This window comes from Papaver somniferum, chromosome 7 (assembly GCF_003573695.1).
Source record: "Papaver somniferum cultivar HN1 chromosome 7, ASM357369v1, whole genome shotgun sequence".
Taxonomy (NCBI): Eukaryota; Viridiplantae; Streptophyta; class Magnoliopsida; order Ranunculales; family Papaveraceae; genus Papaver; species Papaver somniferum.
In genome coordinates, this window is record NC_039364.1 from 36,231,527 (window position 1) to 36,303,615 (window position 72,089).

Consider the following 72,089-nt stretch of genomic DNA (forward strand, 5'->3'; position numbering starts at 1 on the left):
TCTTGACAAAAAGTCTCTTTTTACTTATCAGTATTACTCTATTTATTGAATGATACCTAATTGGCATTGCTTGTTTGTGTGAAAGCCCTTTTAGTTTATGTTCTTTCTTTTTGTTGTGCCTTTTTTTGGAGTTTTCTGCTCATGCTTGTTCTCTTGAAATTTTGATCATTTAAACTTTGTTGTTGTATCTATGTACTTTGTACAACATTTTTTTTTCTTCAATATCACATATTTCATTCAAGAAAAGAAAAAGAAAATTATTACCACAAGATCACAACTTTATGAATTAACTTCATCAAACCACCGAGAATATTTATTTGTGAAACTCGAAAACCAGACTCTCATCCCTGATTACTCAACCAATTGATAATGGTAACAATCACTGTTATCCGGTCTATGTTTTTTTCCAAGATATATGACTTAATCTTTTTACAATCTCACTAATATCTTTCTTTCTCGTCCACAACTTAACATAAGAAGGTTAAGATAAGTGATTCCCTAAAATAGGTAAGGGATATCGTCCTTGCTAGATCATTAAGGAATGACCAGGCACAACATTTCTTCACAACTCATCACAAAGTGCCTTTCACCAACATACTTGCCCTGCTGTAAAACAAGAAATGTTTGTACTTCGGTAGTGATTCGGTCAACATACCAAACTCATTGTTGTGTATGGTTTTCTAATTCTACAAGACATTTCCCTGATTATTTTTTAATCCGCTAATATGTCATATTGATGTGTCTCGATCTCGATTTAAAACTTGAATAATTGCTGAAATGAATGACTTGATGGTAGTAAACATTATATTCTCATTGTTTTACGCCAGAGTTATTATACAAACTTTTTTTTCTTTATCACTTATATGAACCTATATGTAATTGTTAATTACTTTTCCTCTGTAGTGGTCAATGTTGTACAACATTGCAATTTGGAGTGTCAAGACATAATTATTTTAGCATGGGTAAATGAGAAACCTAATGTCGACTAGATTGTCTTAAGCACCTGTCAAATTTGAATATGTGCAACCCCAACAGATATATTTTATCACTACCCCGATACAAAAACATGTGCGGAGTACCATTTAGAAAGTTGACACAAACTGGATTACAAGCGGACAACTTACCAGCTCTACTTTACTCATATTGAAGTGCTGCAAAACTCGACATGTTTTTGTTATAAAAATACCTTGTTATTGCAATTTGTCCGTATATTAATATTATTGCAAATCTAGTAGCAAACACATAATTCTTCCAGTGTTGTACTTTTAAACTGCGGTGGACCTATTCTAACCGACTTTGATGTCCTTAATGACCTGGTTTAAATTCGTTATTCTCAGATATGACCAATTTGTAATGCATAAAGTGTTTTCATCGCGAGAATTTTTGTTGTATAAAATCTCTCCACTAAGACTAGTAAAACTAGACACCAAACAAACTCTTTCAACTGAACACTAAGGTACTCCCCTTGATTAATTGTAAACTACTTGGTGTTAGACTTGAAGCATGTCTGCGACATGGAATGAAATGATAAAAAAACTAACAGTGCAAGCAGGAAATCTTGCAATACAAAGAACATATGCTAATGAACGTGGGTTACAATAACATATGATACTCATTTGTATAGGGGAAAGGTTGACATGATTATTCTCATACTATCTCACAATTTCAGCGCCGATTTTTTTTATGAAATCTAAAAGACAGTGCATTTGAAGTTAATATTTTGATAATATGTTACTCTTACAAAAATTTACATTCATACGGAAAAAATACTGGACCTATAACACCAACATCTACCACTTTGAAAATTAACGGTTGAAATTTAAAATTGGTAGATGTTGAGGTTTAATATCTCAAAATGTACTGATATTTGGTAGGAATGTGGAACTTTGTCAAAGGGACATATTGTCAAATTGTGAGATAGTGTAAAAATAATCATGTTAATAGATCCTTCCCCATTTGTACATTGTGTGCATAACATGACTATTTGCAATTCCTACAAAAAAAAACTTGTATAGATAGCCTTTGTCAACTAAACCAATACTTGCACCATGTTTTAAATGTAGATATTTAATTTATTCATATTTGATAAAATTAAATTATTATTTCAAATAGTGGTATAAGCATATTAATATAAACAATTTTAATATGGCAAACTACTGTGTTTCATGTCCCTTGGGAGTTTGTACTTCCTCATTTATTATGGCAAATTTGGATTGCCATAAATAATTGCATTTTTCGCCATGTTCGTTTTGATTGGAAGATTACTCTCCAGAATGTTGTACGGCTTGCTAAACAATTTTACGAGATTTCGTTGCTTTCAGGTCCCCCAATGTACGCGTCGTGACATCCACGTGCAATAGGAACCCCCTCGAGAAGGATATGTGAAGCTCAACTCTGACGGAGCTCCCAATGATATGTCAGCTGCTGGTATTGGAGGTATTGTGCGCGACTATAGCGGAGATTTTATTGCCGCTTATGCGAAACATATATTCTCCAACTCTCACAATGTGGCAGAAGTTTATGCTATACGTGAAGGTCTTTGCCTAGCAATTCAACTGGGTCTTCCAAAGTTGGAAGTTGAAAGTGATTCCATCTTTGCGATAAATCTCTACTTAGGTAGAACAGAAGCTCCTTGGTTTTTACAAAATATAATTGGTGATATCCAATACTTGAATGACTTTTTTTTATGATATTTTGTATAGCCACATGTATAGGGAATTCAATTTTGCTGCTGATTACTTAGCGAAATCAGCTAGTGAGCAACGTCTAGAGGGAGTTTGGGTACACACCCCTCCAGATGGTTTGCAATCTTTTTTTGTTAGATGATATCAGAGGGAGAGCCTACCCTCGGCGTATTGGGCTCAACTAGTTTGTTTTAAATTTTGTGTTTTATCAAAAATAAATAAATAAATATATATATATATATATATATATATATATATATATATATAAACAAAAAGATAGCCTAATTAATACCTTCATTGAGCCAAGTGCATTAGAATTTGACCTCCAGGGGGTCAATGGTGTACATTCTTTTACTAATGCAAATGGAGTTAAAATAATATATCCACCCAAGTTCAATTGAGATTTCCAAATAACATACATGAAAAACAACCATGAAACAGAATATATAATACATAGGCTATGATCCTAAATTTCAACAAGAAAAATTATTCTAAGATTATATATGATTAAACATCAAGTAGGCTATAAAATACATAGACTATGACCCTAAATTTGAACAAGAGAAATTATCCTAAGATAAGATTATAATTAAACATCAAATTAGGCTCGTTATAAAAATGACTACTCGCCTTGCCAACAATGTTATGAATTTTGGGGACAACCCATGGAAATGGTGGTTTCCGTATCCTTCATAGATGCTAATAAGCCAGTGTAGTTTCATAATTATTTACTCAATAATTCTTTGTCAATAAATTAGTGTAGTCTCATTATTATTTTTTCAACAATTCTTCATCAACTAGGCATATTTATAACAAGCTTATTATAGGGCGGCATGATTTATTAGAGGGGCGACATTGTGATAGTAATGTCCTTTTAGTTGGTTAGGGGATGTCCTAAAGGGGATGTAAATTGACTAAATTACCCTTTTCACCTTAAATCAACCAAAATCAAATCAATTTTTTTTAAACCTAATGAATCAGAAAAAATCAAATCAGTTTTTTTCATCGTCTTCTTCATCTTCTCTTCCCCTCCATCAACCGTAACCTCCATTAAAACTGAAAATTTCATCGTCTTCGATTAATCGACGATTCGAAAAATGTTTGGAAAAATCCAGTAAGGGTTTAGTTTATCGTGTTGGATTTAAGTTAATTTTGTATCAAAAATTAGGGTTTTGTATGAAAATTGAAATTGAAATTTCTGGTTGCATGTGAGTTACAGTTGGTAATAACTCAAATACGAACCGTAACTGTAGATTGGGCTGATGTTACAGTTGGTTTTAACTCAAATACCAACCGTAAGTTCTTAGTTTTGAGAAATATGTTCAGTTACGGTTTGTATTTGCATCATATTTATCAACCGTAATTGAGTTACGGTTTGTTACTCAAACAACCATACCAACCGTAAATAATCCCGTGTCTTAAGAATTTATCAAATAATGATTTACGGTTCAAAAGTTAAGTTGACACACCAACCGTAGGGTAGTTACGGTTGGTCTCGATTCATTAGTTACCAACCGTAATTTAGTTACGGTTGTTGTCCAAATTTAATTACCAACCGTAACTGGTTTTACAATTGGATCTTCCCCAAATTTAACCAGTTACGGTTGGTCACGAGCAAAATTTCAACCGTAAGTTCTTCTGAAAATTTAAAAGTTTTGATTTTGTTACTTACTTTAGATAATTTTGAGCGAGAAAAAGCTAATGAGAACTAATTTAGAAGTATACTGGGTCACTGGAATCACTCATTTTGGTTGAGTGAATCAAAATCTAGGGTTTCACAAATATCATAAAAGTTTTTCTTTTTCTTCTCCTCTAAACTTTTTTCTTTTTAACTCTAAAAATAGGCAGGATGTAACCAGTTTCATCGTGCCCATTTTCAAATATTTTTTTCTTATTTTTAATTTACACAGGATGTATCCAGTTTCATCCTTGCTATTTTTTAAATTTAAGCTAGGATGAAAAAGGTTCATCCTAGCTATTTTTTTCTTTGGCCATTTCACCCAAACTATTTTTTACTCGTCCATTTGAACCGTGATTTAAAAATATTTGGACAAATGACCCATTTTCTGAAAAAATAGTATTCCCTCGGTCTCCAAAAAATAGATTTGTTTGGTTTTCACAAAAATTAAGTAAACTAATGCCATTTTTTGATGATTTTTTCATCTATCATTTCGAGACGGAGAGAGTAAGTACTAAACAAACGATGAAACATCTGATTAGGGTCAAGTGAGATGCAAACAAACCAGGTGTTATCCCATCATCCGATTCCGAAGTCAAATTAGGTGTAATGTAACTGGTAGAAAGTAGAAACAGTCTATTAATAAATTCAGACAATTAAACAAACACAGTAACAAACCCCTCCCATTTATTATTATTTCTCCTCGAGTCTCATCAATTCGCTTGTCTTCTACTCTCCTACACTCCTTCCATAGAGAGAGAAACAAAGAAAAAAAAAGGATCCGATCTCAATTCATGTCGATTCAATAACACTACCTACTTAGGTTTTTTAATGGTGAATCAAAAATCCCTAAATTAGTCTTTCTTCACAACACAAACTCTTTCTGTCTCTTCTTCTGTATATATTCGGAACCATAGAAAAGAAATAGATATATAGATGGATTAATTGAATGATTGATTGAAGAGAGAAGAAATAGACTGAGGTGGAGGAAGAAAAACAATGTATGAATGGCTCAGTACAGACAAACATGCTCATCAGCAGCATCAGAACCTCATGTCTCACTTGGTATTAGGTTTCCACACAAGCAGAATGTACGAAGTCATAGAAGATCAGGTCGTGGTGGTTCTGATAAGAACAATAACAGTCGCAAGATCTCATTAACTTTGCTCGCCCTCATTCTCTCTGTTGTTCTATTTGTTACTGTTTTTGCTGTCTATTATATATCCACCAAAGATAATAATCATAAAGGTATTTCTCTTTCTCTATTAGATTATTAGGTTATGTATATAGAAACTGTTTAACTTTTACTTTTTCAATTTCCCTTTTGTATTTTCTGTTTAATGCCAATGTTTCTATGAATTGTTACCTTCTGTGATAGATTCCTAAGTTTAATTGTCTTACGTTGTTCATGCAAGGTCTTAGTAATTTTTCTTGTGAACATCGAAACTGCGGAAATATCGAATACGAAATCTAGATGGTAGGAAAGGAATAGATAGAAATTTAGAATCTCATACTCGATTGCTGTACATGTACTGGATTTTGTGGAATAGGTTAGGTGAGATGTGCAGTATTCCATAGTTTTCGTGAATTGCTAGTCTTCCTCTGTAGGATTTGGGTGAATTAGATTGAAGCCTTTAAATGCCTGCCAATATGTGGATCTAGACACTAAAATTTTGTATTGTAACTAGAACGTTTCTGAGAATTAGGGTATATATGTTGGAAATCCTGTCTAATTGAAACTGGTTTAAGTTTCCACCACTATTATGTAAGCATAGCTGTAGGTATTGCTGATTTATACAGGTGCAAGTTAAAGTTCAACTTATCTGTGTATTCCAGAGTACTTTTGTAATGTAATGCTGAGGAGCGCTTGGCTTAATTTTAGCTATTGCAACTCCTTCTAGAGAATACTTTTGTTAGCTTATTTTTTAGACGGTCCTCCAATGGATGTAGGATGTAAAATTATTATAAGCGTAAGCATCTAAAATAACTTTAATGATATGGTTGTGCAGAACCTAATAGGTTCGATGATCAGGATGATGATTTGAGGAATGACTCGGACTTCCTCACAAATGTAACTCGAATTAAGAATAAAGTGCTCAGATTTGGTCATGGTTCTGTATCTCATGGCCGAGATTCGAGGGATTGGGACCGGGATGACAGGAGAAGGGATGATGAATACAATGAGAATGTATCAGATCTTGCTAACATGGACGACGTTGATAGTGTCTCTGCCGACAAGGATCGTGTGAAGGAAAGGATTAGAATCAAGCAGCAGCACCTAAAACAGGACCATAAAACCGTAGGTTTGTATAATGAAGCTGGCCGTGATGAATTGAAGCACTATGAAGCAGAGTATGAAGCCTCCCTAAAAAATGTTGGGCAAGTAAACAACAATGAACATAATGTAGTATCAGATGGTGAAAATTTGGGGTTGGAAAATGAAGGAGCTGATTTCGATGATGAATACGATGATGGTATTGATTCTAATGATGGGCGTCTGACAGAAAATGATGTCCAGGCCAATGCAGCAGAAGGCGATGATGATGAGAATGAAGAGTCCTCTGATACAAAAGACCCCAACTCATATAGGGAATCTGAGGAGGACACTTCCCACAATGATGATACTGTAAAGATAGATTCCAGGCGTGTGAGTGGCAAGGCAGCAAGGCGTTCTACTTCAGAGAAAAGAACAAATTCTAGGAAAACAAAACCAAAGCGCCATAAATTTTCTGGTAAATTTTTCTTCTCACCTGGATAGATGAAATTTGACCTCTTATTTTATTTTATTTATCTAGTTTGAGCAATATCTATGGAGGTCATAGAACCATTTTTTTGTGGGGTTTGGCTGACCAACCAGATTCTAGGGAATAGTCTCTGACTTCTGTAAAAACTTCAGTTAAACATTATCATAGTAATTGAATCCCTCTTTTTTTTTTCTTCTCTTCTGCTACGCGTATATACTTTAGAGATTTTCTCTTTGTACACATGATATTCCATTACCAAGCATGCTTTTCTTTTATTCAGCTCTTTTGCATTGATTTTTGATATTTTAATTTCTTCAGGCTCATGTGAGATGAAGTTCTTGAACTCTACTGCGCAGCTAGTAGAGCCTTTAGAAAGTCGAAAATTTTCAAGATTTGCATTACAGTACACAGACATAGAGGAGAGACCCAGTGGTCTAGAGCAGTGGGAGCCCAGATTTTCGGGCCACCAGAGTCTCAAAGAAAGGGAAGAGTCATTTTATGCACGTGATCAGAAAATCAACTGTGGTTTTATTAAAGGTCCTGTAGGATCTGCAAGCACAGGATTTGACTTGGCTGAAGATGATGTGAGATATATGAGTAGTTGCCACATAGCGGTTTCCTCGTGCATATTCGGAAACTCAGACAACATAAGAACGCCTTATACTAAAACGGTGTGTGATTACTATTCCTAAATGTTTTACATCTTGCAATTTTGGTTAGTCTAATAACCTCATTCTCAAAGCAGGGAGAAATCCTTAGCAAAGTACCTAGAAATTACCTAAAAGCAGTAATATACTAGCAAATCTTGTCTTCCCTACGGAATTGCAATTATTAGGCTTGATGTGTTATTTCACCATAACAAAATTTTGGGCTAGGATTGTTTGATGTGAAGTGCTTAATCCCATTATATGAAGGAGATAGGTTAGAGTCAACGCAGATTAGCCTCTCCCGGCAAAATGATAACTGAAATAGAGCTTATTATAATTGTTAACCTTTGTGTTTATCCAAGACCAACTGAGATAACTGAAAATGAATTAATCTTTTGAGTGTATACTAATTCACAGTAAGAATTACTCTACTGCAGAATCATTTCATGATCCCATTAGGGCTTTCCGGACTTTACCTGAAGAGGGATTTCAATAGCCAATCTGTTGTCGCATGCCTCTAAAAGTCACTGTTTAAGATTTTCTCAGCTTGTAATAGTGAGCTTGTGGTGAAGTTTTTGTCTCTACCTTCGATGCAGGTCACACGTTTATCAAGGAAAAATGTCTGCTTTGTTATGTTTATGGATGAAAGTACATTGCGAACATTGTCTTCAGAAGGCCAGCAACCAGATAGAGCTGGTTTTATCGGCTTATGGAAGGTTGTGGTTGTAAAAAATTTACCTTACACTGACATGCGGAGAGTAGGAAAGATTCCGAAATTCTTGACACATCGACTTTTTCCTTCTGCAAGGTAAATATATCAAATTGATTCTGATATTGAACATTTGTTACTTGTGGAGTTAATATCTCACTTTTTTTCCATGTCATCTGTAAGGGACAAAGTTATGAACTTTGACTGTTCTTATCTGACAATATCTGAGACTTGGACGATAATGTGAGGCACTGCAACTCGTGTATTGATAATCATACTGTTTAGTCTCACTGCCGGAATTCTTGTGCAGCACTTTGTAAAGCTCTTCAGTGAGCTTTGCATTTCGATTTAATTCACTGATTAGTTATAAACTTATAATGTATATGAGTTACATATGATAGTTATCCATAAGGAATTGACAGCATTATGGTGATTGTGAGTCAAACAGGGTGAATTAGAGACTTCCATCGTGTCACTCTTTACACACACCCTGCCCCTTGTTTATTTTTTGAGCAAATAATAAGTAATATTCATTCACCAAAGAGAATCGACCATGTCTTTCACCATAGCAGTTCTGCATTCGGGAATGGGTGTGCTCCACTTAATTTAAAGCCCTCAGTCGTTTTAAGAGAAAATTTCTAGAATTGTGTTTTTATTCGCTTTTTCATGTCTTATTTTGGGATGCAGAATGTATTTTACTTTCTGTCTCATGTGGAAATTCAGTTGTCTCTTTTCTTCACTTGCTGTTTTTACCTATGAGTTTCAATATTTTTACTGCCAAATTGATATTCCTTTGTTATCGTTATTCCTCTCTCTAGACCTAGAAATCTCAGTAGCATGCATACCAGATGTTGCTTCTTCAAGCTGTGGTTTGAATTTGCAAAACCTGTTTTATTTGAAAATAAGAAAAATTAAATATCTATAAAAGAATTCTTGGAAGAGATCTAGAGAAAAGCAGGATTTAACTGAAGAAGGTTTTCAAGAAGAATAAATTGATATCACCAACACTTAGTAGTCATAATATCAGTGGAATAGAAGAATAAATTCTTTTAAACTAAATTCCCTAGCCTTTCAGGTTTTCAAGAAGTCATAGTAGTATTTTTTTTCTTCTAGCATCAGATGGATATCGTCATATGTTCTCATCATTTTATATTTATCTTCATCGTAATCTGATTAATCATCTGCTTATGAGATTGTATTTTATTTTCTTTGGCTGGGTAAGGGAATTCAACTCATTGAACAACCTCTGTTTATAGTTTCTAATTATTGGTTACAACTCCGTAGGTATTCAATCTGGTTAGATAGCAAATTACGTCTCCAAAGTGATCCTCTTCTCATCTTGGAGTACTTTTTATGGCGAAAAGGTCATGAGTATGCTATTTCCAACCATTATGATCGTCATTGTGTATGGGAAGAAGTGGCACAGAACAAGAAGCTGAACAAGTTCAAACATACCATTATTGATCAACAGTTTGCCTTCTATCAGAATGATGGGTTGATGAGATTCAATTTTTCGGATCCCAGGAAACTTCTTCCTAGCAGTATGAGTTCAACCACTATTTGATCTCTATTTTTACTCACAAAGTGCTTATCTATTCGTCCTTCTATAACACCATGGTATAATTACTGTCAACAGATGTTCCAGAAGGGTCTTTTATAGTAAGAGCCCACACGCCTATGTCCAACTTATTTTCCTGTCTTTGGTTCAATGAAGTGGATCGCTTTACTCCGCGTGATCAACTGAGCTTTGCTTATACATATCACAAGCTGAGAAAGATGAATCCTGGGAAGCCTTTTCATCTTAATATGTTCAAGGTAAAGATTCTTTTCATGATTAAACCTTACATGCCGAAGTGTTGTCTGCAACCCATTTCAATAATACCATAATCAAATGAAAACTTCTCGATGCAATGATAAAGACTGAACCAAGGCATGTTTGTCTTACTTTCTCATCAACATGATCGCAACCACAATCTTTTATTACACATAGTTGTTTATCATAATAATTAAAATTTTAATGAGGCTTGTGTTTAATCGAGGCATGTTTGTCTTACTTTGGTTTTACTGAAGGTTTGCAAATTAGTGAAAACATGACTGCGACCTTAAGAGTTCAACTATATTAATTTTCTCATTTGGATTGCTTACAGGATTGTGAGAGACGAGCTATAGCCAAATTGTTCCGTCACAGGCCTGAGGATAAGCGTAACCTGCCCTTGCAAGCAACAGAGTGAACGACCAATAAATCTGAACTGGACAGCTGTTCTCGTTATTTTCGCCATGTTTCATTCTTTGCTGCATTGATACCTCGTCCAGACTCCTTAAAAATGGTGACACCGTAATCATCGTGATTTACAGAGCCGTCGTATGGACTAGGCCAGCTAGGCTGTTGCTAGAGCCTCAAATTGTTGGGGCCCAAATTTTTTAATTTTTCATAGTTTTTTTTTTTTTTTTAATAATTTTTTGATAGTTGTTTTACCATATAGGAGTGCTCTGACATAGTGTCAACCATTGTTCTTGTTGATACTCTTTTAGCTGTTATTGAAAGCTGTTTGTTTTGTAACCAATTTTTATTTTATAAGAAATTAAATTTTATTAAGAATCAAGCTGTTACATCGGAAATGTCCTTGGCCAGACTCCTTACTAAGAAATCTGGAGGATTAACCGACTCAACTTGAGTTGTATAACTTGTATTGTTTCTTGATTTTTTTGCAAGAGTATCTGCTGCATTATTAGCATCTCTCTTTGCATAACTACCAGACCAGTTTGGATAATTTTCAAGAATGGAAGTACATACATTCTTGAACAAACACTATTTGTTGTCCATTTTTGCAGTCACCTTTAAATCAATAACTTTTCCTTTTGCCCATCTAACGGCTTCCAGAGCAGCTACAACTTCAGTGCGAGCCTGGATATCTTTTAGCCCATCGAATGAGGAGAGAATAGCTTCTTCTTCAAAAATCTCAGTCTCTCCCATTACTAAATCAAAAGCTGCTTAAACCCAGAATAAAACCAGAGCGATGAGACGAAGTATACTGAAATATGCTTCTTCATCTTATCGCCATTTTCAATCTCCTTTAAACCCCAAAGCTAACCCTATTTTCTCACTTCTTCCTCTCTCTTCTTCTTCTGCTTCATCCAAGTTCAGATTTTTCTCTTCAGAAAATGACGATTCATCCAATCCGCCTACTGATCCCAGCTCGATCTCTACTCCTGCATCCATCTTAGCTCAGTTAGAGGAGAAAAATTCTCTCGATGAGGTCAAAGATGTGGGCACTAAAGGTTAGACTTCAATCTTTGGAAATTTTGAATTGGGTTTTAGAGTTTTATGTTTAATTTCGATTCTAGGGTAGTAAAAATCATTTTTGAATTTTTTTTCTGTTTTTTTGTGTTTGTAGAGTTTAAGAAGATGATAAATGATTACATGAAAGGAGATGAGGAAAAGCTACCATCAATAATGGAAGCTATTATGTCTAGGAGATTATCAGGGAAACATGAGGAAACTGATGATGAGTTAATGGTAGAGCTTGAGAAAAAGCCATTGACTGATGTGAAAGATGCAGAGTTTGAAAATGATTTTGAACATCTTTATAAAACTGATGAGGAAATTGAGAATCTGTATAATGCTCCGGAACTAGTTGAGAAGAGACTCTCTAAAGATGAATTCTTTAATATGGACAATCGCAAATGGGATGGAATGATTAAGGAAGCGACGGAGAAAGGGTTTCTTAAGGATACTAAGGAGTGTGAAGAGATTCTTGAGGATATGCTTCACTGGGATAAGCTACTTCCTGGTAATGTTCAGCTTATTTACTCGCTATTAGTTTCATTTGATCAAATGTTTAGTATTTTCTATTTGTTGAATTTGAAAGAAAGTATTTATAATGGGAATGAGATTCAAACTTAGAAACACTTGTTTATGGAGTAGGTTGATTTGGATTATCTGAACTACATCATATCTAGAGGTGAAGTTTGTTCAGGCAACCGTAATTGTTGTGTCATGTGGGTTCATTCCTAAGACTAGGTGTAAAAACTCACATTGCACTTTTTACCAGCGAAGAATTTCAGTTGCAGTATTTCATTTTAACTTACCCGGATCACATGTTATGGGTATGTTTTTTTGAAACAATGCTATGGGTATGTTGAGTGACTGTAAGTGATAAAAAAGTGATGAGAACTCATGCATTGAGTATTTATAGTGTCACAATCTACACCGTGGACAGAGCCTTCTTAGTTGAACAATGTGCATGCTAAACAACAAGGGTTTGATTTTTTATTTTAAAGCTTCTTTGAGCTTATTAAATTCCTAATTTTAGGTATTATGTGACCTGGAATTATTGGTCACGTATTTTAACAACAGTACTTTTCATCTTTTGGGAGTAAGAATGAGGTTTTGTTACTTTCACTGTTTCATTAAAAAGATTTGTATATCCTCATAATCTGGTGTTGTAGATGTGGTTGTGTACTTTCAGGTGTTTCAATTTGTTTAACATTTGTCTGATTGGTAATATATCTGCAGATGAAATAAAGGCAAAGGTGGAGGCGAAATTCAAGGAGCTTGGGGATATGTGTGAAAAGGGAGAGCTTGATCCTGAGGAAGCTTATAGAATGTTCAAGGAGTTTGAAGATTCAATAGTATTGGAATGCACGGAATTGATGGAAAAAGAGAAGCACGCAGAGTCTGACCTGCCCGCCCTGCCAGATAAGTGTACAAGCCTAGACGATCCTCCTGGGGAGGGACCAATCTTAAGGTGGCAGTCAAGAGTGGTCTTGGCTCCTGGAGGTGATGCATGGCACCCTAAAAACAGGAAAGTGAAACTGTCTGTCACTGTGAAAGAACTGAAGCTTTCCAAGCATGCTTGCCACCGCTTGAGAGCCTTAGTTGGGAAACGTTACCATTCAGGAAAGGATGAGCTTACAATCACCAGTGAAAGGTCTGTAATTTCGTTCATGCCCTATCTTGTTTTTTTCTTGGTAATTCTGGTTTGTTCTTTCTTGTTATTCTGTAAAAAGTGGATGTTGCTACTGAACCTAACTAAATTATATTTTCCAAAAATCTCTTCAACAAGAAGGGGGTAAACAATTTCATGATATCCCAAAAACCTACTCACGCCCAAGGAAAAGAAAAGATTAGTGAAAGAGGAATGCACTTGCACAGATTGTCAAGGGGAGCGATCTGCTTGATAAACTAAATTGTGGGTTTCTTTATTGAATACGAGGGCCGTTTAACTGTTCAGTGTTCAACCTTTTTCGTCATAAATAGATTCAAGGGAATAAGTAAAGTAACACAGTGTTTCTTTTTCCCTAATGTACTGGTTCTTTGTGATCTTGCCAGTAATGGCAGGTGGGTAGTTCCTCCAGCAATTTTTGGTTAATGAATAGTTTTTTCTAACTAAATTTATAGGTTTATAGGTGTATTATGCTTCTATATCTTATTAATTGTGCTAGAGTGCAGTGCAGTGTGCCAGTATCTACAACTGAGTGAGCAATTTTTTTTTGTTTCTCTTGCATAAGATTTGAGCATAGGGAGGAAAACAGGAAGGATTGTTTAAGGACTCTATATTCCCTGATTGAAGAAGCCATGAAAGCAGATACATATGTGGAGGAGACTCGTGTTTCTTATGTCAAGGAGAAACTCAAGGGTAACCCAAAGTTCATGGAAAGATTACGAGCAAAAAATATGGCAAAGCTGGATTCTCATGATGCTGTTGCTCTGTGAGGGTTCGTTCCAATTGGGACTTGCTTAGATTTTTCGTGCTAGAAATAAATTTTTGACAAGGCGCAGTTTTTATCTTCTGGTTGCGCTTTATTGTATTCTGTATACCTGTATGACATCTTAGTCGTAAGTTGGCAGAATATTTATGATTCTTTACCAAATGAATTCATTTACCAGGTTTGAATGGTTCATGTGATACCATAGAACAGATGCATCACCTTTGAAATTAGTAATTGGAAGTAGCTTTTATTAGCTTGAAAATTTGCGCCATAAAGTTATTTCGGAGTGCTATCTTCTAGCATAGCATTTTACCCAAAATGAAGTTCTAGCATTTTACACAAAATCAAGTTCTCTATTGAGCATATTGCCTAGGGTTCAGATCTGGAGACATTACCTTGATTACTCATATTTTCGAGGTTTGGAGATTTGTAAGGTGGAACGGTATTTAAGAGAAATTAACTCGTATCTCGAATTTTTCAGTACAACAAGGCTTCAGCTACAGAATTCTGATTTTGCTAATCAATAAGTTTATATTAAAAAATTGAACTTAAACAATCTTTTGCAATTCAGGTTCAGGATGCAAGCTGTAGTCACTTAACTCTTTGTCAGATTTTGTCTAACCCATTAGAGGTTGATCTCTATTTCACTTTTGATGGAAAAGGCCAGCAATTGCCTGAACTCATGTTGAATTCATCAGGAAATAATTTCACGTCAAAACCTTGAGACATTCCATTAAGAAATCCGTGTGCTCAGGCTTCCCAACAGAAACCCTTACATAGGCTTTTAGTTCTTTGTTACTGTAGTGTCGAATCATTACACCCATTTTTGCAAGTTCCTCCTGGAGAAAGATAATAATATAAACAAAGAAGTTACATAGATTTCCTAACGATGCATATCAGACAACCAAAAAATGATAAAAATAAAAATAAAAATAAAAATGCAGGTTTCGCAAACTAATAAAAGGCCAAATTTTAATGGAAACCTGTTTTTGCTACTGGTTTATCATTGAGCGGGATATAAAGAATGAGAATTTTGTTTTGAATTGGAGTCATAACAGAAATTGAAAGAAAAAAGAATCCAAAAGAGAGATAGGAATAAAATGTAAAAACTTAGACTACTACATTCTCTTGAAAAATATATTTTCAGAACTAACTCTGAAAATGTAGAAGGAAGAGTTACGGAACCAATAAGTATGTAATGAATCCAAAATCAAGATTACTAACCTTTAGCTTCTTAGGATCCTTCCCTGATGTAACCTCACATAAAATGAAGTTTGAATAGCTGGGATATGGATTCAAGAAAGGGACTTCCTTCAGTAGTGAATATAATCGATCCCTTTCTTGCACCAGAGCGTTTTTTACTCTCTGCGAAAATTCCCAGACAATAGAAAGATGTTCAAATGAAAGAAATGTTGATATCTAATCGATCAAAAGAGGTAAGAAAAAAGAGGAAAGCGAGTTACCTCTAGATACTCAGGATTTTCCAATGCCACGCATGCACCGATCTCAGCAGCAACAGACACATTGTAAGGCTGCTTGGCTCTCCAAAGGTACTCGACAATGCTTAGAGGAAATGCACCATATCCCACACGTAATCCTGCTAAACCTGTTATGGAGCACAGAGCACAGAGCACAGTTTTACGAGAAATCAGAGATGAGGTTTCATGGAATTGCAAGCATCAAAAATCAACCAAAGACCGTCAATTGTGCCAACCAATTATATACACTCTTAAATATGAGACAATCATTTCTAACTTCCTAATTTCTCTCATGTTTCGCTTGTACAAACTGCAAAGACATTTAAACTAGTACCACATCGATATTTTGCAGATTTCTTTGACCTTAAACATATCCAGTTTCCATATTTTATTAAGGCATAAGATCTGACTACATAACTAGAAAGCATGGGTATCAACACTGGCCATTTAAGACAAAAGCCTGCCTGATATTTCATTTGTTGACTATTACTTCCAATTGGAAATGATGCAGAAAAGCTTCTGTATTCAAACTGGTAAGGAGAACACCAAAAATAGCACCTTGGTCAAACGTTTAAAGATACATCTCTACTTACAAATTGTTGTTAGAACTTCAAACTTGATGGAGATGGCATTTACAGTCTGCACATGTGCGTAAATATTATTAAAGCCAAAAGATGCAGATAGGTGTCTATGTTCGAACTAGTAACGAATAAACCCTGATTATAGACCTTAGTCAAACATTTAAAGGAATCTGAGTAGAGGCATCTCCACTGATAATTTTTTTTAAGAACTAGTGTGAGATGGCATTTGCATTCTCCTACAAAAGATGCCCATGAGAGCTACTATTTTGCTGGATATCAGAAGAATACAAGCAAGCAGAATAAGTTACTTAATAAAGTGTTGGAAGAGTACTCATATAGTTACCAAAAATAGTACGTAAACCTACCGGCTCTTTTGCTAAATGTCCGGAGCACAATTAAATTCTCATACTTTTTCACCCAAGCCATCTTAGATTCTATTCCAGAAAATTCAATGTATGCTTCATCCAGTACAACCAAAACAGGCAGGTCAAGAATCTTCAAAAGATCTTCATCGTTGATCACACTGTAACAAATTCCTATTGGGCATTAAAATACGTAAGAAAAAGATGCCACAATCAACCAAGTGATGTCTATGTTAATTTATGCAGCTGAACAAAATGCCAAAGGATACATGATACCATATCCTGTCCAAGCTTCAATCTGGTTTTGGCCATCCTATAATTGGTCAACTAGTTAAACACACAGCTAGATAGGAGTAAGGTCTAAGGAGTGCTCAAGTTAGTGTAGGATCACTACTGGGTGATGCACTCTGTTGGAAGTTTGAGAAAGACGGACTTCAATGTATAGAACGTCTCTTACTTAATGTATGAGACTGGCTTTTAACTGAAAATGTACCTTCCATCTGGATTGTTAGGAGAGGTTAGGAATATGCACTTTGGATTCTCCTGACGAACAACTTCAGTAATTTGTTCCACATTCAAGCTAAAGTCTGATTTCCTGGGTACTGCACAGTAACATAGCAAAAGTATCAGCAATAGGCATACAGCCCATGGCTATTAAGATCCTGGTGATGTGTCTCAGCACCACCATCTTAAGCTGATATCAAACGGAAATTGAAAAAAAAGAATAGTAAAAGAGAACGTCAGTTTTCCTACCCTTGATGACCAAAGCTCCATTTACAGCTGCATCAAATTCATACATTGTAAATGTAGGAGGACAGTCCACAATCTTATCACCGGGGTCAAGCACACAGCTGAAGAAAAAAATAATAAACAAACCAAAATTCAGATTACCAATTCAGTAAGCAATATTGACTTTCATATAATCATTGATATCTTACCGCATGATTAAATCGATAAGCTCATCTGCACCACATCCTACAAGAATATACTCAGACCCAACACCAGAATCTTTGGCAAGGGCATCACGTAAGCGGCGATTTTGAGGATCAGGGTAAATATGAGCAAATTTCATTTTCCCCAAAGCTTCAACCACCTAAAAACAATCTGGAAGTTGGACTCAGAACAAAAACGTTTGTAACTGTGTTGAATGCCTGACATTAGATCATTCAGCACTACTTTTTTTAAAAAAATAAAAAATAAAAGCAATTAACTGCATTATACCAAGTTATCTCCTAATTTACATTATGCCAAATTGGTTATTGAGCAACTCAATTGTAACCTAGAAAAAAATAATCCTCAGTTCAGTAATTTTCCAATATAGAACAAAGAAATGAGGAGAGTAACCTGTCTGACATTCAAAACACAATAAACCCTGAGAGATAAGTGAGATAAAAGAGAAAAAAGAGACTTGCCTGAGGAGGAGGACCATAAGGATTTTCATTTGCATCTAGTTTGATAATATCCTCAGGCTTTCTTCCAAGTTGAGTTGACAAGACCTAAAGAAAGAAATTTGAAATTAAAATGTAAACCTTTATTGAGTTGACGAGACACAAAGTGAGGCTGAGTTTATACTCCCTTTATAAACTAAACTGACTTATGAACAGGAACATGGAGGGCTAGCCTAAACATGAAGATAGCGTTTCAGCAGCACTTTAAAACTTCAGTTCATAGTGGAAACACGTGTTTCAGGCACGACTGTTGGAGTGGAATAGAAGCTTGAAAGACAGGTAACCTCTATTTATAAATCCTCTATAGATAAGATATAGCAGTCAAGATATGACAAGAATAGATGCTGGAAATGGCAATTTAGAAGGTAGTTTAATGTTGCTTCAGCCATTCATTGGCTAACTATAAAGCATGATCTAAATGAAGTTCCAATACTGGATGAGGAAGAAGACACTCTGGTGTGCTTTGAAAATGAAGATTAACTTACAGCTCCGTGAAATGAAGAAAGTAATACTGTGCAGAATCTCTTACATGCTGTGCTGTGTATTTCAAAAGTCTCTACCAACAAAGGACATGCTGAGCTACAGGGCATTATTATTCAAAGAACAAGTGGTTGACTCTTAAGAAATTCTCTAAACAGTGGGTCCTGATTAGGTTGTAACTGGACCTGGACTCGTTGAATGACTGTGAATATGTAGCAGAAATAAATTTTCTATCAACATGGGAACGAGAACCAACAACTTATGTATGTGTGTGTGTACTTTCTAGGAAGTGCATAATACATAGAGTGAGAGCTCAATGTGACAAATAATAGATTTGAGCAGAAGCAAATTGGGTTCACCAATTTCTTAGGATAAATGGTCAGTAACCTCAAACTAGATAGTGGAGATCCATACTTGAATATAGAGCATAAAAAGCACACGCAACAAGTTTCAGAAATACCAATTGGTATCAAGACGAAGAATCCTAACGCTTAATTTGCCATAGATGCCATCCATCAGCCTATACCACCTTAGGAAACCACGGTTAATGCCCATGCAAGTCGACAAACAAAGAAACCTGACTCACTTAAGGTACCAGGCATTCCCATTGAATCGTACATAGACAAATTGAAAGAAGATTCGACTCTTTAAGGGGTTATGAACAATTTGACCAGACAAAAAAAAAGGCAAGATGAAGGAAACCACAAAAGGATAAAGTGTAACAAGATGTGAACTGTATGTCAAATGTGGTGCTGAAAGAAATGAAGGAACTTTTATGGAAAACGAGCAACGAGGAGATGTAGAAGGGCTGGAAATATATTGGCTTCAACCGAATGAGTATTGTTTTCTACTCACATTTCGTTGATGCAGCGATCAAGAATAAAAAGCCAGAAAAATAATTCGATCAAGCTTAAAACAATTTAGCTAGTTTTGACATTGGAAGGTGTTACTTCTTCAATACAGAAAAGCATAACCTATCACATTGCACCAATGACGCGGCCGCATGGGCTCATTTTACTAAATCTTTTTGAATACCATATGCACAAGCAGAACAATATACAATCAAGAGAGATGTAAGAAACTATGGTAACTACTGTCATATGCTTATGTTTGCAACTCTGCAAGGAGAGAAACAACCAATCTTGCTATTGGAAGCAGACCAATTGATAATATTCTTCAAATTTGGAGAACTGTAACCATTTCAACTCAAAATTTCAGAAAAAATTTGTAAACATCATTGAGTTACTTACCTCAAAAGGCAAAATTGGTTGATAAGGAGACAAATTTCTGAGATGAGGTCGGATAAAGGAATCACCAGTCAACACATTTTGAACCTCGTTGACTTGTTTAGTGGTTAAAGCCACTGGAATCACTTTCCTTTGAAGTTGGATCGAAGAAGAATGAAGAAGAATGTGATTATTAGTATTGTTTATGCAAATTGAAGAAGAAGATGAAGTAAAAGGAGAACAATCAAGCAAACCCATGAATATTCAATTCGACAAATCGAAAACTTTGACGGGACCAATTGAGGGAGGGAAAACTGTGAAGCTTAGAAAATGGAGATAAACCCTAAAACGAAAAGACAGGAGCCAATAACCCTCTATTTATCTATGAAATGTCCGTATGGCCCTCCAACAAATCTTATTTTGATAGTTTTTGTCCACCACTAAAACAAAGCCTAAAATCGTCATTTTTTTTTCTCTCCGCTGGCTTTCCTTTCTCTCTGAACTCATGGAGAGCTTTTTTCTCTGAAACTTCGATTCGTGAAGATTTATAGTTTGGTTAATCTCATCAAATTCGTGAAGATTATTTTTGAAGATTTCATCTCCGGATGAGTTAAATCTCATCAATTTTTTGAAGATTTATAGTTTGATTAATCTCGGTAAGGCATTTTTGTTTTTAGAATCCTGTATGATGTATCTTGCATGTTGTATTGTTGTTGCAAAATTTTGATTTGTGTAATTAAAACTTGCGAGAAATCAGATATGGTGTTCTTCTACACAAACCCTGGATGTTAAGTGAAGAATGAGTCAGTCTACTAACTGAAATGAAATCGGGTTGTCTGGATTTTGATCAATTGATGCCCAATTTATGATGCCAGAATACTGTTAAGGTTTTGCTTGGTATGCTAGAATCTTATGTGAGTATTAGATTTGCAATATCCTGATATGGTTGGTAGGTGTATGTGATTTGTTGGCCCCAAGATAGAGGTTTAGAATCCAACTTTCTTTTTGTATGCATTTTTCCCACAAGGAATTTTCGAATATTTTGTAGAAGTTGTTTATGAACAAAGAAAGGAACTGCCGATAAAAGGCCAAGCCAACTGAAGAAGATGACAAAAGAACCCTTTCTTTATATTGACACTCCCTATTTTAATAAGGGGCAGACACAAGTTGGGTTCCCTTATATATATGACGATCTCATTCTCACTCTTACTCATTCACTCTCCAAGAGGAAAGATATTGAAGAATTTTAGGTTTGGAATTTTCAAAATGTTAGTGTTATTTTTGACTAGTTATTGTTTATGATTTATCAGTTACTTCAATTATGCTTTAATTCTTGAACTAACTTTTCTTAGTGTTTGGTTCAGTATCGTTTCTACTTCTTCTGCTTAGAAACCCTAGACTGGAGTTCAAATAGCTTTAGACATTTTAGTATGTTTTCTTACTTAATGGAAATTAATTACTCATTTGATTTTGATCCTGATGCAGTGTTATAATGGCAACTCTTAGAAATTTGAAGATCAAGACAGGTACATGTAAGCGTGTTCTTAAAGAACTTTACTCGTATGAAAAATAAGTGGAGAGAGAAGCTAGTAAAACTGCTGACATGAAGGAGAAAGGAGCTGATCCTTATGATCTTAAACAGCAGGTACATTTCACCCATAATCTTTAGGGTTTCTAGGTGTAGTTTATTACTAATTTTACACACACCCAATTGCATTGTTGTAGAATATGCTGTAGGTGCATAAGTAACTCATGTGTGCTAATAATCTTCTGGGTTAATTACAACATTTTAAGAAATTATCCCTATTGTCTTTTTTTGATTGGTAATGGAGGAGTCGTTAGTAGATAATTGTTATAAATTGTAAGCCAAATTTTGTGTTAGGTCATGGGTTCAACTCCAAGATGACTTTAGCATCTCAACAGATAGGCTCTACCAAGATTTTACTTTAGTTTATTCATTCTCCATTTTGCACCTGAAATCACGAATGACCAGCTAAACGCATCTAGTTATCTTTCAATTGCTGGTATTAAATGGTGAATTAATGCAAATCGAATTTCAGTTTGTGGATCGTTCTGTAACAGGTCAACTGAATGTAGTTTCGGTGTTAAACGTGGTTTGCATAATTTTGCTTGTATCTATTCCAACTAAAGAGCTGTCTCATTAAAATTCAGTTCGTAATCGAGACTTGAAGTCTTACATTGTACTGTATTAGTTGTGATCTTACTAGATTTTACTCAAACTGTTGTATCAGGAGAACGTTTTGGCTGAATCCAGAATGATGATTCCAGATTGCCACAAGCGTTTGGAGACCTCACTAACTGACATCAAAGAAACTCTGGTATTTTTTCAAAACAAAATATGCAAAAAAAAAGGGTTTGGTTAGGGTTTTTTTAGAGATGGGTCTCTCGAACTATATTCAGATTCAATATTTGAAATTAAGACTAAATCTTCCATGTACTAGGCAGAAATTCAGATTTTTGGATTGTATCTAGTTTCAAAAACTCATTCGAAAATCAATAACAAGTCGCCCTAAATGCAAAAAGGCTGCATGATCCACAGTTTATCAACATCCTAGTCAATAGACGGCTCATAGTCATAAGTTCTGTGATTGTGTCTCTTAAAATATATTCTACTTTTTCAGTCACAGTTGGAAGAATCAAATCAACAGGATGGCCCGGAATTGGATGAAGCTCGAAAAATCATTGATGAGGTTGAAATTTTGTTTAAGACATCGGAAGCTTAACTGTTGGCATCCCACCTCGAAATCACTGTCTTTTTAGACACCTTCCTTCGCTTCCGGTGTTACACTCTAATCTGTGAATTTTGGTTTCTATGTTGGCATATCCAGTGTAACATTGTTGTTTGTGATTTTTGGATTCCGTATTGGCATAAACTGTGTAATGAACATTATCCAGCTTCGTCCTTTGGATGTTGGAGTTGAATCTTCTGTGTGTTTTATTCATTGCCTATGAATGAATTAAAATGGTGAAAACTAGAAACAGTTATTCTGATGTTATCCTCTTTTTGTTTTATTAATCTAAGTCTATTAGATAAGTTCAAAGAGTGCCTTTTGTATTTTGCTGTCTCGCAGTTGAATCTGACTCGGCCGCTGACTCAGCTCGAGTCAGATGTCAGATTGTTCATTTTTTTTATATTGAGACGTATCTGATTCGCAATCGACTCATCTAACTCAAAAACAAACATATTGAATTAGGTAATATCAGTCAAATTCAGAAGACTCAAGATGAGTCGGGAAAAGGGAGCAAAGGGAGACTACCAGAGGATCAGATGGGAATTACAACCACTGATCTTAGACATCATTCATTTATTTAGTAAACATTCATTACGGACTTGTAAGTCCATCAATATGAATTTCAATAAACCAACAGATAAGCTGGCTAAACACTCTCGTAATTTTCATATTAGTAGAAGTTGGTCTCAGTATTCACCAAACTTCATAGTAGAAGCATTACAGGCTGATATGTATGATGTTATTGGTTCCAATATCTAATAAATTTCATCCTTCCGTATCAAAAAAAAGGAAAGAGTCGCGAAAAAACAAACACGGTGTAAGACCAGACATTGTGATCCAAAACTCTCCACGACTCCGTTCCCTTCAAGATGAAAAAAAGAAAAAAATCTCGTTGAAGAGGGTAAAATGAGGGAAGAGAGAGTCTAGATGATCAAGTGTGTTATGTAGACTCGGGTTATCAGTGGGTGAATGAATGTCGGGTCACAGTCTAACTACTTTTTGACAGTTGTTCGGTGAAGAAAGTGAAAGTATGCGCCAAATTAGGGTGCTGACTAGATGACCCACCTAACTGTATAGCGGAGGGAAAGAGAAGAGTCTACTTTACAGCTGGAGTCATCTTCGTGGGACAAAAGGAAGCCAAATGACACGTGGTTTTGACTCAATGACGGTATGAGGTGGGTCCACGTAAGCGGGGAAAGAAAAAAAATGTTGTGATGAGCTTATCAAAAATATATTTGGCGGTTTCATTAAAATTAAAAAAAAATATTATAAAAACAAGAAGAAAAGAGGTAAAAGCAGGAGAAAGAACGAAGGACAATACATTGATGCTTCTTACAAGAAAGAAGATTCGTCGATGGGATATGCTTTCATCCTGTACTCCGTTGATGAAGAGACCTGCATTCACTTTTCGGTGGGTTCGGAGTAGGCTATATCAGTTTTTCATGCAGAAGCAAAAGCCTTACTGAAGGCAATAACGTAGTTAAAGAATAATATCTTATCAAGTGTGGTCATTGCAACTGACTGCAAAGCTTTGGCAGACAACTTAAATAGGGTTACTTCAGAATCTCAGTGGTTGACAGAAAATACCTTGCAGGAAATAAGGATAACTTTAGACGAGATACCTCAAGCTAAAGTGAAATTTATAAAGAGAAAGAACAACAATGCAACAGATTACATCGCTAAGGAGGCAAGAATTAAAAAGCTACAACACATGTCAGAAAGCCAAACCAACGAGTTCACAAATCTAGCATAGATTCTAATTCGTTTGATAGAAATAATTTTATAAATCTGTTGTATTGCATTTGCTAGTGTTAATATATGATCTTTTTCATCAAAAAAGAAAAGAACGAAGGACAATAAGATGAATCTTCCGTTTGTCATTTCTCTTTCCCATGGAACTTTTTGTGATATAACCAGACATATTCGAAAGTTTACCTTTTATATTTTTTTCCTTTGCCGGGGTTGATTTGACAGGGTTGATCCACGCAATCTACGAAAATGCTATATATCCTCCATTCCTTATCTCCATTTCTTTTCCCCACCTACATGTCATGCAGGTATTGGTTAATCCAATAATAATGGGACCTCTGCTAATCCCAATTCAAGGGTTCAACGGTTAAGATCATTGTCACCTAATGGTGGAAGAGAGTGCAGGAAAAGGATGGGGAAGTATAGCAGTTTCGCGCAATCTAAGAGAAAGTTTGACTTTGGTCTAAGCGTGTGAACTTGCCGTAGAAACAAAGGAAAAAAGCACAACCTATGCTATGAGCTAGATTTTGGTAAATATATTTAGGTGTAGCTGCTCTTCAAAGTCAGAATTTCACCAAGTAATACGCAGAAACTGGGTTGCACATACGCGAATGCGACACGACACGACGCGGACGCGGACACTACAAAATTCTGAAAAAACTAGGACGCGGGCACGTATATACATATTTTATTTATATATATAATCATGTATTTATACAGCAAAGTCAAGTATTTCGATCCTAAAAATTAGAATATGATGTTACATGGGTATAAATTTCAAAAGAAAAAAAGATATCGTTTGCTTATACATGCCTAAGGTCAAACAATCAGTCACTATTAAACACATGGCACAATCAAAATGCATTCTTAGAACAACACATGCACAATTAACGGTATACGTGATGTCATTTCCAATTACAAAACCCTAATAAAGACCTAAATTATTGATCTAAATGTTTGTCTTTCTTCATTTGATTAATAATAATAAAAATAAAGGATAAAATTAAAATGGAAATGAAGAAAAAAAATACGTCGGACACGCGTCATCGGTGCATCCAAACCAGCGCGCAGGACGCGCAAATTGGTGTGACGCTGACACGACGCGTGTCCCGTGTCCGACGCGAATCGGACGCGGACACGGCTCAAAAAATGAAGCCTCCCTGCAACCCAGCCCAGAAATGATGTCACTACAGAGTAAGAATATAACAATAAGCACGTCATGTTAGTATGTCTCATAATATTTAATTAGTTTGGGAGAAATAAATAACTTACTTCCATGACTCAATGTTGAAAATTTCTCTACACGACTCTCATTCAACGCAAAATAAAAAATAATTTGATTCTTTTGTAAATGATACGATTGATACAACCAAATACCTGCGTTTAGGATGATGAAATACAACGGGAGTAAAAAAACAGGTGTTCTATGGGAGTTTTTCGGAAAACGCTTTCCATTTGTTTTCTGTTTTTAAAAACAAAATAAAATAAAAATGATAAACAATCGTTTTCTGTTTTTTTTTTTTCCTTTTCCTTTTCATTTTCAGAATAAAGCGAGAAATTGGATAAATGACCGCAAGTGAGTCATGACCAGTATCACAATCTCTTAGGCGAGTCTTTACATTTGATATAGTTGATTTTCCTCGGTTTTCAAAAATAACTTTTTCTCCTACCAAACAATTTTTAAAAAATGAAAACAAGAAAAAAAAGTATATTATTAAAACAATGGAAAAGTATCTATGAAAACTGTTTTTAAAAATTGTACAAAATATGCCTTAATATTCTCAATGATCCATTTTATTTTACAGGTGGGATATAAAAACATTGGAAAACCTTCCGCATTACATGAAGATATGTTTCATGGCACTCGATAACACTGTCAACGAAATGGGCTATGAGGTTCTCAGGAACAATAACTTAGACGTCGTGCCGTACTTACAGAAATCGGTATGCATGTATATGCTGCTCACTATACTTCGGTCGCTAACCTCCATATTCTTGCAAAGAATTCCACTGGATGTCAATGCATCAAAACGGGATATATGATATTTCAGTGGGGAGATTTATGCAAAGCATTCTTGGTAGAGGCAACATGGTACTACAGTGGTTACATACCCACGCTCGAAGAATATACAAATAACGCATGGATTTCGATAGCAGGGCCTGTGGTGAGCATCCATGCTTATTGTCAACTTGGAGATAAATTACAAAAGAAGCATTAGAATACATAAATAACAACCAATCTGATCTCATACGCTGGTCATCTATGGTTTTTCGCCTAGCAGATGATCTGGTAGCTTCAAAGGTATGTTGGAAAACGATTAATAAAAAAATAATTTTTTAAAGTTTTAATAAAAAATTATAATTTATTGTTTTCTTTTGTGAATGAAACTTTTTAGTCCCACATTGTGGAGTTTCCAATTTTTAGTAGTTTTAAGAAACTATATAAACTTATTAGTCCCACATTGTGAAGTTTCCACTTCTTAAATTGTTTTATTTCATTATATAAAGAAATTCACTACTTTTGTAAAATCGATGGGAAAAGGGTTGCTCTATATTTTAGGGGGACCCCTAAGGGAAAATATTTTATAGCGTTTCTTAAGAGTTCGCGATTTTCCTTAACGGTTTTTTCGGAGTTGCCAAGCTCAAGTTGAGCATCTACTACATATGCTAGTAGCAGGTGTAGTAGGGTGTTTTATCCTGGAGATATCCGTCCTTTGAGGGCTATAGCATCACTCTTGAGTGTAGCCGGGCACTAATGTCTTAAGGGCAACGTGTTGAACACGTGACTCACTCTGTTTTTCCAAAGTTTTGCCTTGTTGCTGTTGTGGAGATATGAGAAGCTCGTTCGTTTCGTCAATCGATCAATTCCATTATAAAGGAGATAAGTATCAATAACTTTTGCTTATTTGATTTTTTTTTTTTATTTTAATTATTGCACCCAACAATCTTAAGACATTATAATTTGTAATAATCGAAAATGGTTGGTTGGTTTGTGAATCATGGATGTTAATTGTGGAGTGAAAAACAAAAACAATGTTTTTGGTCAGCTGTAGAGTTTCGAGATTATCTCTTAACCTAGAAGGAATTTCGATGAACCCTTTTGACAAAAAGTATTAGACATCCTGATAGTTACCCACGTAAAATTTCAGATTTTTTGGAGTTGTAAAAGTATTTTTTTGATATTTTACAAAACATACAAATGTTCCTGAAAAATTCTGACGGACAAACTTTTGTTGTTAACTAAAGTATTTTTTTATGGGGTAATCATGAGTTTTTTGATATGGTGGTTCAAACGAAGTTTGTACATATAGATATTATCTTCAAAGCTCATATTTTATCTTCCGTTTCGGAACTAAAATTTGTGAGATGTGGTGTATTAGGTGATTGGGAAATTACCGTGTCCGTGGTCAGAGTATAAACGAAGATTGTGACATGAAATTGAAAAGGAACATGGCTACCAGGCGCATGTGGATGAACACGTCTTCCAAAGCTGACAAAGGCGAGAACATCAAACACAACTCTAAGCGTAGTCTTCATAAGAAAGGTATGTTTCGTAAAACTGAATCCGGCATTACTTTAATTAAAGGTGATTGTTATGTTTGTAAAATTCCTGGCCATACGGCAGTAAAGTGTAGACAACATAAAACCTTAATAAGTAAAAAGTTAATGCTAATTTAGTTGAAACAAATTAGAACGAGTTCATTGACATGATGTCGGAAGTTATTTTAATAACCAATGTGAGAGACTGGTGGGTGGATTCTGGAGCCACTAAGTATGTTTGTTGAGACAGAGACCTGTTCACCTCTTATCAGAGGATAAGGGATGTCGAGAAACTCTATATGAGTAACTCATCTGCGACAGAGGTTGCATAAAAGGGAAAGGTCGAGCATAAGTTCATATCTGTAATATTCTCACACTGAATGAAGTTTTCATGTTCCGAGCATATGAAATAATATTGTATCTTGTTCTCTTGAAGATGGTAAAAGATTGAAGATCTTAATTAAATGTGGAAAACTTGTTATAACTAAGGGTATTGATTTGTTAGGCAACAATTATAGGACTTAGGGTCTATATAAGTTTGAAGGAAAATCTGATGAAGTGAACATAGTTGATTCTTGTTCTTTCTTTTGTGTGTCTTTGAATGTTTTGCATGGTAGACTTGGAACCTTAAAATTATAAGTCAATGTATAAACTGCCCAGCATAGGCTTCGTACCCAAATTTAGTTTGGATCTTGAACACAAAGGTGAAATGAATATGCTATAAAATCTTTTAGCACAAATGTTCATAGTAATTCTAATCCCTTAGAATTAATTCAGTTAGGCCTAGTTGACATGAGTTCAACCCAAAACCACTATGGTAAAAGATGGTTTCTAACTTCCGTAGATGATTGTACGAGGTACTATCTTGTATAATTGCTTAGGGATAAGGATGATGCCTTAGAAGCCTTAAGATGTATAAACTTGAAGTTGATAACCAATTAGAAGCCTTGAACATATTAATTGTATCCTTAAGGAGATCATAATTACCATGTTGATTAGTTCAGGATTACCTGCGGTCTTGTGGGAGGAGGAAGTCCTCTTAACTAGTATATCCTGAATATAGTACCCTTAAGGATCAGATGAAACTCCATATGATTTATGGAAAGGTAGATGACCTTCTTATGAATATGTCAAAGTGTGGGGGTATTTGACTAAGATTGTCATTCCTCTTCCTAGAAGAACTAGATAGAAACCAAAAATGGTGATTGTGTCTTCATATAAGGTATGCTGAGTATACTTCTACATATAGATTTTTGGTTGTGTGTTCTGATTTTCATACTTTTGGTGTGATTTTTCTGACTTTGTTGTGAATACTATTACATAATCTAGGGATGCTGAGTTCTTTGAACATGTTTATTCTTAAACCTGTACCTCATTAGATATGTGTTGTTGATCCCCTAGGTTTATTTTCAAATAGTCAGAACTTATCTTAAAGGAAGATGAAGTTAAGGTTGAGCCTAAGAGAAGTAAAACAATTAGACTTGAGACTTCTTATGAAGCTGACTTCATAACATGCCTAGCGTAGTCTAAGCCCTGGACTTGTAAAGAAGCCTTGATATCTACTGAAACCCCATTCTGGTAAGAAGCATCATTTAGTGAAATGGACTCAGTCCGCCAGAACCTGACTTGGGAGGTTTATAGTTTACCTCCAGAGAGTAAGACCATGAGATGTAAATGAGTCTTTAAGAGGAAACATTAGGTATATGGAACTGTAGAAAAATATTAGGATAAGTTGGTAGCTAAAGGCTATAAACTAAAAGAAGGTGTATATTTCCTTGATTCTTATTCACATGTGACGAGATTTACTTACGTTGAGATGCTAATTGTTATTGCTGTCATAAACAAATTAGAGATACATCAGATGGATGTTAAGACAACTTTTCTAAAATCGTGAATTAGATAAAGAAATTTACATAGACCAACCTGAGGACTTTGTAGTGAAAGGTTATGATGACAAAGTTTGTAAGTTGAACAAAATTTTGTATGGTTTATAAAATAAGCACGTAAACAATGACATGGAAAATTTGATCATGTGATAATGTGTAGTGGATTTAAGTTAATGAATCTGACAAGTATATTTACAAGTAACTTGTTAAGGATGCTGGTAGGCTTCTAAAAGATATTATATTTAAATGCAAAAAGATCCCCGGCAGCGGCGCCAAAAACTTGGCAGGCCTCGAAAGGGTATAGAAATTGAGCGCAAATAAAAACGGGTGCCTACAGTAATACCGCAAGTGCACGGTCGTCAGTTGTAGCTCGTGCAAGTACGGGTCGATCCACAGAGATCGGGTGTGTTTTGGAAGGTGTTTTAGCTATTTGGGTTCCTAAATTGCTATTGGGCTATGAGTGCTCCTTTGGAAGTGTTGGGCTTAATGTACTATTGGGTTTGTTCTCAATAAAATGCTTTAGGTCTTGGGCCTGTGAAATGAACTGAGCCTTGGGCTCAGTTATTCTTTGAAGTGTACATGGGCTTTGGCCTTAAACTTAGGCTTTTGATTAAGCCCACAGTTGATTGGATTGGGCTTTTAACCTTAACCTAAACTGGGCTTTGAGCCTTAATGAAATGGGCCTTGGTGGACTGAACTTGAGCTTTGATTTAGCTAGGCCTTTGGGTCTTAACCTGAGCTGTGGTTTCAGTTTGATGGACCTTTGCTTGGCTGCAGGAAGCAGCAGCAACAACAGCAGCAGCAGCACAAGTGCTGCACTGCAGCAGCAGCAGCTTGGCAGAGGAAGAGAGCAATGCAGCAGGAACTGCAGGAAGGCAACAGCAACAGCAGCTGCAGGAGAAAAGAGCATCACAGGTAGGCAGCCTAGCAGCAGCAATAGCAACAGCAGCTGCTTGGCAGCAGCAACAGCAGCAGCACAAGTGACAGAGAAGGCAATGTAGCACAAGTAACAGAATGTACAAGCAATGGAAAGGAAAGCAAAACAAGAGAGTTGCAGGGCAGATGGAATAAGAGAAGCAACAAAAAAAAAAGCAATGGAAAAACTAAACAGCAACAACAGGGTGAACAAAAACAAAACAAAACAAAACAAGATGAACCAAGGCCTAAGCCAAGGGCAGGGATGAATAAGAAACTGAAATGAAGCAAAGCTAAGGCAGGATACAGGCAAACTAAAAGATGGGAGGAAAATTAGCTTGCTCATTGTCACTAGTGAGCACTAATTTTCCCCCAATGCACAATCAACACTACAACCTAAGCATACAAGGAGAATGGCAAGAACATCAGCTTGCTATGAGCACTGATTTCTTGCCATTGCACAATCAGCACATTGCTTCACAGATACCTAGCCTAGCATTCCTTCAAATGTAACAATACATTAAACACAACAGGAACATTTAACTGACAGTGAACATTTAACAGTGAATAAAAAGTCTAACATGAACTAAACAAAATGAAACTGAGCAGAAATTAACAAATGAACTGAAATTAACATGTGAATACACATAAACATCTAACACATTAACAGGAGACAAATAACAATTATAACATGAACATAAGCATAAGACAAGCAATTAACAGAACAAAGCAAACACAAGCATATTTAACTGAAACATGAAAATTAACAGAACTTGAAAGTTCTGGATGTAGGCTAATCCTAACATAGTTTTTACACACATCCCTCACCACATATTTATACCCAATTACATCATTAGGGCTTTCCCCCAATTTTCCCCCAAAATCAGTGAAATTAGGTTTTGCCCAAAAATCCAAAATTCACTCACCTAACACACTGAAACACCCCTAATACGGACCCATGCTTCTAATTAGAAGTACCATCAATTTCCCCCAAAAATCCCCAATTTATGGAATTAGGGTTCATATAAAAATTTCTATTAAAGTTTACCTAATCACTGATGACACTGGTAGATGTCGACCCATGCCTCCAATTCCTCTCCTGATGCTCTAGCTACGTCCAATTGTCCATCTAAATCAACCTAATTTACCAATTTTCACACGTTAGGGTTTGGAAGAAAAACGTGTATCAAAATGGGAAATTAGGTGGCTAGATAGGTGGTAATGATGGTAGTGGAGATGGGTTATAGTGGTTGAGTGATTTGAGAGTTGGTAGAGGTGGTTGTGTGGTGGTTGAGCGGGAACAGGGGAGATGGTGGTGGTTCTGCACGGGTGGGTGGTGATGGTGGAGATGGGTCGATAGAATGAGATTAGGTGATGTTTGGTTTGGGGTATAGTGTTCGGTCACTAAGGTGTGTAGTGGGATCATCGAGTTTGATGTTTGGCGAATCTCGACCGTGGGATGTGATGATGATTGGTAGATCGGACGGTGATGCGGAGGCAAGCGATGAGCGACCGTTGGATTATATGATACAACAAAATCAACGATGCCAGATGGAGTTAGGTGTTGTAGTGTTAGGCGGAGGATATCAATCTTCGATGCACAGCAAGGGAGCGACCGTTGGATTCAACTACCATCTATCTGAAGGCTTGGAATTTCAGCTTGGTGCTCGGCAGAGACATCAGATTTCGATGATCTATGGGGAGCGACCGTCGATGCTTCTGAGAAATGATCTATGGCTGAGAACGGAGGCGCTTTTGTGTGTAGAAAATGAGGTGTTGTGCGCACCATTCTTCGCGGCTTCCTTGCGTAATTTCTTCCGGCTTTTCACTACTTTTCTGCTCTTTTCGCTCCGCGACTCATCCGAACTTTATTTATTACCTAAAAATGCAAAATTAATTAATAAAAATATTTATTCTTGAAAACAATGAAAATACAGAATATGGGATAAAATGTAGAATTAATGCATAAAAGATGAGTTAAAATGCCAACAAAAGGGATAAATATATACAATATTTGGCACTCATCAGATGCCTGTGTGATTGTATGCTTGTATGTTGATGATATGCTTATACTTGATACAAACATAGATGTGATTAATTCCACTAAAAACATGCGCTGAATGAGAACGTTGACTTGAAAGACTTAGGCCATGTTGATGTAATCTTAGGGATGAGGATTAGAAAATAATCTAACATATGTAGTCTTAGTCATTCTCATTATGTTAAATTTTGTGCTTAAGAGATACAATCAGTGTGATTGTAAGCCTGCTTGTACTCCGTACGATTATTCTTGTAGACTCAAGAAAATTAAGGATAGTGGAGTATCTTAACTTGAATACTCAAGAGTTATAAGATGTCTGATGAATTTAATGAACTGTAAGTGTCCAAACATTGCCTATAGTGTGAGTAAGTTAAGTAGATATACTTGTTGTCCAGAGCAAGAGCATTGGGATGCACTTAGTAGAGTATTACGGTACCTAAAATACTCTATTACCTTTTGTTTGGTTTATGAAAGGTATCTTGCTGTCCTTGAGAGACTTTGTGATGCAAACTGGATAGTTGACTCAAAGGAGTCTTAAGTCTACGAGTGGATATGTTTTCACTCTAGCAGGAAGGGTTGTTTTGGAAGATTTCCAAACATACATATATTACTCTATTCATTATGGAATCTGAGAGTATTGTGATAGATAAAGCACGAGAGGGGGCTGAGTGCCTAAGATGCTTTTTAGAAGACATTCCTCTCTGGCATAGGCATGTGCCAGCTATATCTATATAATGTGTTAGCCAAGCTATAATAGCTAAAGCTAAAAATAACTAATCTCAATTGGCGTTATTTCCAGTGATTGGATAAAGTCCAAGGAGAATATCTCGCAACCTTTGACGAAAGGTTCATCCAAAGAGATTGTTAGAAACACATCGAAGGGGATGGGGCTTAAGCTCATAAATTAAACTTGACGTGAAGGATACTCAACCTTGCTGACTGACATCCCAAGATCAAGGTTTCGAATGAGATAACTAATTTATGGTGGGTAAAAGTAAACACTATCAGAGAATTTTATTCTCTGTCCCTTCCCTATGGTGTAGATGTGATAGTGTGACTGCATGTGAAGGATGACTTTTAAGAAGTCTTAATGAGTTCTATAGTTTCAATTTAAGATTGAAGTTGGGTGTAGCAGTAACACTCTTTATGAAAACTCACCTATCTGAATGAGGAAGTAGGCCGCTTCCTATGAGAATATGAGCTTTGATTCTCTAGAGCATTCTAAGAAACAAGATATGTCCAGGGCCAAATTGGACAAAACGGCACGAGCTTGGCAGCAATCTTGGAGATATCACCCATGGTTGTTATCGCGAATTACATCAAATGCTAACAGTTCAAGACATAGTTCACTGTCTCTAGCAAGTAATTTCGGTAATATCTCACTAAGCAAAGGTTCAAGACCTCATGGACACCTCTGCCTAAAATGGTATTTCCTGCGCTTTTTATGTGATTTTCGTTTTGATGGTTTTGGTATTACTGGAACTTAGGACCTAAAGGTCACTAAGGGTTCACTAGTTCATGCTTTTTCACTTTGGTGAAAGATACCTATAGTCTCACCATGTGAGAACTAAAGATGAAAGCTCTCAATATTATTATGATTTATGCAATCCATAGTATGACCCTGGGGTCAACACACTTTTGTGTGAGGGAGAGGACGTCGAAATGACTAGTATGATTTCAACACTTGCACGATCAGCCTGTTTGGATCATGAGGTTGGGATGTTGATTTACCAAGATCTATCTGTGTTTTCATGTTTTATTGAGTTTTCATTCATGTGGGAGATTGTTGGAAAACGATTAATAAAAAAATAACTTTTTAAAGTTTTAATAAAAAATTATAATTTATTGTTTTCTTTTGTGAATGAAACTTTTTAGTCCCACATTGTGGAGTTTCCAATTTTTAGTAGTTTTAAGAAACTATATAAACTTATTAGTCCCACATTGTGGAGTTTCCACTTCTTAAATTGTTTTATTCCATTATATAAAGAAATTCACTACTTTTGTAAAATCGATGGGAAAGGGGTTGCTCTATATTTTAGAGGGACCCCCAAGGAAAAATATTTTATAGCGTTTCTTAAGAGTTCGCGATTTTCCTTAACGGTTTTTTCGGAGTTGCCAAGCTCAAGTTGAGCATCTACTACATATGCTAGTAGCAGGTGTAGTAGGGTGTTTTATCCTGAAGATATCCGTCCTGTGAGGGCTATAGCATCACTCTTGAGTGTAGCCGGGAACTAATGTCTTAATGTCAACGTGTTGAAAACGTGACTCACTCTGTTTTTCCAAAGTTTTGCCTTGTTGCTGTTGTGGAAATATGAGAAGCTCGTTCGTTTCGTCAATCGATCAATTCCATTATAAAGGAGATAAGTATCAATAACTTTTGATTATTTGATTTTTTCTTTATTTTAATTATTGCACCCAACAAGGTATACATGAGTATCACATTTAAGCTACTTTCATAAAAGTTTTGCACCTTTGTTGCGATACTAATTCTAACTTGTGGATGTTTATGATTTGTTAGAGAAAATGAGTTTATAAAATAGTTTGGTTTTTGGTCTTGGTGGGATTGGAACTTAGGATCTATTGGTCACTAAGGACACTAGCTCTTTTCACTATTTGTGAATGAACCTTTAGTCCCACATAGGGAAAACTAAAGATGATACCTCTCCATAAGTATTGAAAATTTTGATATTAGAGTGGCCCTTGGGTCATTAGCACTTTTGTGCGAGGGAGAGGACTTAGACAATGGGCTAGTTGGTGCAATCACACATTTTCACACACACGCGGTGCTTCGCACCGAAGCACGCACGCCGCCGTCCGTCCGTGCGGGCCGGGTTCGGGTGGGTGTGGGTCAAGACTTATCTTTTTTGGCAAAACTTCTTTTGAATTTTTAAATTAATACTTAAAAGATTTCAAACAAAATAAATCTTTGGGCGACTTTATGTCTATGCATGAACGTTATATCAACATTAATTTGCATGAACGTTTTATATCAAACTTAAATTTGCATGAACGTTTTTATTTCAAATTTAAATTTGCATGAACGTTTTATATCAAACATAATGACGCATGAAAGTTTCAAACCGTTGGAAAGAATCTGAATTAATTGAAATTGTTTTAATGCGCGTTTATGAGACCTCTCTCTATTCTCCCCTATATAAAGCGATCACTTTCTCTCATTTTTTTTATGTCCAGAAGAGCTACTATCCTCTTCTTTTCGTCTTCTCCCCCTGTGTGGTCCTTTATTTTTCATTCCGTGCGCAATTGCTGTTGAGGTCGTAAGAGTGGGCAAGTACTGTAGTGCTACCAGTGCTTGCAACGGGCAGTTTTATCTTGGATACGAACTTGACCACAGGGTATAGGCATCACTCATTCTTGAGGCGTACCGATCAAATATCGTGTTAAGGACAGCGTGTTGAACACGTGACTCTGTCCTCTGTTTGCAGTCCAATTGAGTGTCGATTTACTTTCCAGAAATTAATCCTTTTATTCTTACATCTTTCTAACATCTTTCTTGAGTGTTTTATTGTTACAGACGCAACAATATTAACACGATATTTCTGTTTTCTGTCTGTAACAATGGGTAAGAACGATGTTGAAAGGCCTGCAAAGTTTTCTGGAAAAGACTTTAAGAGGTGGCAGTCAAAAATGTTATTCTTTCTAAGTTACCATGAGTTGGATTCCTATGTTCTGAAACCTTTTGATGAATCACTGAATGATGCTGGTCGTGAGTCTTCTTTAGAAGAATGGAAGAGGAACAATTACATGTCTAAAAATCATATTCTGAATTGCTTGGAGGATGCTTTGTATGATTTTTACAATGCTAAAGAAAACTTCTCTGCTTTTGATTTATGGGCTGCTTTGGAGGCGAAATACCAAGCTGAAACTGCCGGAAGTAAGAAATTCTTGGTAGCTAGGCTTTATGAGTATAAAATGGTGAATGACAAATCTGTGGTTGATCAATTCCTTGAACTCCAGCAAATTATGAATGAAATTCTTGCGGAAGGTATGGTGATTGATGAAACTTTTCAAGTGTCTACTGCTATCGAGAAATTGCCTACTTCCTGGTCCGAGTACAAGAAGAAACTGAGACATGAAACTGCTGAAGTTACTATGGTTGAACTGGGTAAGAAAATTCAAGTTGAAGAATTGTTGTGCTCCAAGGACAAAAATGTATCTTCTTCAAGGGACATGTCTTACAAAGCTCATGTGACTGAACACAAAGGTTCCAATGCTGATAAGAACCGAAACAACTCCAAGAAACCTCCAGGCAAGAAAGGTATGTTTCAGAAACCTAAATCTAGCATTAATAAAATTAAGGGTGATTGCTATGCTTGCGGAAATCCTGGCCATATGGCGGTTCACTGTAGAAACCGTAAGGACCTTAAAAAGAAAAATAATGCTAATTTGGTGAAAACAACAAAGATGAATTTTCTGGCACGGTGTCTGAAGTAAATTTGGTAACAAATGTGAGAGACTGGTGGGTAGACTCTGGGGCTACCAAACATGTCTGTGGGAACAAAGAAATGTTCACCTCCTACAGTAAGGTAGGGGAAGGAGAGAAACTCTATATGGGTAACTCATCTGCAGCTGCGGTTGTAGGAAAAGGCAAAGTTGGGCTCAAGCTCACTTCTGGCAAGACTCTCACTTTGAATGAAGTTCTTCATGTTCCGGACATCTGCAAAAATCTTGTTTCTTGTGCTGTTTTAGATGATAAGGGTTTTAAAATTGTAATAGAATCTGGGAAATGTGTTGTAACTAAGGGTAAGGATTATGTGGGGCAGGGTTATAAGACTGAGGGTCTGTATAAGCTTAATGTAAACTCTGCTGTAATGAATAATGATTCTTCTGCTTATGTTTGTGAGTCTTTGAACGTTTGGCATGGTAGACTTGGACATGTAAATTATAAATCAATGCTTAAACTAGCCAATGTGGGCTGCATACCCAAATTTAGTTTGGAAAAGGAACACAAATGTGAAATATGCGTAGAATCAAAGTATGCTAGAAAACCTTTTAGCAAAAATGTTCATAGAAATTCTAAACCCTTAGAATTAATTCACTCAGACCTAGTTGACATGAAATCAGTTCAAACTAGAGGCGGTAAGAAATGGTTTGTTACTTTTATAGACGACTGTACTAGGTACTGTCATATTTATTTGCTTAGAGGTAAGGATGATGCCTTAGAAGCATTTAAGAGGTATAAACTAGAAGTTGAAAACCAATTGAATACTACCATTAAAACCATTAGGTCTGACCGTGGTGGTGAGTACATAACTCCTATAGGAGATTTCTGTGTAGAACATGGCATAATACACGAGGTTACCCCTCCTTATTCACCTCAGTCGAATGGAGTAGCTGAACGTAAGAACCGCACCCTTAAGGAGATGATGAATGCCATGTTAATTAGTTCAGGATTACCTTCGAACTTGTGGGGGGAAGCTGTCCTCTCAGCCTGCTATATCCTGAACAGAGTACCTTTTAAAGGATCAGATAAAACTCCATATGAATTGTGGAAAGGTAGACAACCTTCTTTAGCATACTTTAAAGTGTGGGGGTGTTTGGCTAAGGTTCAGATCCCTAAACCTAAAGCAACCAAGATAGGATCCAAAACTGTTGACTGTGTCTTCATAGGGTATCCTGAGCATACACCTGCATATAGATTTATGGTTGTGAATTCTGATGTTTCTGAAATTGGTGTAAATACTATTATGGAGTCTAGGGATGCTGTGTTTTTTGAAAATGTTTTTCCTTTAAAATCTGACTCTCGTAAGAGAGGTGTTGATCCCCTAGATGTTCCTTCAACCAGTCAGACTTTACCTTTAGAGGAAGATGAAGTAGAATTTGATCTTAGGAGGAGTAAAAGGGCTAGAACCAAAACCTCTTTTGGACCTGACTTCATAACACTAGCAGAGTCTGATCCTCAGACTTATAGAGAAGCCATGACTTCTTCTGAAGCTCCGTGGTGGAAAGAGTCTTCTATTAGTGAAATGGAATCCATCAAAGAAAATGATACATGGGAGATAGTAGATTTACCTCCAGGGTGTAAGGCCATAGGATGTAAATGGATCTTCAGGAGGAAACGTAACATAGATGGAACTATTCAAAAATACAAGGCTAGGTTAGTAGTCAAAGGCTACAAACAAAAGGAAGGTGTAGATTTTTTGATACTTACTCACCCGTTACGAGAATTACTTCCATTAGGATGTTAATTGCTATAGCCGCGGTTCATAACCTAGAAATACATCAAATGGATGTAAAGACAGCTTTTCTACATGGTGAATTAGATGAAGAAATTTACATGGAACAACCTGAGGGCTTTGTAGTGAAAGGTTGTGAAAACAAAGTTTGTAAACTGAAAAAATCTTTGTATGGATTGAAACAAGCACCTAAACAATGGCATGAAAAATTTGATCATGTAATGTTTTCTAGTGGTTTTAGAATCAATGAATCTGACAAGTGTGTATATACTAAGCTTGTAAATGATGCCTGTGTGATTGTATGCTTGTATGTTGATGATATGCTTATACTTGGTACAAACATGGATGTAATTAATTCCACTAAGAACATGCTGAATGAGAACTTTGACATGAAAGACTTAGGCCCTGCAGATGTAATCTTAGGGATGAAAATTAGGAGAAATTCTAACGGTTATAGTCTTAGTCAATCTCATTATGTTGAATCTGTGCTTAGAAAATTCAATCATTTTGATTGTAAACCTGCTTATACTCCGTATGATCCTTGTTGTAAACTCAAAAAGAACAGAGGTAATGGAGTATCACAACTTGAATACTCACGAGTTATAGGAAGTCTGATGTATTTGATGAACTGTACTAGGCCAGACATTGCTTATGTTGAGTAGGTTAAGTAGGTATACTTGTAATCCAGGGCAGGAACACTGGGATGCACTTTTTAGAGTGTTGAGGTATTTGAAATACACGTTGACCTTTTGTTTGAATTATGAAAGGTATCCTGCCGTCCTTGAGGGATTTTGTGATGCAAACTGGATATCAGACTCAGAGGAGTCTAAGTCTACGAGTGGATATGTTTTCACTCTAGCATGTGGGGTGTTTCTTGGAAGAGTTCCAAACAGACCTGCATAGCTCGATCCACTATGGAATCTGAGTTTATTGCGCTAGATAAAGCAGGAGAGGAAGCCGCTTGGCTAAGATGCTTTTTAGAAGACATTCCTCTCTGGCATAGGCCTGTGCCGGCTATATCTATCATTGATAATCAAGCTGCCATAGCTAAAGCTAAAAACAGCTACTATAATGGGAAGTCTATACATATAAAAGAAGACACGATACCCTAAAACAACTAATCTCAAAAGGCGTTATTTCCATTGATTGGGTTAAGTCCAAGGAGAATATCGCGGACCCTTTGACGAAAGGTTTGTCCAAGGAGATAGTTAGTAATGCATCTAAGGGGATGGGGCTTAGGCTCATTAAATAAACTTGCCATGAAGGATACTCAACCTTGCTGACTGGAGATCCCAAGATCAAGGTTTCGAATGAGAAACTAATTTGTGGCGGGTCAAGGTAAACACTATCAGAGAATTCATTCTCTGCCCCTTCCCTATGGTGTAGACGTGATAGTGTGACTGCATGTGAGGATGACTTTCTATTAAGTCTCAATGAGTTCTATAGTTTCAATTTTAGATTGAAGTGGGGTGTAGCAGTAAACACTCTTGATAGAACTCACCTATCTGAATGTGGAAGTGGGTCGCTTCCTATGAGAAAGAGCTGATTCTCTAGAGCATTCGGAGAAACGGGATTTGTCCAGGGCCAAAAAGGACACAACGGCACGAACTCGACAGCACCTAGAGAGATATCACGCGTGGTTATTATCGCGGATTACACCAAACGATGGTAGTTCAAGACATCGCGTTCACTGTCCATCAAGTAGTTCCGGCAATTTCTCACTAAGCAAAGGTTCAAGACCTCATGGACACCTCTTGCCTAAGTGGTATTTCTCGCTTTCCGTTTTCTGATTTTTTATCGGTATTTCATTCATGTGGGGGATTGTTAGAGAAAATGAGTTTATAAAATAGTTTGGTTTTTGGTCTTGGTGGGATTGGAACTTAGGATCTATTGGTCACTAAGGACACTAGCTCATTTTCACTATTTGTGAATGAACCTTTAGTCCCACATAGGGAAAACTAAAGATGATACCTCTCCATAAGTATTGAAAATTTTGATATTAGAGTGGCCCTTGGGTCATTAACACTTTTATGCGAGGGAGAGGACTTAGGCAATGGGCTAGTTGGTGCAATCACACATTTTCACACACGCGCGGTGCTTCGCACCGAAGCACGCACGCCGCCGTCGCCGTCCGTCCGTGCGGGCGGGCCGGGCCGGGCCGGGTCGGGCTCGGGTTCGGGTGTGGGTGTGGGTGTGGGTCAAGACTTATCTTTTTTGGCAAAACTTCTTTTGAATTTTTGAATTAATACTTAAAAGATTTCAAACAAAATAAATCTTTGGGCGACTTTATGTCTATGCATGAACGTTATATCAATATTAATTTGCATGAACGTTTTATATCAAACTTAAATTTGTATGAACGTTTTTATTTCAAATTTAAATTTGCATGAACGTTTTATATCAAACATAATGACGCATGAAAGTTTCAAACTGTTGGAAAGAATCTGAATTAATTGAAATTGTTTTAATGCGCGTTTATGAGACCTCTCTCTATTCTCCCCTATATAAAGCGATCACTTTCTCTCATTTTTTTTTGTGTCCAGAAGAGCTACTATCCTCTTCTTTTCGTCTTCTCCCCCTGCGTGTTCCTTATTTTTCATTCCGTGCGCAATTGCTGTTGAGGTCGTAAGAGTGGGCAAGTACTGTAGTGCTAACAGTGCTTGCAACGGGCAGTTTTATCCTGGATACGAACTTGACCACAGGGTATAGGCATCACTCATTCTTGAGGCGTACCGGTCAAATATCGTGTTAAGCACAGCGTGTTGAACACGTGACTCTGTCCTCTGTTTGCAGTCCAATTGAGTGTCGATTTAATTTCCAGAAATTAATCCTTTTATTCTTACATCTTTCTAACATCTTTCTTGAGTGTTTTATTGTTACAGACGCAACAGCTCAAATATAGAATGAGCTAGAAAGGGGAGATGTTGCAAAAGCAATACAATGCTACATGCATGAAACGGGTGCCTCGGAGTCTATTGCCCGTGAACATGTGCGACGTTTGATTAGTGCTTCATGGGAAAAAATGAATACAAGTCTATCTGCATCCCGGGTGTTTTCCCAAGTTCCCTAATCAATATTATCCAAAATATAGCTAGAATGGGACAATATATGTACCAACATGGCGATGGATATGGTACGTCAAATCGCGAATCAAAAGACCGGATTATGTCCATTATTGTTAAGCCCATATCAGTTTAAGAGATGGAGGCTGAATGGATGATAAACTTATATTTATATCAAGTACTAGGGCTTAACTCGTGCCGTAAAGAGAATTTATAGGCACAGGCATGTACTTTTCCTGCCATCCTTAAAGAGAATTTATAGGTATAGTAACAAATTATTCCTGATTTTCTTTCACCGGCTTAATAAAACTCGTTAACAGCTACTGCACTAAATAGTAAATAGAGGACTCTATTGTGAACACTGAAGATCATCATAGTCCCAAGGCTTTGAAAACTGGAGTTGTACAACATAAACAAATATAGACATAAGCCTATGAGAACTGCAGGCAAACTTCCATGTCTGTAGAGATTTAGTAGGATGGTAGCAACGCCAGAATGTCAATAGACTGGAACATTTTATTAGTGGCAAGAGCTGGCCACGTTTCCTTAGTGAAGAATTGTTTGGATCTGATTTTCCAAGAATCAAGCAAGGGTATAAAATAGGTATACAATTGTGACGGTACTTGAATTATAATTGTAAGTTGTGGGAACTTTTAATTGAAAAAATATCAGTTATTAGTAATTGATTTCTCAAAAGCTTATGGAAGTTATAGTGGGACATAAAAAATAATGTACAGTAACAAAGCAAATTAATAGTTCAACACCGACAATTGTGATTTCTTCTTGAATTTTATACTGAGGATTTGGGGGTATCACAACCAAATAACTGTTTAACGTTAATTCGAAAATCATCTGCACCAAAAAATAAACTATTATATGATATATGAACCGCACGTACAAACCAATTCAGTTGTAACAACAACATTTAAGATAAATGCATAGTTACACTTGAAATGCATGTTTTGAGCTCAACAGGGAATTCTGTCGAGCAACAATGTTCCGACTCCAAAATAGATGTCCACTATTGAAGCACCACTGAGTCCTTAACTGTATGTCCTAACAGAAAGATCCAATGAAGTTATCACTTGATTAATAAACTTGGTCATCCTAAAAAGTCTATAATTCTACAAATTTTAGAATTGTTCTTAGACTGGCATGGCTACAAAGTACAAACTGTTCTTCATTCGAACTTTGGAGGCCCCAATGTCAAAGCAATGAGTTTCTTTTTAGCTGCACGTCATTCGACATAGTCAATGGAACTTTATACGTCCTTACCTATTCAGAAAATGAGCATCTGAACAATGCTGGGAAGTTAACAGCCGTCAAATCTATACCACTACCTTTCTATACAAAACGGAATTTTTTAATATCACTATGGAAAAATGTGATGTCATGATAAAGATAATAATTATGAGTTGACACACAGAATTTAATGGGGAGCTATATCTTGTACTCAGGCTTGAAACTAAATTGAGTGATAATCTAACATATCGAGCTAAAAATAAGAACTAAGATATCGGCGAGCTAGCAACACTTAAAGGCAAATGTAAACCTTAAGTGCAAACATGGTTACAGGAACATTGAAAGCCATCGGAGGCTACAACCAAAATTAAAAGCGTCTGGATCAGAAAAGAACCAAAACAAAATGACTGAAACAGCTAACCTAAGATTATAACAATGAAATAATGTGACTGCAGTAGCCGCAATACACATATCCAATAACAAAAAATCTAATTATAAGGAAATTCACCATGAAACACAAAAACATAAGTAAAATTTAGCAGGATTGAGATGCCTTACAAAAGCAATGTGTATAAGTGAATCCATCTAACCGGAAAAAATCCTTGAAATTCATTGCGCACTGAAGTAGAACTTGCTGAGAACTCCCCAATCAGAGACGCTACTAAAATTCTAAAAACCACATTCAATAAATTTGGCAAACAAAAAGAAAGACCCCTACCTTATTCTAAACGGGGTTTGAATAAAGCACATAAAACTAAACAAATCTGATGGTATAGGGTGAAATTTTCAACAATTTGTTTTACATGGTCAGCAGCTGGCCGGCATAACGATAACCATCAAATCATCGTATGCATGTCTTTCGACACCCATCTTATTCAGACCAAAGAGTTGATGCCAGTAATTTCTCCATCCACAAAAAACTGAATTTGGCGACTACAAATGGAGCACAATTACGAATTACCTTACCTGAATTTGGTCGTTTCAGAAGAGCAAAGAGAGCATTGTTGCAGAAAATCCTAGAGACAACTTATGAATTTACGGCATGGATGTTCGAGAGAGCCTTGAAATCTGTAAACCTAATTGATCACAGCATAAAAGAAAAATGAATATCCACGTGAACAAACGAAGAATTTATGATTTGGCCATTTCAAAAAGCAGTGAAGTTGCTAAAGCTAACAATATTAATTGCGTGTTACCGGCCATCCCTGAAGCGTCTTAGCAGTCCATTAAACCATTACAAAAACTGCATGCCCATAAACACTAACTTTTCAAATCCTTGATTAAGCCAAACATACTCATAAAAAAATAAAAAAAACCAACAAAAATCGAATATCAAAGCAATTTCATAAGAAATAACTACCTGCAGATTCCAATTAATCCTTTAATAGAACATCTCCTCATGCTGGATGTTCTTACAAGAACTTGGAAAAGTAGGTGAGTTGCACATCATGGAGAAAGGATCAGGACGATGAATCAAATCCCAATTGAGTACCGCAGTTATTTGATGAAAATCATGTGTTAAAAAGATGTAAAATATGTGATCAAAACTTACAAAGGATATGGTAATACTCATAGATCCGAAAGGATCTCCGTAAGAGCTGAGAAACTTCCTTACTGCTTCAACCGTTTCGACATGATTTGATTAGCAACCAATTCAATAAGAACTGCGAAACAGGAGTTGTATATTAAGACGCATGAGATTGAAGAACAAACTACTGAAACGTGATACTGAAAGACATGCATAACTGAATTCAATCTATAAAAGAAACAAACCTATATTGTTGTTGGTAATCACCAAATCATAATCTGTAAATTAAACCTTAGATAGTTCTCTATCTAGACAACTCATCTTACCAAGTTAGTTTTCAAAATGGGTTATTTTCTTTCTAAAGAAACAAATTTCTTCAGAATTAATTATAAAGGATAAACCCTGAAAATTCTTAATGGCAACAAACAAATAAAAACCCAATAAACTAAAAGAAATTTGGAGATCCAAACCTGTTCCGGTTTTATGATTTCATCCGATGAATTTTGAGGGATCGAACAAATTTCTTAACCAATTTTTTCAAGAACCCCATAAGTAAAGTTGAATATACGAATGATATTACCTTCAACAACATTAGTAGTAATTTGATTAGTGTAAACCCTATATTCCACGACACCAGGTCTCATCTTCTTCAGGACTGCATTACTATGAAAGAGAGGGAGAGAAAAACAAATGTGTTGAAAAACTGAATAGTTTTCTCAGAGAACGGGAAATACATAGCATCTCGACCGGACTTTGATGGCCCCTGACATTTCAAGTGGGTGTAAGATTCTGGAAAATTGTGACCGTAGATTTATCTTTTCTCTAGACAAATCTGGACCGCCACTTACACTGGCTAACTTAGCCAAACTGTGCTTTATACTCTTGATTACAGTATTCATTGAACGACAATGAAAAATGAAAGAAATGTAATTCAGACTTCTAGTGGACAATGCTTGTAGTACAGACTGGAATGAGCCTTGATACATCAACCGAAGCCAGTACCGAAGTGGGCACCGAGAGGGGATCATATGGTCAGAAATGTCACCTCTCTGCATTGGGATAGAGGTGGGGCATGAGTGGGCCCCACCATCCCCTCACACAATTTTTCACGGTGCACCCTCGATGTTGCTTCCTCGGTTAACATATCATTTTTGGACTGGAATACTATCTTGCCTCGGTGGCTTAAGGATTGTATACAGTCAGACATTTTTTTTTGTAAGTTAAAATGCATTCCACAAGGCTAACTTAGGGAGTTAGAATCCCTTACAACTGAAAGAGTAGAGCCATCTAATGTTAGGCTGTTAGAAGTACCCCTAATATTTGATTTATCTACTGCTAGAGCTTGACTAATACAAGAAGGAGGAATAGTTCTCCAATTTAAAATGTTCTTGAAAGATTTAACTTCTTTGGATAAAACATCTGTCACATTGTTTGCAGTCCTAGGAACTAAACAAAAACCCAAAAAAAATTGACACTGAGCAAATTTTTCTTTGACTTCATCAATGATCAATCTATTCTGCCAACTTATTTGAAAAGCTTTCCCATTTAAGTAATCGAACAGATTCTTACAATCTCCTTCCACTATGAAATTTTACAACCCTTTGTCCACTGCCCAGTTTGCTCCTTGTAGAAGGCCTACGGCTTCCACTTCTTCAGGGGAAGAGGCTGTGAACGATCCTGCCCTGCCAAGCTCGAAATCCCCTGCATCATTCCTAAGGATTAAAGAAAAACCTGCAGGAAAGTTTATGGAAATCCATGCAGCATCAATGTTAAGATTTAACTGAGACTTGTTAGGCAAAGACCAGTTTTGTATCTTCAATTTTCCTTTAGGGAATTGTCTAGAAGGCATGTTACCCTTGTACCAGAAGTGTATATATCTTTGTATTTCTAAGCCTAATTGAGTTTTGGTTTGTTGTTTCTGTTCAAAAACTCTGTTGCATCTTTCTTTCCATATAAACCAAGCTTTGTCAAGATTATTTCAATAGGTATGTCAGACTCTACCCTCCCTATCCCTGTTTTGCAAATTTCTAGAAAGGAGAATATATTATCTGAGTTAACAGTAATAGGAGTAGGCTCTAAATCCCATACAGATTTGGCATAAGGGAAAGCAATCAGAAGATGTTCTACGGTTTCAGTTGTATCACAACCAAAGGAACAATTAGGATGTACATCTTCCATAAATTTAGATAATTGTGAATTTGTTGACAGGGCCCCCTGTAAACATTTCCAAGCAAAAATTTTGATTCTTTGTAACACATTAAGCTTCCACAAGTTATTCCAAAAGGAGGCAGACTGTCCTAAGTTATATACGTTTGCTGTTTTTTCAATGAGTTTGTGATACATAGATTTCACTGTATATACTTCAGAGGTTGTGAGGAGCCATCTCAGAGTGTCAGGTCTATTACCTGCTATTCTAATGTTGGTGATCTTCTTAGCAATGTGAGCAGGGAACATTTCGAAAATTAAAATTAAATTCCACTTCTTAGTGATAGGGTCGATCAGATCCTTCACAAGTGTTAAAAAAGAGTTTGCAAGTGTTTTAAAGCTATGAAGGCTTCCTTCCTGATTAGGTATCCATCGATCATGCCAAATATTAGTATTGTTTCCATCCCCAATTTCCCAGATACTATTTTGTTCAATTAAGTGGATACCTTTGCTTATACATTTCCATATCCAGGGACTAGTTGATGGGGTTTTAGCTTTAAAAACAGAGGTGTTTCTAAAGTATCTAGGCTTTAACTGAGACACGCACAGAGCATGTGGCTCTGTTAATAATCTCCAAGCCAGTTTAGTTATCATAGCCAAGTTAAATTTATGAGCATCATGAAGCCTAGACCACCCTTACTTTTTGGTTTACAAAGGCAAGAATAAGGTTTTGGGTAGTAGCCCTTATATTCTGATTCCTTGCCCCACCAAAAATCCCTTTGTAGGGCATCTATCTTATTAGTTATTTTCTTAGGCAAGATGAAACAACTCATTTGATAACTATCCATACTTGCCAATGTTGACTTATTAAGAATAAGTTTACTGGCTTGGGCAAGAATTTTACCCATCCAACCTTGAACCTTATGTTCCATTTTTTCTACCAAATTCTCAAACAGTTTAATTTTGGCTTTGCTAATAAAGAGGGGGGTTCCTAAGTAGAAGTCTTTAGGATTGATTTTCTTGATTTTTAGAACTTTACTAATCATTCTCTGGTGTTTTGGTTGAACTTTTTTACTAAAGAAGACCCCTGATTTCTCAAAATTAATAAGCTGACCTGATGTTTTGCCAAATGATTCAATAAGGGCAAGAATGTTATGACATTCTTTAAAGTCAGCTCTGATGAATAAGAGACAATCATCGGCAAAGAAAAGATGAGAGACTGGACTATTTTTAGGGGTAATCTTGACCCCATTGATAATTTTGTCTTGTTCACTTGTTAGTAACAATGTAGAGAAAATCACCATGCATATGATAAAGAGATAAGGGGACAGGGGATCCCCTTGTCTAAGCCCCCTTGAATACAGTCAGACATATCTATTTCTTAATTAAATAAATTCGTGCTTCATACTTAAGAAAATCAAATAAATTAAAGAGCAAAAATAGTACAAAATAAATAATTATGTGGATATTTTATGAACGATTTTCTGGAAGTAAAATCCAAAAGTCCTTGTCCACTGACTTTTCATAATGGCTAATCTACTCTTGTTTAGAAAGTACTATTGTTAATTAATTAGTTAGTAAGTACAGATTAGAATCCTATGATTTGGGCTTTAAACAACTGGTTTTCTTTTGGGCTATATAGGGTCATGAAATAGTGATCCATAGAACCCCTTATCCTGATATTCTTTTGTAACACCTAATCAACCCTCAATTTGATTAGTGCTAGTTAAAATGATTAAGCTAACTTATCAGTATTAGTGAATGGATTAAACTAATCAAATGATTATTACTTGGTTTTCGTGGATGTTTTGAAGAGGAAAACGGGTGAATTATTTTTGAAAAATTTGAAGGAAAATGATGAAACTCTTCGTCACAATGCTCGGGAAAATCTTATAATCAACTCCCAACAACAATTTTATCGATTCAAATCCATTAAAAATCTGAGCAAAAACTGAGTATTTATCAGTTACGGCTGGGATAATGTATCGAACCAGCCGTAAAAAAGCGAAAACTGTTGGAAACTGAGGAACTCCCAGCCGTGAATATGAATAACGGACGGGAAGTGAAGAACTTCTGGCCGTTATTTTTCCCATAATCAGCTGAGCCTGTATTACGCATGGGTTAACATGTTTAGAAGGTAATTTTTCCGTCCGTAAATGAATATGTAAGTTGAGAAATTTTGAGTTTCAACATGAATTCATACTACGATTGAAAAGTAGTAATACCTTCGTTCATTAGACCACAATAAAACCCATTACATACTTAATAGATCACCATTACAAAGTTGGTTTTAATAACATCCCTTTTGATGTATCAAGAAGTCTTTGATGTTGGCGAATTGAGCTTCGAAGTTGAAATTATAACCTTTCAATTTTCTCCATTCCTTCTTATCTTAAGCTACGAATTCTTCATCAGTCTCACCTTAAGTCGAAGTTGCTTGCACATACTAAGTAAAGCCATATATTCTTCCACTTTTTTGCGTATGTCTGAAAATCGAAGATACAATTCAACTCCGTCGCGGTTATTAGTGTTACATGTTTCACTACAAAAAATTTCAAAAATCTTAATCCAATACGATTGACTGGGTAAACCACCTTTCCTTCATTCTTATCCCCTCTTTGGATATCATAATACAAAATTTTAGCAAAGAGATAAGTCTTCATCCAAAGTAAAGTTGGTTTATCCTTTGAGTACACTGCATTGAGTTTGTAGGTGTTTTGGTGGAGATTATTGATGTATAAGGTGTGATTTTGATTTGGAATGGGTGGTTATATGGAGGTGTATTAGAGCAAGCTCGGTTGAACTCACCAAACATTGGTATGTCATATTTTATTATCAAAACTCATATAGAGTCATTTGATTAAATACTTGAGTCGACTTCGGTTATGTTAGACTATAAAGTCTAGGAATGTTGAGACATCCGAGTATTACTCCGAAGACCTTAAGAATGAGAAGAAGTAACGAATACAACGACGACATCATCCTTCCACTTGAGGTTAGTAATATTGACTTGAACTTGTTACCATTCCTAACTTATCTTTCAATTCGTGTTATACTGAAAAACATAACATGTGAAGCTTGTATATAAATAATACTCTAGTGGATATACATGATCATAATAATATGGTCATAGTATTAAAGAATTATATTACGAAGTATAACATTTGTCTTTTGAACTTCGTAGATATAACTTCGACATAATCTTGTATATATTTTTATGATTATGTGTATGGGTTTGTGAAGATTTTATTCTAGGAAACAATGTTTTAAATTTTTTTAAAGGAAGTAGGTTCATGAACTTGTTTCATGAATTGAAAGGGAAATCAATAGGTATATTGGTCCGGCTATTCATTGCATATTCTTTGGATGACCAATTTGTGTGAGTTGGTAGAACCGATCTTAACTCAGGTTATGTATCTTGGTATAACCGACCACAATACCTAGACTTATGATTTGGTATGACCGGTTCTGGTGATTGGTGTATCTGATCCTAAGTAATCACCATGAGATGGTATGATCGATCCTTGTAATTGGTGAGACCGATTATGATAATTGGTGTGACTGATTCTGGTAATTGGTGTGACCGATCATAATAGGTTGTGTGACCGATCCTAGTGACCGGTATGACCGATCACAAGTAGGTACCATGTTTAGGTAGAAGCGATCCATGTGATTAGTATAACCGATCCGAACACATGTATGTGACTTGGTAGGACCGATCACAACTAACCATTATGACTTGGTATGACCGATCACATACTAGTCTTGTAATTTTGCTAGAACCAATTTTAAACTTGTTTGGAAGTGTGGCAGAATCGACTACAAGATGCAAAACCGTTTCTCCATGAATTATATATTTTCTTCATGAACTTGTGTAGTTTTGGAATTAGGGTTTGATGTATAAAGATGTCAACATACTTTGAACATGAGCATTAACTCTTATAATTTATTTTCCAAAGATATTCCTTGGTACTCAAGGTGATCATGTACCGAAATAAATTAATAATCTTTTAATTAAGGTTTTTGGTTTTATATATGCTTTAATTACCAACGATTAATGCATAGGATAGAGAATAACAATTAGTAATGTGAAATTACTAATTGGAGATTTTCTATGAGAGATTTCAAAAAACTTGGACTACATTTATTGGAATTAGGAAAATCGAATTTGGGCACTCATTACATTTCTTAAGAATATTTTCGGTTTTGGAAATTACTTGGTGTCCAAACAACCTTGATCTATAAATACCTAAGTTTGCATTTCTATCAAATTATCCTAAGAGGCAGGCAAACTTCATTTATTGTTGTTTCTGTTGGAGCCGTCTATTCGGAGAGGAAAGGATCCTAATTAGGTAAAATCTCTTATGACCGCTCGTTTAGAGACTTCTGTGGGATCAAGAAGCTATGCGAAAACTGTAGGTGGGAAACTAGATAACTTCACTGTTATTAGTTTTCGATTATTGATTTGATTGACTAACGGTGATTGAAACTTTGATTGCACCTAGTTTATTTATTCTTGAGAATCTTTTCTTCGGATATAAGATTCACTCAGACTATATCAAAGTATCAACGAGATCTTTAGAATAATTGTTAGATCTAAAGACATCTTGTGATAATCCATTGTTAACAGACTCCGTTCTGTGTGTGATTGACCACAAGAGGATTCAAGTGTTGTTGTGCAGGTATTTGAAGGCAATAGAAGATTCAAAGACGAAGAAGAATTCTTATTAGTTTTTGTTTCTTGTGGATTTAGTGCACAAACCTTGATTGGCTGGGATCCAACTAGAATCGGTATATCTTTGATAGATCTGATTGATTATTTGCGTGAGATCGACATCTCTCTATAGTTTCTCTTTCAGATCTATATTTATTGATTGCTAATCTAAACTTGATTATGTCAGTAGTCATTGGATAGATTGATCTAACCAGACAAAGGAGTTTATTAGATTAAACATAAGAGCCTTTGTCAAAAACTCATCTTATCTTCTAGCAAGATTGATTAGAGTGGTTAATTACCAAACATAATCTTCATTTGCTATTTGGAATACGATCCAAAAGACTTGCTATTCACGTGCGTGACTCTATAAGTTGAACAAGGATACTGAGGGAACTAATTAACTAGGGGTAGTCTTCTTGGTCTCAACTATAAGATGTTGATATTTTATTTTGTATAGCGTCTTAACTCCCAGAGTATTCAAAACTAGACTAGGTCTCGAGGGTTTTCTGCATTTGCAGTTTCCTCGTCAACAAAATCTTGCTGTGTCTTTTATTTTGTTTTCCGCATTATCACTGTTATATAATTAAGTAAAATATACAAGTACGTTAACTCTGTAATACTTGATATTGATCCTATAGATTTTCGGTTATTTCTGAACCTATTATCAAGTACACACTTTGTTGTTGTATTGTCTCGATCTCGTATCCATAGACGATCATACGAAGTGTGAACCGAATTGTCGTATTATCTTGACTCGGTCCATAGACGATAATACCCGGTAGATGACTTATAGATTGATGAATAAAATATTTTGGTGTATTTGGGTACCCTCGTCTTTTCAATTGGTATCAGAGCAGGAAAACACGAAAAGATCTAACAATATGTGTTTGGTGTGATCCAACCTATAAGATTTGAATCTAATGTCTGATTCAGTTAGCGCAGTTACAAGATTTTATTTTTTAATACATGCAGTGAGTCAAGATCTTTTACATCATGTCTTATCTTGTGAAACTTTCAAGGAAGCGTGGGATACTTTTGAGACTGTATTCGAAGGAAATGATTCAGAAAGAGAAGCTCGTTTTCAATCTCTTTCTTACGAATGAAAATTCCTTAGAATGGATGATAACGATACCTTCGAGGAGTTTAATGCTAAACTTTCTGAGATTGTTAATGCTGCTTTTTCACTTGGAAAGACTATACCTGAAAATGAAATAGTATGCAAGATTCTCAGATCGTTACCATCCGGATACTAGTCTAAGAAACATTTCATAATGGAAGCAAATAATCTTTCTATACTTTCTCGAAGCTCTCTTGTAGAAAAGTTACATATCTTTGATAAAGAAATTTCTGAAGAACAGGAATGTTGGATTCAATGCCTCAAATAATACAAATAAATCTTCGAAAGAAGTAAATATAAACTTGGGTGAGGAATGTTGTCAAGCGGATAAAATACTTCTTGGAAAAGAGCTTGAATCAACAATTTTACTCCTAACACGACGGTTTAAGGATGTTTTATTGAAAAATAAACACTCCTAACACATCATCATTCTGTTGTGAGAAGGATGGTGGAAAATTCCAATGTTTAAAGTGCCGTGATTTTAAACATATGGCCAGAAATTGTTTCAGCAAAAAGGCTCAGAAGTGAAACAAATCTTATTTCACTACCCTGGATGATATTCCCGAGGAGAAACCCTTTGAAGGAATATCAAGTTGCAATGCACTTGTTGCCAAAATTAACAGTGATCTTTCTAGTGAGTCTAGTCAACTCCTAAAGGACTGTTTAGACAAACTTGAGTTGGAAACTAAGGAAAATCTAAAGTTAAACATGGAAATTGATAACCTTAGGAAATTCTTGTCAGATAAAACTCAAGAGGCAAAGACTGAGCAAGAAAAACCGGTTGACAAAATCGTTCCTAATCAACCATAGTTGTCAGAAGTAAACAAAAGAAAGGGTAATTCATTTTCAAAATCTTCTGATAATATGTTGAGTTCTTTGTGTGGAAGAGATAGATTCTATTGGAATGTCCAACAAAATAATAAATTCATCAAGGCATTTCGTAAAGGCATAAAGATTTTGAAGGCTGATGTTATAGAGTTTTTAGCCTTGTTATTTAAGGAAAAAATAAAAAATAAAAAAAATGATAAACTTCTAAGTCTAGAAACTTGTGCCTTACACTAGTCGAAACATCGTGGTTGTAGGAGTTGAGGGACCCTTTAATAAAGTTTATTCATAAAAAGACAGAGCTCGGGTGTTAGGAATAACATGATAGTTGTTATCATATCTTGGAGTTGTCACCATATCACCTTCTATTTTTATTTTTCCATTTTTTTCTCTTGTTTCTCTAAGTGATTTGGTGGGGCACCATATCGAATTGTTATCACTGTTAGGATGAAATAAAGTGATTGAGTTACTAAAAAAAAGACCATACCAATTAGACCAACCGGAGTATATACAACAAAAATAATAAAAAAAGAAGTTTGACACTTGGATAGCAATATGTGTGTGTTCTCCCTGTCTATGTTGCCTAAACAAGCGTGGAATGCAGGATCCATGGGAATCACCATATAATCTGCTGACAAGAAGCATGCATTTGGATCCAAAAGATCTAATCATGTTGTCAATTTGAAAAAAAAAATGAAAAAGAAAAATAAATAATTTACTATTGTTCAATAAAATCGATCGCTAGTTCCCTTATATGCTAGCTGAGTTGATCTATAATTAAGATTGTTGACCACTGGTTCCTTTGTATATGCTAGTTATGCTGATGCTAGAATTCAGACCAGTATCTCAATCCAATAGGATTTTTAGGTTTTATCTTGGCAATGACCTTCAGACAGGTATGAGAAACACCGTTCACCTTAGTCAACATCGCAAACATCTATCTCTATATCCATCTCTTAATCTATTCATGTGATTGTGGTTAGTTAGATTCCAAGTATTGTGGTTTGTTCGACTTTCTGAGTAGAGCTCTGTTTATACATGAATTTGGGTTCGAATCAGAGTACTTCCTCCTGTACCCATTGATAGCATGCCAACTAAAAAGATTGTTTAGTGTCGTTCTTAAAATTTTCACTGGTATCTGGATTTGGAAATATAAGTTTTGTGGGTATACCTCTTGTAAACCCTCATGAGACTATAACTTGTCCACTAGGGACACCTAGGTGTTCAAAGGCTTGTTATACATGCTAAGTGTGACTGTATCCTCAACGAAAGGGAGTTGTATGTATGTTTTAGAATTAGTTTTGTTTGATTTTCTTGAGGACTACCAAAGTATAAGTGTGGGGGAATTTGATAGGTATCTAAAACACCTTAATCTTTATCTATTGTTTATGCTTTTTTTGCGAGTCTTCTTGTAAATTATGTATCTTATGTTTACTTTTATTTTACTTTCGTTACATAGAATCAGAATATCCCCTGATTGTTCTTTATCGGAAACCAAAACATATTGACAACCCAAGTCCTCTCTTTGGGAACGATCCTTTCTTTCCCTTGCTATATTATATATTTTAAGTAGTGAGATAATAATTTATTTTTGACGCATATGACAACGATCAAATTTTGGTTGCAGACTCTGATAGGTGTCGGGGAAACAAGAGAAAATGGAAAAATAAAAACAGAAGGTGATATGGTGACGACTCTAAGATATGGTAACAACTATCATGTTATTTCTAACACCTGAGTTCTGTCTTTTTATGAATAAACTTTATTAAAGGGTCCCTCAACTCCTACAACCACGATGTTTCCATTAGTGTAAGACATAAGTTTCTAGATTTAGAAGTTTATCATTTTTTTCTTTTTCTATTTTTTATTTTTCCATAAATAACAAGGCTAAAAACTCTATAACACTTAAACTTTACATTGTCCTCAATGTAAAATTTAGTCATTCAAAGTAAAATTTAAGGTGGAAAATACCTAACATGATATGTAACAAGAAATCAGAAATAAAATAAAATAAAGACAAGAATAAACATAAGACAAGAGATGAAAAGATAAGAGATACAAAACCAATGGGTTGCCTCCCATACAACGCTTGGTTTAAAGTCGTCAGCTCGACTATCTTCTCGCAAGATTCACTCCCCATATACCAACAATCTGAAAAGTTGGGGATCCTTCCATGTAACCTGTTTTGCAAATACTCGCTTCACACAAATATTAGTACAAGAAAACAGAAACGAAACTATCGCCCCATAGAAGTTTCCCTCACACTTATTCTTTTCTATACTTGGAAGTGTATAAAGATCTTAGAAATCAGGAACTTCTATGTTTTCTTGTTTGCAAACATCCATAATATGAGAATCAAATCTAATGGAGGATATCGAGAAACAAAGTCATTTAACAATATTCTCGAAGCGCATACATTCAAGCCAATAAGAGGTAAAGGAGAAGGATTAATAGGTAATGGGTTAGACAAACCTTGTATTATGGATCAAGTGTATTACTTACCTATTGCACATCACGGTCCTCTATCAAAACTTTCAAGCATTCTTCATCAGTTTTTTCCTTAACCAAAATCATCATCATTACAATTTTTTGCAAGCTCAATTAGGTATTCCACAATATTGGTCATAACGGTCACATTCTCAACACACTCATCTTTGTTTTCATTTTCAGACTCACCGTAATAAGAATCGTCGTCAGTTTCCCAACCTTTATCACGACGTCGTTTAAGCTCCATAAGAATGGTCCTACTAATTTCATCGACAAGCTCTTCCGAGGCTCCATCATCTTCCAACTTGTATAATTTTTGTGCAAGTTTTCTGACGTTTCACACGCTTACCACCATTGACTACAATAGGTTCTCTTTCCCATGACTCTTCTCTTTGAATGGGTGAATGATCATAACTACGATCCGGAGTCTGGTAAGAAAAATTGTTGCAGAAATTGGTGTGTGCGACGTTCTCTCTATCACGGTCAAGTTGGTCTTGTTCATTAATAACATTCATACATCTCGGATAAAGACAATTGGAAGTAGAATTGTCCCACCTAGGTGCTTGACTTACATACCCATTACAAGGTTGTTGTTGATATGTATGAAAATCACCCTAAGATTCTCTAGGATATGTATCATAGCCAATAAATTGGTTTTGATTGTATCCTGAAGTTGATGGGCGATTGTCATAATGTTGAGGAGGTTGAAAACCGTATCCATTGTTTCAATATGCTTATTCCATAATAAGTACCTGAAACAAGAGTTCTCAAAACTATATCAAAAACCAGAAAATAAAAACAAAAACAAAAATAAGATACAAAACTATAACAACAAAAAACAACCAAAACCCAAAAACAAATAACAAGTCGTTGCCTCCCGACACCTATCAGCTGATGAGTTTATTAGATCTGGAAAAGAAGTTGTAGACTCTTGTAATTGCAAGAGAAAGAAAGAACATAAAAGAGCACAATCTATTGTGTTCATAAATCATCCTAAGGATGTTTTTGTTACCTGTGGTGAGATGAATCCTCACCCCAACACACACTGATTGTGCTGAAAAATGCATCCTCACTTTTTGCCTAAAATTTTATATGTGAGAAAGCATAAACTTGGGCAGAATTTGTAAGTCTGTTCTTTTAGTATGTAACAATAAACTCATGATCGATATCTTTCACTGTTTTTGGGATAAATATATTCGGTTTCCATAAACCAAAATATACTGCTCCTCTCTTTCTTGTCCTAAAGAAAACTATCTTGACAATAATGGAGAAATTGATGAAAGCAGTTTCATCTCTAGATGATTTGACACTATGTGCATCGGTCATGACCGAAACTCAAAATGCTCTACAACCTGGTAACCATCAAGATTCTCTAAGAAAATAGACTCTTACTGTTATAAGTTGTATTAGGCATCATGAACTAATGATCAAGGATTCAAAAGATGTACTTGCTGATCTTCAATCACAATTGTTCGAGATGAACAAACTTTCCATTGGAAAGGAAAGTGCTCGGAAGAATTTGAAATTAAAATTCGAAAAGTGATGTCCTCTCGACACACGATAGAAGAAAAATAAACATCAATGTATTGATTTATTTCGATATTTTTGTATAAGGTCTATTTTGAACAAAACTATCATTATTATTTATGAATAAAATTATTATTTTATAATTTTTGTTTCATGTGATAGTTTCCGATTACATATCCTGTGTATGGATGTCTATATTTTTGCTATGTGATTTCGGTTTTTATAAGATGTCTGATTACGGTTTTTATTAACCATGATATTCGATCTCATATGGATTAACCCTTATGATTTGTGTGGCTTTTTGATTTAGCGGGATTAAGTTCTATCCCATGTTGGTAGGCTTTATCAAAGGATCATAAGGTGTTCCGATTGAAACTCATATGTGAAAAGTCACAACATGTTGATAATCAATTTATGTTTATATAAGTTGTGTTTAGCATAACATATGTGTTTCGGTTTTTCAACTTTTGCTATTGGCACGCATTAGTTAAAACCAATTCAACCTTTCTCTTGTAAAGGTTTCTTTTGTTGTTGTTCTTTTGTTCTTACGGGAGGATGACAACACACTGGGGGAGAGTTTTTATTTAAAGTTGCGCTTAATGATATATATTTTTGGGGAGAAGTGACTGTGGAAATTGAGGTAACAGTTTTATTTGCTAGTTAATCGTTTTTCTTATTTAAGAATAGCCTGTTTATATTGCATATGTTTTGCTTTTGCTTAACAAAATTTCGGTACAATTGATATGTTCCATTATTGTGTATGGATTGGTTTCTTTTATTCAATTGTTTCCGGTTAAGAAAAACTGTGTCAATTGATTTGACTTATGGTTTGGTATCTTCTTTATTGTTGGGTATCAAGTGTTTTTGCTTAACGAAATTTAGTGCAATTGCAGTGTTGTAATGCATATATTTGGTTCAGTTGCTTCCAGTTAAGAAAAATAATTGCAAGTCAATTTATTTTGGTTTGTATCAATTATTTTTGGCTTAACAAAAATACGGGGTCATTTGTTTAGTCCAATTGATTCCGGATAAGAGAAACTAAGTTAATTATGATCTAAGTTAGACTTATCAATTCGAGGATTCGGTTATTAAATTCTAATCGAATGCTGAAAAAGCGGGGGTCTAACAACCACACCCAATATTTTGTTAGGAAATCTGTATGGACTAACTCCAATATAAATCCAGGAGAATCAACTAGACAGTCAGACTTAATCACGGAAATATATCCAAGAATGATATCTTTATTTCTCGATATAATCGACAAATCGAACAGATAGAATCCATTAGCCTGATTATTATGAGAAACAACTTGAACGGTACCAAATACCAATGTTCAAGTGTCAATCAATTTCAATTAACAACCAAAGATTGGATTCGTCAATTGATTGATCTGCGAACAACCTGTGATATTTCAACTATGTAAACAAATATAATGCAGAAAAGAAATAACACAAACACCAGAATTATCTTCGATATGTAAGATATAAAAACCTTATTTGGCAATTTCCCAGTTGCAAACCTTTTACTACTGTGAGTCTCTGAATGTCGTCGACCATAGAATCATCAATTCATATTTACTGATTTCAGTATTATATGAAAACCTTTTCTAAAATGGTTTCAAGTGTTCTATTCTGATTGGGTCTTGGATTTTTATTTAGTATTTGCTCGAGGAGATAAGTGTTCCATAGGTGTGAATTTGGATTATGTTGTAAATAAATATTTTGTGGATTTACACTACACTTACTCCTCCATCTCATGTCTCATTCTTTGTCTTTTTACATTCTCCACTAATTTGTAACTCCCACAACTAGTGTGATAACTCAGGTTTAATACCTTTAGTAATGGGCATGCATTCCATAACTCTTCTAGTGTTAATGCTATCTTTACTACATAATCTTATGTTTGCCTATAATTTGTGGATCACTTCCTTTGTAATTGACACACCTAATGAGAATCTCTTCTTCTTTACTCTCTACTTTGGATGTCTCATTTTAGTAAACTAACACGTTATCAGCAATCTCTACACCGAGCTTCGAAATTTCTAAGAAGAAAATCAGCAAAGGAGAATTGGTGTTATAAGAACATTTTTTGTTAACAATTTATATTAGTAATTGTTTTATAAATCTCTAAATATGCTTGCACGGTATAATTTAAAATTTTATTCTAACTTTTGGTTTGATTTTTTGTATGTACTATACTTGGCTGGAATAATACAACTTTGATGCATAAGCAAACATAGACGATAGATCCAAAGACAGAGACGATCGATGGTATTGTTGGTTTCATTGCTAACCCATTTTTTATACCAATTTTGTTAAGATATTTCTGTAATATCTTTTAGAGCAGTGTTTTCCCGTGCAGCTGCGCGGGACGCCTTTATAAGCAAGCAGGTTTGTAAACCGTATGATCTTTACACCAGCCGTTGGATTAGAATGAATTATGTTTTTCCAGCGGTACACAGCTGGCAAACTTTTGTTATTAGAGAGAGGTCCTTTTAGAAAATCCCTTTTTTCTTAATCTCAACTTCCTCTACTTCAATGGAGCAAACGGAGAAGATGGAGAGCATCGTATATATCAGTGAAGAAAATTAAACAAAAAAAAGTCTTTGTATAACCCACTAACTGAATTACACAGAATGAGATTTTCCCCTTTTTGGATCAGATTTTGTCCAATTTTGTATCCTAATTTATCCTCTTCTTTTTCACATAATCACAAAATGTTTCCCTAATCATCATTTTGTGATTTTTGATCCCCCAAATAGCTGGTCAAAATAAATAAATTATCACATAAATAATTGAATCCACATCTCATCATCTTAAATTTGATGATTCAATTGCATGGAAATGTAAGTGTGATTGATGAACTTAGATCATCATCATCATCATCTTCAATCACGTTAAAGAGAAAATATTAGGCTTAAGAAAACACTTTCTGGCCCTGTTCTCCCAATCTGTAAAATAAATCAATAAAAAATTATCAAACAATACTGCATATCACAATAATCATAAGCAACAACAAAGGAATTCATCACAACAACTTAGTCAAAAAGCAAGATCTAGAAGTACAAAATGATCAAATGGGATTTTTTCTGATAGCAAATGGACCGATTTTGGTTATGATAATGATTTCAATGAAAAGTATTTTATTGGTAAATTATTGGTGATGGTTAGTTTGGTTATATTTTTGCTGCAGGTATAAGTTGCAATACAAGAAGCATATAAAACCGCATCAGTTAAAAACTATTAAGGATTAAAATATAATATAGAAGGACGTAAGAGAAAATTAATTGAAATTAAAAGGCCCTATTTCTAATACTTCAAAACTTTCCGGCTATAGTTTGACGAGAGGACCAACTAAATATAATCCAACCGTCTATAATATGATCCTACGATTACAAACCTGCTTGCTTAAAAAGGCGTCCCGCACAGCTGCACGGGACATCACTGCTCTATCTTTTAATTGATTATTGAATCCATGTTAACCTTATTTGGCATATTATTGTTTTGTCTTATTGACAATAACAAAACCCATGCAAATGAGATCATAAAATATGTTCTCATTAGAAAGTTTTTTTTTTCTGCGATAGATTTTATATCTTCGCAGCACCAAGTTTTAATTTTTGGGTGCAATTAAATTAAATCTATTGATTAATTCTAAAAAGACATGGTCCATATATATGGGGTGTAGGTGATCAAGATTAAAAATTTATTTCCTTTCTTCTCTATTTTTTTTATAAAGAGAAAGAAAAAAAAATCCATCGAAAGATGGTGACAGTTTCTGTTCCTTTAATGAAACTGTAATCACAAAAAATTTGGTGTTATCACAATTTAATTACCTCTCCGGTAACTAATCACGTGCATGGTCGAAAAACCTACGACCAATTTTTTTGGTATCTTCGTTCATTGGAGAAAGATCATGTGACTTTTATGTTTGGTTTCCATTCACCTACAAGAAACCACCCGTCTAACCACAAAGTGGATTTTGACTTTGCGATAACTAAAATGATAATATCTATTTATTTTGTCAATACGAGATCTTGATAAATCGTATAACCAATTGGTGTTAATTTTTTCCATCGTTTCTATAAGATGGGAAAATAAATTGGCGTATTTTATAAATTTTTATCAATAAAGAGTGATTTTTTTTCCGACCACATAATGGATTTTTTTTCCAAAGAATACAACGATGATGATTTCGTTATTTTCTTAAGAGACATTTTAAGCCAAAAAAAATTGGTGTTCCTTATCGATCCCAAAATGATATATCGTTATTATGGATAAACAGTTTCAAATACCAATAAAATGAGGAATTGTTGTATTCTTGAGGGATGTTTAGCAATTTTTGATTTTTCCTCATGGTAATAATATCCAATATTGAAACCATTCCACTTATAGATGGAATATGGTTGGACATAAAAGATCAAAGGGTGCGCACCCGGCTAGTTACCTTATATTATTAGTCTTTTTAAAGACTATATTGATCTTGGTATAATTTTCTTTTGATAAAGAATATGTCCATAATTTCCTTCTAAATCATTATTTCATTGGACCCATGGTAATGAAATTATTGGAGATTTATTTGCATATTTATATGCTTTTGTTTGTAACCAATAAAATCCATGGTTGATTTTGAATTTGTATGTCCAATGGACTACAATTTGAGGACAATTTTTGGACAATTTTTTTTTATGGCTCTTGAAGTCAGAATCTAATGTCAAACCTAGTGTTGTTAAAATTCAGAACTATTAAAAGTATATGTCCTCGAATTAATCGGATAATACTTTACGAAACATATATTCGTGTATGAGATGAAAAATTTTCCGCCATATTCAAGGGGAGACTATACATTGATAAGTTAGTGTTAATTAAAAAAATTATATCAATTTCTCTCCCACTATGAAAAATTGAAAAAGGATACCATCAAATAGGCGTGAAAATATCTCATTTATATTTCCATAAGCTTGAGCCGTTTGAAAGGCAACCCCAATCACATTTAGCAAGCATGAAATGTTTTAGTACTTGCTAACAGATAGTGCTATCTACCATATTACAATTCATATTCTCAAAATTAAGCTCCTCATTAAGCTGAGGAGATTATAATTCACGTGTGCGATGGTACCAGTAAATTTTAAATTTCGAAAAAATGCATACACTGGAGAATTGTGCGGGATCATTGTAATTTAAAGATTGTCGAATATTCATTTACAGTACCTATTGAATAAGAACCCCCTCTACAGATAAATTTCGACAAATGTGATTGGTAGGCACAAAATCCAAATTATGTTGGATTAAAATCTCTTGAATAACGCAATTTTTGGATCCAAGACTTAACACCTTAAACATGCAAGCATGAATTCTTAAAATTACAGATTGGTATAGTCTTCAGGCGTTATGTGAGAAATATGATCATTGTAAAGACGAATTGAGAATTTGATTTTTTTTGTAACACCCCGAGTTCTGGATCAGGGTCAAACCAATTTGGAGATCCGAACTCGAAGCGTTACGGGTTGGAAAGAGACTTAACATATATTTCTCTTACTTAAATTTTTATATCAAACATGATAAAAGCTTTATGAAACATGAATTGATAAATTTGAATTTACTAGAAATCCTTAACAACATTTTAGTTCAAATTTACATTTCAAACAATACAATAAAACAACGCAATCACTAAGCTACTCATTCCTAGCTTTCGCGCGCAACGCTGATAAATATGCAAGGATGTCAATTGGGGTGAGATGACAGCTCAGTAGAATGCATTCCCAATCTCAAAACATGCATAACAATGACAATGAGTCAAATAGCATACAACATGAGCATACGACATAATTTCAAGAAAATCACTGACATAGATATTCACCCAACATGATCACCACACAAGTACATTTGTTAAGTCATGAATTCACAATGCACATATTGTTTCTAACAAATCATCCTTCTATCATGAGTTCATAATACCAATAATACTTTCAATAATTCATCCAATTAGATTTCACAATTGAGTTCATAACACCAATAAGAATTTCGACAAATCTACCAATTTAGGTTTTAACAACTGAGTTCACGGTACGAATGTCCTTGGTTCGTACACCCCCCTATCGTTTATCGGCATGTACAGCCTCCGTCTCTTTTATTCTTCTCCATAGCCTTTAGTGAAAACTTAAAACTCTTTCGTTTATTTTTCTTCCTAAGTTCTTTATTATAAACTTTATACTAATGTTTTTATTAGTGTTAGATCTAATATTTATTATTTTCTTTAATTATTTAATTATCTTTTCATTTTCTCTTAATTTTATCTACTTACTAAAATAAATTAAGTGACTCTATTTCCACCCATAGCTTTCCTAGTTCAAGCAACTCACCTGGGCTAAGGCCAGGGAACAACAACCTAAATAACAAGTTAAAGAGCACAATCCGGCTCGAAATTGTAAATAAAAATAATGGGTATTACATTCTACCACCCTTAATATAAATTTCGTCCCGAAATTTAGAAATATCGATCTTCTTAAAATTCCAAAAACATTACAATCGAGCACACAATTCATAATCGCATGAATTACACAAAAGCTAGAATACAACTAATACATAGAAGCAAGCAATACACCAATCAAATAAAACAAGCATGATTAATATCACATCAACATAACAAATAATTTATTTTACGGTCCCATTGAATATCTAAATCCTAGAGCTCTGATACCAACTTGTAACACCCCGAGTTCTGGACCAGGGTCAAACCAATTTGGAGATCCGAACACGAAGCGTTACGGGTTGGAAAGAGACTTAGCATATATTTCTCTCACTTAAATTTTTATATCAAACATGATAAAAGCTTTAAGAAACATGAATTCATGAATTTGAATTTACTAGAAATCCTTAACAACATTTTAGTTCAAATTTACATTTCAAGCAATACAATAAAACAACGCAATCACTAAGCTACTCATTCCTAGCTTTCGCTGCGCAACGCTGATAAATCTGCAAGGATGTCAATTGGGGTGAGATGACAGCTCAGTAGAATGCATTCCCAATCTCAAAACATGCATAACAATGACAATGAGTCAAATAACATACAACATGAGCATACGACATAATCTCAAGAAAATCACTAACATAGATATTCACCCAACATGATCACCACACAAGTACATTTGTTTAGTCATGAATTCACAATACACATATTGTTCATAACAAATCATCTTTCTATCATGAGTTAATAATACCAATAATACTTTCAATAATTCATCCAATTAGATTCACAATTGAGTTCATAATACCAATAAGAATTTCGACAAATCTACCAATTTAGGTTTTAACAACTGAGTTCACGGTACGAATGTCCTTGGTTTGTACACCCACCTATTGTTTATCGACACAAACATCCTCCATCTCTTTTATTCTTCTCCATAACCTTTGGTTAAAACTTAAAACTCTTTCATTTATTTTTCTTCCTAAGTTCTTTATCATAAACTTTATACTAATGTTTTTATTAAAGTTAGATCTCATATTTATTATTTTCTTTAATTATTTATTTACCTTTTAATTTTCTCTTAATTTTATCTATTTACTAAAATAAATTAAGTGACTCTATTTCCACCCATAGCTTTCATAGTTCAAGCAACTCACCTGGGCTAAGGCCAGGGAACAACAACCTAAATAACAAGTTAAAGAGTATAACCCGACCTGAAACGGTAAATAAAAATAGTGGGTATTACATTCTACCACCCTTCAAAGAAATTTCGTCTCGAAATTTTAAACATACCTATATTCTTAAAATTCCAAAAACATTTCAATCAAGCACACAATTCATAATCGCATGAGTTACACAAAAGCTAGAATACAACTAATACATGTAGGCAAGCAATACACCAATAAAATCAAACAAGCATGCTTAGTATCACATCAATATATCAAATAATTTATTTTACGGTCCCATTCAAGATCTAAAGCCTAGATCTCTGATACCAACTTGTAACACCCCGAGTTCTGGACCACGGTCAAACCAATTTGGAGATCCGAACTTGAAGCGTTACGGGTTGGAAAGAGACTTAGCATATATTTCTATTACTTAAATTTTTATATCAAACATGATAAAAGCTTTATGAAACATGAATTCATGAATTTGAATTTATTAGAAATCCTTAGCAACATTTTAGTTCAAATTTACATTTCAAGCAATATAATAACACAACACAATCACTAAGCTACTCATTCTTAGCTTTCGCTGCGCAACGTTGATAAATCTGCAAGGATGTCAATTGGGATGAGATGACAGCTCAGTAGAATGCATTCCCAATCTCAAAACATGCATGACAATGACAATGAGTCAAATAACATACAACATGAGCATACAACATAATATCGAGAAAATCACTAACATAGATATTCACCAAACATGATCACCACACAAGTACATTTATTTAGTCATGAATTCACAATACACATATTGTTTCTAACAAATCATCCTTCTATCATGAGTTAATAATACCAATAATACTTTCAATAATTCATCCAATTAGATTCACAATTGAGTTCATAACACCAATAAGAATTTCGACAAATCTACCAATTTAGGTTTTAACAACTGAGTTCACGGTACGAATGTCCTTGGTTTGTACATCCACCTATCGTTTATCGTCACAGACAGCCTCATCTCTTTTATTCTTCTCCATAGCCTTTGTTTAAAACTTAAAACTCTTTCTTTTATTTTTCTTCCAAAGTTCTTTATTATAAACTTTATACTAATGTTTTTATTAATGTTAGATCTCATATTTATTATTTTCTTTAATTATTTATTTATCTTTCCATTTTCTCTTAACTTTATCTATTTACTAAAATAAATTAAGTGACTCTATTTCCACCCATAGCTTTCCTAGTTCAAGCAACTCACCTGGGCTAAGGTCAGGGAACAACAACCTAAATAACAAGTTAAAGAGTATAACCCGGCCCGAAACGGTAAATAAAAATAATGGGTATTACATTCTACCACCCTTAAAAGAAAATTCGTCCCGAAATTTAGAACATACCTATATTCTTAAAATTCCAAAAATATTTCAATCAAGCACACAATTCATAATCGCATGAATTACACAAAAGCTAGAATACAACTAATACATGTAGGCAAGCAATACACCAATCAAATTAAACAAGCATGCTTAGTATCACATCAACATATCAAATATTTATTTTACGGTCCCATTCAAGATCTAAAGCCTAGAGCTCTGATACCAACTTGTAACACGCAGAGTTCTGGACCAGGGTCAAACCAATTTGGAGATCCGAACTCGAAGCGTTACGGGTTGGAAAGAGACTTAGCATATATTTCTCTTACTTAAATTTTTATATAAAACATGATAAAAGCTTTATGAAACATGAATTCATGAATTTGAATTTAATAGAAATCCTTAACAACATTTTAGTTCAAATTTACATTTCAAGCAATACAATAAAACAAGGCAATCACTAAGCTACTCATTCCTAGCTTTCGCTGCGCAACACTGATAAATCTGCAAGGATGTCAATTGGGGTGAGATGACAGCTCAGTAGAATGCATTCCCACTCTCAAAACATGCATAACAATGACAATGAGTCAAATAACATACAACATGAGCATACGACATAATTTCGAGAAAATCACTAACATAGATATTCACCCAACATGATCACCACACAAATACATTTGTTTAGTCATGAATTCACAATGCACATATTGTTTCTAACAAATCATCCTTCTATCATGAGTTCATAATACCAATATTACTTTCAATAATTCATCCAATTAGATTTCACAATTGAGTTCATAACACCAATAAGAATTTCGACAACTCTACCAATTTATGTTTTAACAACTGAGTTCACGGTATGAATGTCCTTGGTTCGTACACCCCCTATCGTTTATCGGCACTGACAGCCTCCATATCTTTTATTCTTCTCCATAGCCTTTGGTTAAAACTTAAAACTCTTTCTTTTATTTTTCTTCCTAAGTTCTTTATTATAAACTTTATAATAATGTTTTTATTAATCTTACATCTAATATTTATTATTTTCTTTAATTATTTATTTATCTTTTCATTTTTTCTTAATTTTATCTGTTTACTAAAATAAATTAAGTAACTCTATTTCCACCCATAGTTTTCCTAGTTCAAGCAACTCACCTGGGCTAAGGCCAGGGAACAACAACCTAAATAACAAGTTAAAGAGTATAACCCGACCCAAAACGGTAAATAAAAATAGTGGGTATTACATTCTACCACCCTTAAAAGAAATTTCGTTCCGAAATTTAGAACATACTTATATTCTTAAAATTCCAAAAACATCAATCAAGCACACAATTCATAATCGCATGAATTACATAAAAGCTAGAATACAACTAATACATAGAAGCAAGCAATACACCAATCAAATCAAATAAGCATGTTTAGTATCACATCAACATATCAAATAATTTATTTTACGATCTCATTCAAGATCTAAAGCCTAGAGCTTTGATACCAACTTTTAACACCCCGCGTTCTGGACTAGGGTCAAACCAATTTGGAGATCCGAACTCGAAGCATTACGGGTTGAAAAGAGACTTAGCATATATTTCTCTTACTTAAATTTTTATATCAAACATGATAAAATCTTTATGAAACATGAATTCATGAATTTGAATTTACTAGAAATCCTTAACTACATTTTAGTTCAAATTTACATTTTAAGCAATACAATAAAACAACGCAATCACTAAGCTACTCATTCCTAGCTTTCGCTACGCAACATTGATAAATCTGCAAGGATGTCGATTGGGGTGAGATGACAGCTCAGTAGAGTGCATTCCTAATATCAAAACATGCATAACAATGACAATGAGTCAAATAACATACAACATGAGCATACGACATAATTTCGATAAAATCACTAACATAGATATTCACCCAACATGATCACCACACAAGTACATTTGTTTAGTCATGAATTCACAATACACATATTGTTTCTAACAAATCATCCTTCTATCATGAGTTCATAATACCAATAATACTTTCAATAATTCATCCAATTAGATTTCACAATTGAGTTCATAACACCAATAAGAATTTCGATAAATCTACCAATTTAGGTTTTAACAACTGAGTTCACGGTACGAATGTCCTTGGTTCGTATACCCACCTATCGTTTATCGACACGGACAACCTCCATCTCTTTTATTCTTCTCCTTAGCCTTTGGTTAAAACTTAAAACTCTTTCTTTTATTTTTTTTCCTAAGTTCTTTATTATAAACTTTATACTAATGTTTTTATTAATCTTAGATCTAACATTTATTATTTTATTTAATTATTTATTTATCTTTTCATTTTCTCTTAATTTTGTCTATTTAGTAATATAAATTAAGTGACTTTATTTCCACCCATAGCTTTCCTAGTTCAAGCAACTCACCTGGGCTAAGGCCAGGGAACAACAACCTAAATAACATGTTAAAGAGTATAACCCGACCCGAAACGATAAATAAAAATAGTGGGTATTACATTTTTTATTTCTCAAACCCTATGATTGGTTGAATAATACTTTGTTCACCTTATATGATGCATTTGGCGTGGTAGTCCTTAAGGACTCATATTGCATTCACACAAGAAATGTGGGGAACATATTTTAATTCAGGTAGCCACCTGACTCGATTATGTCACAATCCTTTATGTGTTTTTTAGAAATTTAGTACAATACCAAAAATATGGTTTAATATTTAGTTGATGATATCAACTTTATAGGTCTCTTAAGGAGTCCTTTAAAACACAAAAATCCACGTTTTAGCAGCAAAAATATATATATTTTTTCTGCAGTTCAATATTATGTTTGCATAAAACTTTTCAATGATATAGATTAGAGTTATGATTTTAATGGTTGTTTTTCTTAAAACTCCTATTGTTGAGTTAGCATCTACAAATCGTCAAAAGTTGCACTATTTTTCATTCGTTTCAGGTTTTTTCCCATGTGGTTTTTTCTGACAAGGTTTTAACGAGGCAACATCTTGTGGACATTAAATTTTTATTAAAAATGTTGATATTGTGCTCTTTTTCCTTTGTCCATATATTTTTCCCACTGAGTTTTTAGTGAGGAAGTTTAATTCAACATGGTGGTCATCCAAGGGGGAGTTGTATCAATTTTGGTTATTTGGTGGATTCCCACCATTAACGAGGTCAATCTCTTAGACCAAATCAACATAACCATCTCCTAGAATTTTGGATATCCTTCTGAACCACTTTAGGATCACAAATACGGTTTTTGTTCACATATTGTAATGTATACATATCTTGGTACTTCGTTGAAGAAACTATATCAACTACTTCTGCAAATCATCTCCGAGAAGCTAGCAATTCAAGACACAAGTCCTCAATGCATTTAAAGAAGCATGAAAACTTGAGAACACTACTATTAGAAGACTTGCACAAAAAAAAACTTCATCAACTAGCAATTTATTCACGAAGGAACAAACGATCTTTTGCATTCAAAAAATTCGTTCATCGAAATTGTGAAGTGTCCATTGAAAGATTTGCAATCCAAGATTTAACTGAAGTACGTACTTATCAAGGGGAGGATCATACTAAGAGGTATTGACCATCGCGTTGTACTCTTTTTCCTTCGTCAGGGTTTTGTGCCACTGGGTTTTCCTTGTCTAGGTTTTAATGAGGTATCATTTGCGCGCCATTCACTCCTCTATTTATTTACACTCTTTTTCCTTCGCCTAGGTTTTTCCCTTTGGGTTTTCCTAACAAGATTTTAATGAGGCAATCTCTAGTAGTGTGGTGTCATCCAAGGGGGAGTGTTGTGAATAAATATTTTGTGGATTTACACCATACTTACTCCTCCATATCATGTCTCCTTGTTTGTCCTTTTACATTCTCCACTAATTTGTAACTCCCATAACTAGTGTGATAACTTAGGCTTAATACCTTTAGTAGTGGGTATGCACTCTATAACTCCTCTAGTGTTAATGCCATCTTTACTACATTCTCTTATGTTTGCCTATAGATTGAGGCTCACTTCCTCTGTAATTGGCACATCTGGTGAGAATCTTCTTCTTTTCTCTCTTTTTGGATGTCTCATTTTAGTTTATAACAGATTATATCTTTTTTCTTCTGGGGGGTTTCAATCTAAAAACGCAATTCTTATTTCTTAATTGGATATCGCTTCATGTATTGCAAACCAAGTTCATTTGTTCCTCAATGTGCACCCACTTAATACAGTTCAAAAATTTGCCCCATCTGCTCCAACAAATGATGAAGTTTATCAACATATCCATTGTACAACGGAAAACACAAACGCAGCGATGAAATGTACCTGAATTGGGTACTACTAATCCTAGGAAAAACATAAAAGTTACCATGAACTATTAGGTCTATTCTGAGTTGTAAAAGTCGTAAGGCGGGTGTCAGGCGGCTGAGTAGCGCCTAGCGCCTGGAGAGACTAGTCGGGGAAAAAATTAATGCATACATAATATTACCAAGAGATGGAGGGCTAAATAAACCATGTACTAAATAGATATATCATTCAATAATCCTTAAGATTTGCTACTTAGACTCACTACTTTTGTTACTCACTGCTCTTTAAGTTTCTAAATACCTAAAACAACAACACAACAACAAAGCACAAGTCCTATGTTACGAATTAAAAACTAATACTTAATAGTCTTATTAGATTTAGAGTTCAATATCTTCTTCTCGTTCATTGCCATAGTCCACTTTCTCTTCAGCATCACCACCAATTATCCCATCTTATAGATTTAGAGTTCAATATCTTCTTCTCGTTCATTGCCATAGTCCACTTTCTCTTCAGCATCATCACCAATTATCCCATCTAATAGATTTAGGGTTTGATTTGACATACTCAGTTAATCAAGCTGCTAAAATTAGAGTACCTTAACACTAATCTATTGAAATATCACCTTTGCACTGGTAACACCCGCAAAAAAATATCAGGATCGACAGGGCAACAATTTCACCTTCACTCCGGGCAGCCAAATCTCAGGGCCGGCCCTGACAATAACAGGCAATAAACTTGGCCAATGTAGATAGACTTGTACTCGACTATGGTGATCTTAAGGATTCCTGGCACCTAAGAGGAATGCCTTCTGGACCAAAGCCTTCCTCCTCGTCTTCGTTGTGCTTAGAACTGCGCGTGGAGCCTGGACAAGAATTCATTAGCCTTACTGTAAATAAACAGCTTAAAATAAAAGCTGGACTAGGTTAAAGATAAAGAACATACCATCTACCATGTCCTTCGTTTTGTGAAGAAGAAAGGTCCCTGAAAGGATTGTTACAAAACCACACAGCTCTGTTATAATCTGAGTAGGATTTTGCCGATCCCAGTCCTGAAATTAAGAAAATCAATCAATATATGGTCCGGTTAACCAGGCACAGGTGAAAGAAATGACTAGTTAAAGAAGATAAAATGGTCCGGTTAACCAGGCACAGGTGAAAGAAATGACTAGTTAAAGAAGATAAAATGGTCCGGTTAACCAGGCGCAGGTGAAAGAAATGACTAGTTAAAGAAGATAAAAACACCATATACTTGCATGTTTCTCTACTGGATTATATTTGCCAAGCAATCCTAGCTCCCTAAGTTAATGGTTGGTGA

At 35.1% G+C, this 72,089-nt stretch overlaps 4 protein-coding genes, 1 long non-coding RNA gene and 1 pseudogene across 11 annotated transcripts in view; 3 read left to right on the forward strand and 3 right to left on the reverse strand.

Annotated features, from left to right (window-relative positions):
• Positions 1–5,049: 5,049 nt before the first annotated feature.
• LOC113296974 lies at positions 5,050–11,061 on the forward strand. Its single transcript, XM_026545346.1, has 7 exons — positions 5,050–5,610; positions 6,372–7,094; positions 7,425–7,777; positions 8,350–8,561; positions 9,747–10,003; positions 10,099–10,277; positions 10,610–11,061. Exons 1-7 carry the CDS (start codon positions 5,370–5,372, stop codon positions 10,691–10,693), a joined length of 2,049 nt encoding a protein of 682 aa, XP_026401131.1. The 5' UTR covers positions 5,050–5,369; the 3' UTR covers positions 10,694–11,061.
• Positions 11,062–11,333: 272 nt separating this feature from the next.
• Positions 11,334–14,366, forward strand: LOC113296975. Its single transcript, XM_026545348.1, has 4 exons — positions 11,334–11,741; positions 11,858–12,253; positions 12,979–13,393; positions 13,974–14,366. Exons 1-4 carry the CDS (start codon positions 11,480–11,482, stop codon positions 14,176–14,178), a joined length of 1,278 nt encoding a protein of 425 aa, XP_026401133.1. The 5' UTR covers positions 11,334–11,479; the 3' UTR covers positions 14,179–14,366.
• A 253-nt stretch (positions 14,367–14,619) lies between these two features.
• Positions 14,620–20,119, reverse strand: LOC113296976 (histidinol-phosphate aminotransferase 1, chloroplastic-like). Of its 2 annotated transcripts, XM_026545349.1 has the most exons (9): positions 19,774–20,119; positions 18,008–18,091; positions 17,534–17,688; positions 17,349–17,446; positions 17,089–17,197; positions 16,599–16,756; positions 15,638–15,780; positions 15,399–15,539; positions 14,620–15,013 (listed from the first exon to the last, which is right to left on the reverse strand). In XM_026545349.1, exons 1-9 carry the CDS (start codon positions 20,005–20,007, stop codon positions 14,882–14,884), a joined length of 1,254 nt encoding a protein of 417 aa, XP_026401134.1. In that variant the 5' UTR covers positions 20,008–20,119; the 3' UTR covers positions 14,620–14,881. The 2 variants fall into 2 exon arrangements, with proteins under 2 accessions (XP_026401134.1, XP_026401135.1); XM_026545350.1 differs by lacking the exon at positions 19,774–20,119 and having other exon boundaries at positions 17,534–17,699; positions 18,008–18,096.
• Positions 20,120–21,237: 1,118 nt separating this feature from the next.
• LOC113296977 lies at positions 21,238–22,766 on the forward strand (annotated as a pseudogene).
• A 19,783-nt stretch (positions 22,767–42,549) lies between these two features.
• Positions 42,550–45,365, reverse strand: LOC113296978. 5 transcript variants are annotated; one of them, XR_003333232.1, is made up of 4 exons: positions 45,130–45,365; positions 44,684–44,795; positions 44,492–44,552; positions 42,550–44,374 (listed from the first exon to the last, which is right to left on the reverse strand). It is a non-coding gene; the product is annotated as an uncharacterized LOC113296978 (long non-coding RNA). The 5 variants fall into 5 exon arrangements; XR_003333229.1 differs by having other exon boundaries at positions 42,550–44,207; positions 44,328–44,374; positions 44,492–44,795; XR_003333231.1 differs by having other exon boundaries at positions 42,550–44,207; positions 44,309–44,374; positions 44,492–44,795.
• Positions 45,366–70,927: 25,562 nt separating this feature from the next.
• LOC113296979 (probable magnesium transporter NIPA4) overlaps positions 70,928–72,089 on the reverse strand; it is a 6,042-nt gene continuing 4,880 nt past the window's right edge. Inside the window, exons 8-10 of one of the 2 annotated variants that reach the window (XR_003333233.1) lie at positions 71,718–71,823; positions 71,398–71,637; positions 70,928–71,309 (exon numbers count right to left, since the gene is read on the reverse strand). Coding sequence is in view for 1 of the 2 variants with exons in the window: in XM_026545351.1 (XP_026401136.1) it covers positions 71,540–71,637; positions 71,718–71,823 (204 nt within the window). In the remaining variant the exon portion in view is untranslated. Of the gene's footprint in view, positions 71,638–71,717; positions 71,824–72,089 lie in introns of both variants that reach the window. The other variant, XM_026545351.1, reaches the window with a different exon arrangement.

Bases quoted from the DNA above. Each gene is read 5' to 3' on its own strand.
- LOC113296975 (XM_026545348.1), top strand. From the start codon at position 11,480: ATGAGACGAAGTATACTGAAATATGCTTCTTCATCTTATCGCCATTTT. The intron at 11,742-11,857 runs GTTAGACTTCAA...TTGTGTTTGTAG, and splicing joins CAAAGATGTGGGCACTAAAG to AGTTTAAGAAGATGATAAAT. The intron at 12,254-12,978 runs GTAATGTTCAGC...ATATATCTGCAG, and splicing joins CTGGGATAAGCTACTTCCTG to ATGAAATAAAGGCAAAGGTG.
- LOC113296976 (XM_026545349.1), bottom strand. From the start codon at position 20,007: ATGGGTTTGCTTGATTGTTCTCCTTTTACTTCATCTTCTTCTTCAATT. The intron at 17,689-18,007 runs GCAAGTCTCTTT...GATTGTTTTTAG, and splicing joins CTTATGGTCCTCCTCCTCAG to GTGGTTGAAGCTTTGGGGAA. The intron at 17,447-17,533 runs GTAAGATATCAA...TTTTTTCTTCAG, and splicing joins CTTATCGATTTAATCATGCG to CTGTGTGCTTGACCCCGGTG.
- LOC113296974 (XM_026545346.1), top strand. From the start codon at position 5,370: ATGGCTCAGTACAGACAAACATGCTCATCAGCAGCATCAGAACCTCAT. The intron at 8,562-9,746 runs GTAAATATATCA...ACAACTCCGTAG, and splicing joins CGACTTTTTCCTTCTGCAAG to GTATTCAATCTGGTTAGATA. The intron at 10,278-10,609 runs GTAAAGATTCTT...GATTGCTTACAG, and splicing joins TTCATCTTAATATGTTCAAG to GATTGTGAGAGACGAGCTAT.